This window comes from Megalops cyprinoides, chromosome 1, assembly GCF_013368585.1.
Source record: "Megalops cyprinoides isolate fMegCyp1 chromosome 1, fMegCyp1.pri, whole genome shotgun sequence".
Taxonomy (NCBI): domain Eukaryota; kingdom Metazoa; phylum Chordata; class Actinopteri; order Elopiformes; family Megalopidae; genus Megalops; species Megalops cyprinoides.
The window spans coordinates 72126972-72199060 of NC_050583.1; the positions used below are offsets into that span (position 1 = coordinate 72126972).

Sequence of the window (72089 nt, forward strand, 5' to 3'; positions counted from 1 at the left end):
CGCACAACTGCCTCGGTAAATATCCAGCTGTATAAATGGATAACATTGTAAAAAATAAGATAATAATAATCTATAACTGATTTAAGTTGCTCTGGAAAAGAGTGTCTGCTAAATGCCAATAATGTAACATAATAATGTAGCTTTGCCATGGCAAAACTGACATGATAGTGATCTATTCTTTTGTCAACACAATGTAACTTTGAACAGTAATTTTTTAAACTTCTTGTTCTGATTGGCTAAGAATATACTGGTTAAACAGAATACATGCTTTGGAAATATATTAGATGGGCTGGGTTTTCATTGTTAGTAGTACCAGGTTAACTCAAGCATAACTTCATCACTTAACCAATCAAAGGTGCCAGAATACAGTTTAGGAGTAGTTCTGGCCCAGATTAAACTCTGGATCTACTTTAAAGCTTTATCTTACATTTAGAAAGTAGGAAGCTCACAATTTTAAAATGGTAAACCAATAGTATTGTTAAAAATCATACATTTCATTGTGCATCCTTGTATCCTTTTTAACACGGCCCTCTTTTGGAGTCACCAAATGGTGATAATATGAGGCTTCTTTCACCACGACAACCACTGCAGCCCTGCAGGAGAGCTAAGGCGTAATACCATCTTCTGATACACTTGGATGCCTACTGTGGATGCCTATTTTTCACATCACAAATTACTCGGCATGCCACAATTAGCTAAGCACCTACTGGAGGATGGGCACAGTTTAACTGACATCATCCACGCAAATTGCAGGCATGTGATGAGTTGCTGGGTGCCTGCGAGTGGCAAAATGAGCAACCCTTGCCAGCATACCCAGCCTTATTAATAGCAGAATGAAGCCAGTTTGTTCCACCATTGGGGGCTTATGGTCATCGTCAGCTGATTACATTGTTGGCATCAAAACCAGAATCTAGAGTGTCCCCCCTACAAAAATTATACATACTGACCTACTGCATGAGAATAGCACATTCACCAAGGAATGTGTGCAAGGAAAAGTCCAATGTAAATAATTAATGACAATAATATAAGTAAACAGTTGATATAAGTATTTCTCAAACTCACACTTTTTAATGATTTCATTATACAAAACCTATATATAGGCTCTACTGTTTTCAAGTTTCTACTTTGTAAATCAAACCTGACCAAGCAAATAACTAGATAAACAATAATGACTACCACAGTTTGCATGAACACAAGATAAATGAGACTATGCCCTTCTGAAAAAGAAGCTGCTGGGTATCTAGCAAATTGTCCTGTTCTGATGCATCTGCTTCATTTATTCACAAGCCAGCTTCCCGTCAAAGGAAGAGAGAGCTATGGCAAAGGCTTGCAGTGCACAGAGTGGGAAACTGTAGTCCATGGAGAACACATCTTCTGCCACACGTCCAAACTGCATCACAATGTAGTCCACTGAGAAAATGAGGAGAAAAAGGAGAAATGGATGTAAAAAGGAAAGTCAAATGGAAATCATTTATGACAATAATAGTTACCCAACCTCAGCACCACGAGTACTAAGCACTATCAGATAATCATTTTGTTTCATTCAATAAAAATTCAAAGGAAATTGCCATGCTACTCAACAAAGAAATTCATGCTAGAGCGCAAGGTTGCTTTGAAACTGTGGGCATTAGTTCTTGCACTGTTGTGCCCAAAGTCATTGAATGTACCTGTGAATAAGCTGGTTTTGCTTCAACGTTTCCTTCCATTGCTTCATCATTTCCCTGTGAATTTTCTGTTTCAAGCTCATGTTGATCATCTGCGTTAGTAAATTCTCAATTTTTTTTTGTAACAATGACCATATTTCATTAAAAGTCAATCTGTGTCACACTCACATTCCCCCCAAAATGTGTAGGAGGGTGAAAATCACAAAAACAAAGAAAAAAACAGCACAAATATCAGATTACTTTTATTTTGTTAAAAAAAAAGAAAGTAATTTTGGGGAAAAAGGATGTATGAATGCAGAAATAAAGATAAAACTGAATCACATTTGTTCCCTCCTGTAAAAAGTGAGACAACTTAACTGTTTAGCAGCTAAGGAAAAGTTAGTTTTGGACTGGAACTACTCAACACCATGATGAAGTAAAGAGGAAATCATTGTGATAGGAGATCTCTGACCAGCAGAAGTTATACAGATCTCAACAGTTGTCTAATGTTGCCAGTGATGGGTTCTTGAGAAGTCACAGAAACATCCTCTGTGGAATCAGGAAGCCGGGGCTGCTCTAACACTCCTCAGTTTGCCACCTGCTTACCTGCTGCTCTGAAGTGTCAGATTTGATTCTTTAAATACACCCGATTGCCTTGATCAACATCAGGTGTGTCTCATTTCAAATTCACATTGTAAAAGCGAAGGAGCTTACACAGCTCTATGGTGCTCTATGGAGGAAGGAGGAGTGTACTCTATTACCTTTAACTAGCTGCTGTTCATTAGTTGAAAATAAATTAGACTAGTGTATGAGATATGGATTGATGCTATGGATTGATGGACTATTGCATTATAGCCAGGAGGATACTGGTTTGGATTGTAGTAAATGGTGATGAAGAATCAATGAATGATGCACTAATTGTAAGTCGCTTTGGTTTAAAAGCGTCTGGGAAATACCAAATTGTAAATTGTAAATTGTAATGCTCCAGCATGTGTTTTTGGTTATTCAGGGTACCTTGGTATTAGGTGACAGAGAGGTTACAATGGCATCCTCTGTGCTATGTCCACTTCTATATGCATCTTGATATGGATCCACCCTATCATCAACATATGTTAAAAGTTTTTGAACAATTTGCTCAAGTGCCTTCATCAGTTCTAAAGTAACTGGTCTGTAATCATGTCATATCCCTCATAAAAAGACTTCAATTTATTAGTGAATTTGACAGCATCCTTCATGTAAATGGGTTTACAGAATGTTGCCTGCCATGCTGTTCATGGTTTGCTAGATCCTCCTTGGATTGTCAGATGTGAAGGCATTGTCAAGCTGCTTTCTATGGATTTTTGAGTTGATCTGTTTGACTGTTCTTTACTGCTAGCCCTTATTTTTAAAGGTCCTTTTCTTTGGGGCACAGTTTAATGTCCTTATTTCCTTACTGTCCTTGTTATTGAGGTATACCGTACATTAATTGATGTACTCTGTGGTTACAGTAGTTAAATTATCAATGTTGTCCTGATGGAGTGCATCCCCTTGTGTACAGTGAAAACAGCCTTTTAGTGTCCTCTGTACACACTTTCAGTCTTCCCCACCAGTTTACTGCTTTTCAACTTGCCTCACGGTATTGACATTAACTTGAACTGATATTACACTGGCAGCAAGTGCCGCTTTTCCATTTGGAGGTATATACACGACCCACAGTATTGCACATCCAACATCTCTAGGCAGGTAGAACACAAGCTGTGACACAATGCTTCCAATATCACTAGTACATATTCTATCCTTGATCATGTGAAGACCACACAAACAATCATTAATATAAATGCAAAGCTCTACTTGTGCCTGAGCTTTCACTATTAGATCACACCACAGTAAAGTCTTCAATACCATATTAGGAGTCTGGAGTATAACAGAGTATAACTAAGTTTCCTTAACACGTGTAAGAGAGGAGTCTATATTCAAAACAGTATCTTGCATTAACCTGTATATCATCATTTTTCTTGTTTTTTGAGCAACACATCAGCCATTTGAGTGCAGGTCTTATTAACACCAGTTGACAGTTGCCACATTGTAAATAATGCAGTAGAAAATACAGTTTTAAAAAATCCTTGCAACACTGTTTACAGCTATGATTTCTATATTGGATTAAAGGGAATGAATACACACATTACTTGAACACACTACTACAAGCCTATTTTCCGTTCTGACCACTGTGCTCTGTTACCTAATGGCGTCTAGTGGTCCTCTCACATCGCGGCATAAAATCACAATCCAGAACCTTCTCTGCCGTTGCCCCCCGATAGTGGAATGAACTTCCTCACTTCATCCTTCTGCCAAGTCCCTCACTACTAGTTTTAAGAAACATCTGAAGACACAGCTCTTCCGTACTCACCTGATCACCTGAATCACTACCGCCTAAAAGGAAAAAAATAATCAACTTTAATGTTTTAATGAACTTGTGTCTCTACCAGCTAGCTCGTACCTTGTCTGGCCAACTATTGAAACGTGGTCATGCAGCACTTCTAATGTTGTATGCAGTGTTGTTCATTGAACGTGCTCATTTTTTCAGTGAACTTGAACGTATCTGTTTGCAACTAAAGAACGTGAACTTGAGCTTGTCCAGGTTTGCATGAGATTCGGAATCCTTGGGTGTGTTAAAGTTACTGCTTGATGAATAAACACGGATGGCATTATTCCATACTTGAGATGTTTTTATTGGTGCAACTCATCAGATGCCTCAACCAACTGCCCATATCCCGCGTAACAATCACTGCACATGTAGACGTACACATAAAACAGTCCCTGGAGCAGCTCATTTAAAAAATGGAAGAAATGAACTATGAATGTGAACTTGTTCATTTTAATCTGTGTGCACTGAACTTTGAGCTAGCTCTTGTGAAGTGTGAACTTGCACTGGTTGTATGGCTTTTGCTTCTTTTGTACTCTGCCTTGTACTCTGTATTGTCTTGCCTTCTGGAACATACTTGGAACATACTTGCTCAATTGAACATTGTCGGCATATAGTAGGAATCCCTGCTCCCTTCAAGACAGACGTTTTTTTTTTTGTTTGTTTGTTTTTTTTTCCACATGGAATGCATTTTAATTTGACTATTTTCTGGACAATCCTAGCATGTTTCATTCATAAAATAGAATTTTGTATTTACTTTTTTAAGAAACATTTAAAATATTACATCACCTCTTTACATGAAAAGTAAGCCTAAATATAGAAGTTACCCTAAATATGCATTACGTAAGCATCAAAATATAATTTATTTGTATCATTTACATTTATTCATTTTATTTATTTATTCATTTTCATGAATATATGAATCTATGAATCTATGAATCTAATCATGAGTATCATGATTAGATTCTGTACTCTGGCTGCTTGTATGATGTGTAGATACTTTATTGTATTTATCTGATGCCTGCTAATGTTATTGCAAATACAAAAATGACTGTTACACGAGTTGCTGTGTACATCATCCTTGAAAAACATAAGGGAAGAGATTTTTTTTGTCTTAATCTAGGTATTTTTTGCACAGTGACTCAAGCAGTAACAATGCACATAATCAGTAAATTTTATGTAGCAACTAATGTTGAAGTACATATAGTAACCTAATACGTACACTGGTTATTTCCTTTATTCCACTGAGGACTATATATTTGGCTTTTTTGAAATAAAATTTTAGTCTTCAGCAATTTGCCTAGTGGTGAGTGCATATCATGTTAAGTAACCCAATGTACCTAAAGTATCACAGCATATATCAAATCAGTATGCTGAAAAGCCTTAGCAGTGCACAGGCTGAGTTTAATGCAGGTAATTTTTTACCTGTATTAAACTTGAACATAAAAGTAGTTGAATTTCAGATGTTTCTACATGGATAGCAATTTGATCTTAAAATAACATCTAACCAGAATACACTGAAATAAAACAGTTTTCTCTGTTTTCTCCATCTGTACTCAAAACAGGTGGCAAGTGAGACATTGGTTGGAGGGACTGACAGTGATACACTTGCTGGCCATTTCTAAACATGTTGCCTAAGTGTTTGGTTTCTTTTCTGTTTGATGTGACCAATACAAACAGAGAAGATGTGTCTTCAGGTACAAGAGCATCAGATGCATTATTATCAAGTAAGAGGGTGTCCTTGCTCAATATGGGGTTTTTCTTGCTTGGACAATAGGACTAATGTGACTTAGCAAGTCAGCCTAGTTAGTCTAACTTATCTAGTTAATTAGCCTATCCTATGGTATGTGTTAGCCATCTGTCCAAAGCCCTTGGGACAGACTCATTAACTCATCAAACACACACACCTTTATCCTTAGTTACTATCATTGTTAAACTTGCTACATTTGTATTTGAGAATCTCTTATTCTTGTAGTGTTGTAAGCATAGTTCTTATTGTTCTGCCATGAAACATCACCAATTTTCACACTTCTTATATGCAAACATTAGACACAGTTGCGGAACTGTGAGATGTCCCCATTGGGGAGACACTGCTGGATCTAATGCAAACTTGCAAAAGTAGTGTGTTGCAACTAATGCAAAACTTGTTTTTCATAGGTTTTGCACAACTTGATATAGTTTTACAAAGTCCAGTTGACAAAGACACTCTTGACCCAAGATATTATCTACAGCAAACAATCTGTATGTCTTCATTTTAGCTTACTCTCCCCAGCACTTACTTTTGGTGCAATTCTTTAATCTTTTTTCTTTTTTTGTCTAACTCACCATTGTCCGGGTGAACAATCTGAAAGTTTTTGACTGAAGCATGTGTAACACGGCCATGGAAGTTGAGCACATAAGACTGTGTCTGTTCATTCCAGCTCGGGGACTTGTTTATCAGGCATACAAGGTTATCAGTATTCCCATTCTCATGTCGACAGAGTAGAGTCTCCAGCTCCTGAAAGAGAGAGGTGGGACAAGAGATGGAGGGGAAAACAACAGTGGTTAAACTTGTGCGGTAGTGTCACACTAGTAGTGATGATGAATCATGTAATAGAAGGATGAAGTTTAAAGATGGACAAATTTTGTAAATTTATGTAAAAAAATTTCTGTAAATCCTACATAACACTCTGGCATTCAGATTTGAAACAATATGCCTAAGGTGAAATTGATCTTAAAATTAAAAATCACAGCTCTATAGTTTTCATCCTAATGCATGTAAGAATCAGATTTATTTCCCAGTCTCGCCTATAATTTTGATGATAGAGTTGAAATATTGAGATTCACATTTTTGGGGCGAATGCTGACTCTCTCATCATTCTCCCTCATGCCTGGAATAATCACGGTCATCTTCCTGGGACCCTTAAACCCCAGCACATTCTTCTCCTGACAGAATGAAATGACAGGGGGAGAGAGAGAGGGACAGAGAAAGAAAAAGATACTCTGAAATGTCTTGAGGTACACCTAAACCCACAAAGTTTGCATATGGTATTTTCATGTTGAAAACAGGGAGTTTGAGTTGCTATGGAAAAGCATAAATATAATTAATGCATCACCCTCTTTGTACTAAACATTCAAGAGCAAAGGAGAATGTCGGATTAGAATGTTTAAAATGTTGCTGAGGGTTGCAAGGAAGGAAACAGATGATGTCTCACACTTGGATTTCTCATAATTGCTGCATAGTTGCAGAAAAAGACAAAAATTGGTTTATATTTTCAGGACATCTGTAACCATTTTACTCAAATATTCAACTTATACAGTTTTACAACTTATACAGATTCCTTCCTTATTAAAATTACACATACCTCTTTAATTAAAAATGACTTCCAAAGTTTACTACCACTTAGTAAGAAATTCCTACATGTACATACTACACTACCATATTATCAAGATGGCAGAAAAGCCAACTTACTATTCCTCTTATTGTCTTATTATTCCATAAAATTTCCTGTACAGAATTCCTCCTACAGCTTTTAAGCTATACTTATGAAATTTTGCCAATACCTTCACCTAGTATGGGATTGCGTTGCTCTTTTTTTGTCAATACCTAAAACAAGTTTTGAAATTTTATTGATTTTAAATTTTCTCATTGACTCGCATGGATAAAATGTTCAGAATCTGAACATTTCTCTCATGTTTAGCTGATGTCACAAAAGGACTGCTACAGTGGCCACAGATAGTCCATTCCTGGATCAAATCTTACCTGCTACAGCTGCCACAGACACAGATTGTGTGAGAGCAAAGTCTCTAACTCAGGGTTGCCAGCTCTCACTTATCTGGTGTGACTCTCTTTCAGCCTCATTCTCACACACTCTTATGAAATATCACACCAAATCTGTTCGTTGATCTTTTGTTAACAACAGAACTGGAGTACCAAGCAAGGTAACTAAGTGAAAATAGAATCTGCTAGCTAGTCCATTACCAGCTTAACTAGCTCCCTAATTAGTTCAATAGCTAGCTAGTGTGTTAGCTGGCTTGGTGTAAAATGGCTTCAAGTAGCTAGCTAGGATCTTAGCTAGTGAAATAACTAGCTGAAAAAGAATTAACTAGCTGGTTAGCAATGATGTAGGTAGGTCTAATGATGTAGGTAGCCTGTGAGTTGCCTACCTACTTACAATGCTAGTTAGCTAGCTAACAAGCTGACAGGTTCAAAATGAACTAACTTATAGACCTATCCATGAAAAGCATGTGAATGTCTGCACAGGACTATTAAATTGAAAATCTCACTCCAGTCAGCTCATCAAAGCTGGAAATGTAACTACTAGCTACTTCCATTCTAGGCCTTTTCAAGCCAATTTGTAGTTTGTCCTCAAACTTTCCTTTTGAGTTTCTTCTGTTTAGCTGGTAGCAGTTAGCATAGTCAAAAGAGTCAGGGAAATCATGCTGCTGTTGAAATCATCATTCAAGAGAACATTCTTCAAAGGTGAATGAAAGGTATTATGGATTTTTATATATGTATTATCATATCAAGTATGTAAATCTGAAGGAGGGGATATGGCATCTGTATATAAACTGAGGGGGAAATCTGGTATTAATATTGAATATCTGATTTAAATGGTTACAGAGGCAAGTTATTTGGTGTTAGATAAGTTGACTGTGAATTTCCACACACATAACAGATTGCTGCAAGCTCCTGGCGAAGTGACTCTGTTTCTTTGATGAAAGGCTTCTTCTCTGGATTCTCCCCACCATCATACACTGTGAACCTTGTGCCGAGCACATTGGAGCTAAGGGAGAGATAAATAATTTAAGAAGAGCAAAGTATGGAAGACAGCATGGCAAACAGATTACAGTAACTATTCAGCACAGAGAAAAGCACTGAAGCACAGGTGCCTGCTTTATTGTGATTTCTTGGTTTACGTCTGTAAAGCAATACAAGCATAAAGATAAATATACGAGAAAGACTGACCGTAATTTGCCTATATAGCTGTCTGTGTCCCTGGACAGGTCTGTTGGATCAATTGAGATGAGGTAGTTGGACGTTTTGCATTTTTTCCTCTTCCTGCCTGCCATCAAAAACACCTAAGAAAGTGGAGTAATAGGCGGATAGGGTTAAATAAGTGCAAAAATGTGGTGAACCCAAAAAATGTGTACAAGAAATCAGACATATAAAATGCACCCAAATGAAAAAAATCTAGTGAATCATAATCTCACGAAGAAGAGGTGCATGTACATTAACAGAAATGTGCTCATGAATTCTGTCAACCCATTAGCATCACAGGAGTGTTGTGTTCTCAGATGAACAGTTTTTCTCATTTCACTAAATACAACTACAATATACAAATAAAACACTAGGTATTAACTGAGGCAATTCAGCAAGTTCCTTGCTCAAACATACTGTACAAAAGCAGTGCCCCACCCAGAAAATGATACTATGACATTTGTGTTACAAAACGAAACTTGTAACTACTATGCCCAGATGAGTTTCAGCAAATTTAAATTTGGTATTAAATAAAAATTTGATTGTACTGTATATGTCTTGGCAAGTACCACTACTTAAATGGCGGCGCGTGCAGACGCAGCGGCTCCTCTCTGTCCCGATAGAACGGCGTTTTCGTGTTTATTCTCGTGCAAGTCGGCGTGTTTTTGTCAGCGTACGTTATGTTTGTTCAACACAAGGCGAACTTACAACCGGAAGGATTTGCTAGTCATCGGCAGATCTGGAATCTGGAAATTAAACACCACGTATTCTGAGGAACTCCAGAGACATGGTTTACTCCGCTGGCCTACCACACCACCGGCCTCGACTGCGACTCCCCACTCGGAGAGGAGGCGGCGCAAGCGGTGTGTGAGAAAGCCGAAGAGGGGAAAGCGCGGAGGTACCCGAGCCAGGCTAGCAGCTAGCCCATACAAACCGACTATTCCAACCATCCTCCTCGCCAATGTACGCTCCTTAGACAACAAAATGGACCACATACGGCTTCTGAGATCTTCGCAGCGAGCCGTGAGAGAGTGCTGTGTGTCTGTATTCACTGAAACGTGGCTCAACAACAGCGTACCGGACTCCGCCATTCAACTCGACCAGCTAACATGCTATCGAGCGGATAGAGCGCTGTTTGAGAACGGTAAAACCCGCGGTGGCGGGGTCTGTGTTTACATCAGTGATGCATGGTGTCGAGATGCCACAGTGGTCTGCAGACATTGTTCACCCCTGGCGGAGTTTATGATTATCAAGTGCCGTCCATTCTACTTGCCGAGGGAATTCACAGCCATCCTGCTAGTGGCTGTTTACATTCCCCCTAGCTCTAACAACAGCGACAAGAGCGGGGCAATCAGTGAGCTCTACCAGGCTATCAGCGATCAACAGACAGCCCACCCAGAGGGATTTCTCATCTTAGCTGGAGATTCCAATAATGCAGACCTTAAGACTGTGTTTCCAAATATACATCAACACATCAACTTTCCAACACGGGGAAATAACACTTTGGACCTGGTCTACACAACACATAAAGGAGCATATAGAGCCTCACCCCTCCCCCACCTTGGCCTCTCTGACCACATCACTGTTATGCTAATAGATAGATAGATAGATAGATAGATAGATAGATAGATAGATATGTACTTTATTAATCCCAGTGGGAAATTAAGTTATCCAGCTGCTCGCTGACATACAGTACATTCATAATAAAAACCATAATACAACCATTAAAAGTGCGGAAGTGCAAAAAGAATAAATAAATAAATAAACAGATAAAAACAGTGAACAGTACATGGGTAAAGGACACAGTGCATGGGTAAAAAGACTAAAAAGTTAAATGACTAAAAGACTACACAGTGCTCCTCCTTTCCCCTCCTCTCCCACGTGTGGTGTTGTACAGTCTTATGGCTCTGGGAAGAAATGACCTGCGGCATCTTTCGGAGGAGCAGTTCAGTGAGATCAGCCTCTCACTGAAGCTGCTCCTCTGCCCCACCACCAGCTTGTGGAGTGGGTGGCTGCTGTCGTCCATGACAGAGAGCAGTTTGAGGAGTGCTCTCCTGTCTGCCACCGATGCCACAGAGTCCAGCTCCGCACCAATGATGGAGGAGGCCTTCCTGACCAGTTTCTCCAGTCTCTGTGTGTCCTTCTGTATGGCGCTCCCCCCCAACACACCACCCCGTAGAAAAGTGCACTGGCCACCACCAACTGATAAAACATCTGCAACATTTTTTTGCAGACGCTAAAAGATGCCAGTCGTCTGAGAAAGTACAGCCTGCTCTGCACCTTCCTGTACACAGAGTCACAGTTGGCAGACCAGTCCAGTTTATTGTCCAGCTGCAGGCCCAGGTACTTATAGGAGGTGACCACCTCAATCTCCTCACCACAGATGTCAACAGCCAGAGGAGATGTGCAGTGCCTCCTAAAGTCCAGTACCATCTCCTTTGTTTTTGAGGTGTTGAGCTGCAGGTGGTTCAGGTGACTCCAGGTGGTAAAGTCCTTCACAAGGGCCCTGTACTCCCCCTCATCACTCCCCCTGATGCACCCGACGATGGCGGTGTCGTCAGAAAACTTCTGCACGTGACACAGTTCGGTGTTGTGCATGAAGTCTGCTGTGTACAGGGTGAGGAGGAGGGGGGCGAGCACAGTCCCTTGTGGCGCCCCCGTGCTGCTGGTCACCATGTCTGATGTTACAGACCCCAACCTGACAAATTGAGGTCTGTCAGTGAGGTAGTCTGTGATCCAGGACACGAGGGGTGGGTCGACCTGCATGGTGGTGAGTTTTTCCTTCAGGCGTAGAGGCTGTATGGTGTTGAAGGCGCTTGAGAAATCTATGAATAGAATTCTCACAGTGCCACTCTCTCTGTCCAGGAATGTGTGGGTACGGTGCAGGAGGTACAGCACCGCGTCCTCAACTCCCACATTCTTCCTGTAACCAAATTGAAGAGGGTCCTGGGCTTGCTGCACCTGTTGTGTTAGGGCATTCATCACCAGCCGCTCCAAAGTCTTCATCAAATGAGAAGTGAGGGCAACAGGTCTGAAGTCCTTCAGGTCACTGGGCCGTCCCTTCTTTGGTATCAGAATGATACACGATGTTTTCCAGAGGGTGGGGACCTTCCCCTGGTGCAGGCTCTGGTTGAAGATGTGCTGCAGGGGCTCGGTCAGCTCTGAAGCGCAGGCCCTCAGCAGCCTCGGACACAGCCTGTCCGGACCAGCTGCCTTCCTGGGGCGGAGTCTCCTCAGCTCCTGCCTGACCTGGTCCATGGTGAAGGAGATGGAGGAAGTGGAGGAGTCAGGGGGGTTGGAGAGGGGTGGAGGAGGAGGAGGAGGAGAAGGAGGAGGGGGGCTAGATAGGGAGGCTGGGGATGTGGGGGGGGTTAGTGGGTGGGCAGGTGTTGAGTCAAACCGATTGAAGAAGATGTTGAATTCGTTTGTTCTCTCTACACCCCCCTCCACCACCCCTGTTGTGTTCTTTTTGCACCCAGTGATGGTTTTCATGCCATCCCACACCTCTCTGATGTTGTTCAGCCTCAGCTTCCCCTCCAGTTTCTTTTTGTAGGCCTCCCTGGCCTCCTTTAAGCAGATTTTCAATTCCTTCTGCACTCTCTTTACCTCCTCAGTGTCTCTGTTCATGAATGCCCTCTTTTTCCTGTTGAGGACTGCCTTCACCTTGCCAGTGATCCACGGCTTGTTGTTGGCAAAGCATCGTATTTCCCTGGCAGGCACAGCAATGTCAGTACAGAAGTTGACATAGTCAGTCAGACACTGTGTAGCTTCCTCTAGGTCGTCACCATGAGGGTCAAGCAACACACTCCAGTCAGTGCAGCTGAAGCAGTCTCTGAGAGCCTCCTCAGCCTCTGGTGTCCACCTCCTGACAGTTCGTGTAGTGATGGGCTGCCTCCTCACCAGTGGTGTGTACCTGGGCTGCAGATGGACGAGGTTGTGGTCAGACTTCCCTAGGGGCGGGAGGGGCGTGGCCGAGTAGGCATCCCTCATGTTGGTGTACAGCAGGTCGATGGTCCTGTTCTTCCGGGTGGGACAGTCCACGTACTGGTGCATGGCCGGCAGGGTGGAGTCCAGGGTGATGTGATTGAAGTCCCCTGAGATGATGACCAGAGCCTCTGGGTGTTGCGTCTATAACCCTGCAGTGATGGAGTGTACTGCATCAAGCGCCGCATTCGCGTTAGCCCTCGGAGGAATGTAAACACAGATCACAATGACCTGCGTGAACTCCCTCAGTACGTAGTATGGTCTTACGCTAACGGCTAGCAGCTCACAGTCACGGCAGCACATGACGGATTTAATACGGCAATGATTGGGATTACTCCATCTGTTGTTCACGTACAGCACGAGGCCCCCACCTTTACTCTTCCCGCTGGCGTTGGTGTCTCTATCTGCCCTCACCGTAGTGAAGCCGGGTAGCTCCACGTTAGCATCAGGTATGTGGGCAGTTAGCCAAGTCTCTGTGAGGATTATTAAGCAGCTCTCCCGATAAGTCTGTTGGTTCTTAATCAATGCCCCCAGCTCGTCCATCTTGTTGGGCAAAGCATTTACATTCCCCATCAACACCGAGGGGATCGGTGGCTTGTATCTCAGCTGTTGTTGTTTTCTAGCTGTAGCCTTAGCCCTGCGCTTCACCCCGGCACGGCTTCCCCGGTACCTCCTCCTTATCTCTCGAGGTATAAAGTGGCAAAAGTCCGTTTTGATCTTCTTCAAAGCCAAAAGACTACTTCTAGAGTAGACCGTTACCTTCTTCAGGTTGTCAGCAGAACATCCACAGTTACCATAACATACATTCGTATTCGCATTCGCACACCAAGCAGCGGACCGGCAGCCGGCTTGCACTAGCGCCATGACAGCGTACAGACAGCTAGCATACAGACCACGGGTGAAAGTCACCAAACCGGTTCAGAGGCAGATCAGAGTGTGGCCAGAGGGCGCAGGACTGCTTTGCCACCACGGACTGGGACATGTTCAGACAGGCAGCCACCTACAACCAACACATCAACATTGAGGAGTACACAGAGACAGTTACAGCCTACATCACCAAATGCATTGATGATGTCACTGAAACCAAAACCATCACCACCCGGGCTAACCAGAAGCCATGGCTGACAGGAGAGGTCCACAGGCTATTGAGGGCCCGAAATGCTGCCTTCAGAGCCGGTGATGATGCTGCACTGAAAACAGCCAGAGCCAACCTGTCCCGCGGCATCAGGAAAGCCAAAAAACAGTTCACACAGAAGTTAGCACAGAACTTCAGTGACAGCAGAGACACAAGGAGCCTGTGGCAGGGGATCCAGACCATCACAGACTACAAGCCCCCACCACGGACCTGCGACAGCAACATCCCTCTGCTAAACAACCTCAATAACTTCTTCGCGCGCTTTGAAGCAGACAACTCCTCACCTGCTCACAAATCACCACCCCCTCCTGATTACCAGGTCTTGTGCCTATCTCCAGCCAGCGTGAAGAGCTCCCTCTCCAGAATCAATGCCCGCAAAGCTGCTGGGCCCGACAACATACCTGGCCGTGTGCTGAAGGACTGTGCAGAGGAGCTCAAAGATGTCTTTACAGACATCTTCAACACCTCCCTGAGCCAGGCAGTTGTCCCTACCTGCTTCAAAGCAACCACAATAATACCTGTGCCAAAGAAGCCATCTCCATCCAGCTTCAATGACTACCGCCCTGTTGCACTGACGCCCATCTTAATGAAGTGCTTCGAACGGCTAGTCATGCAGCACATCAAATCCATCCTCCCTCCCTCCCTGGACCCATTCCAGTTTGCATATCGAGCCAACCGGTCCACAGACGACGCGATCTCCACTGCTATACACTCAGCCCTCACCCATCTGGAAAAGAAGGACTCATATGTGAGAATGCTGTTCATAGACTTCAGCTCAGCATTCAACACAATCATCCCCATGCAGTTAATTCAGAAACTGGTTCATCTGGGCCTTAACACTTCCCTATGCAACTGGTTACTGGACTTCCTCACTGGAAGACCACAGGCAGTTCGGGTCGGCAACCACATATCCAGCAACATCATACTGAACACTGGAGCCCCTCAGGGATGTGTGCTTAGCCCCCTTCTCTTCACGCTGCTGACCCATGACTGCACACCAAAGTACAGCTCCAACATCTTCATCAAATTTGCGGATGACACAACTGTGGTGGGCCTCATCACCAACAAAGATGAGGCTAACTACAGGACGGAGGTGAGCCAACTTGCCAAGTGGTGCGGTGACAACAATCTCTCCCTGAATGTGATGAAAACAAAGGAGATGGTCGTCGATTTCAGGAGAGAGCACACCCAGCATCGTCCTTTGACCATCAATGGTGCAGCTGTGGAGAGGGTGAGTAGCACCAAGTTTCTGGGTGTGCACATAACAGAAGACCTCTCCTGGTCAAACAACACCACATCACTGGCCAAGAAAGCTCAGCAACGCCTCTACTTCCTCCGCAAACTGAGGAGAGCCAGAGCCCCAGTTCCCATCATGTGCTCCTTCTACCGAGGCACCATTGAGAGCATCCTTACCAACTGCATCACTGTGTGGTTTGGGAGCTGCACCACCGCCAACAGGAGAACCCTGCAGCGCATAGTGGATGCAGCAGAAAAGATCTCTGGTGCCTCACTCCCCTCCCCCCTGGACATCTACGACACACGCCTAGCGCGTAAAGCACAGAGCATTGCTGCCGACCCCACTCATCCTTCGCACACGCTCTTCAGTCCCCTCCCATCGGGGAGGAGATTCAGAAGCCTCCAGGCCCGTACCTCAAGGTTGAGGGACAGCTTCATCCACCAGGCTGTTAGGAAGTTGAACTCTCTTCCCTCCCTCAGCCATCTGCTCCAACACAGGACTGAGCTTTGAACCCCCCCATACTGAAGCCTGGACTATTCTCCACCCATCCTTACTCCCAACATTAATCATCACACACACACTCACACAGATTTGCACAGTCACTTTACTTATATAAACAGTCTACATCGTATTCCTGTGGAATACGTAGTTATATTTATATTTTTTATATTTATTCTCCATATTTATAAACCTACAATGTGCCTGAATGCCCTTGCTGTAAATATGTGTAATATGTGTAATTTGTAGCAATTCTTGTTCTTGTCTCTCAGTGTCTTCATTGTGTTATGTCGAACTGTTGTATTGTCACCGTGGGCCTGAGAGAAACGCAATTTCAATCCTCCGTATGTCCTGTGCATATTGGAGAATTGACAATAAAGTTGACTTTGACTTTGACTTTGATTTTGATTTTCAATGCCTCTCAGTGTGAATAAGTATCCAACTGCAAAACAGTCAGGTGCAGTGGCGGCGGGTGAGCTGGAAACAGGGCAAGCCCGAACATTACCTTTAAATCTATCATTACTTTCAACCTGTTCCCCTTTATCCTCCCTGATTAACAATAAAACAAATAATTGACATCAATCACGTAATTAGAATAAACAAATGGCAATTTGAACAATTAAGTGGCAAGTAATTCCAAAGCTCTCTCTTAAATGTTTCACATTATAGCTTTCTTGTGTTTCAAAATTCAAATAACAAAACGGAGCTAAATTTAGTTAAATAGATTTAAATTACTGAGAATAAACTTTTATTACGTTGAGTGCAATGAACAATAACGTTTAGAACACAGACCTCACAAAAGTTGTGATGTGTCATGAGCATTTAACGTAATTTAAATCGATAAATGTCATCCTTGTTAATTAAACAATCTCACGTTGTAGCTTTTGCAAGCACACAAACTACAGACAATATGCGCTGTTTAGCGAGCATAATCATTATTACACCATTACACCATTACCATTACATATATCTATTCACGCGATTGGTGTCAATTATTCTGTGAATTATTTGTTTTATTGTTAATTATTGTTAAAGGGGAACAGGTTGAAAGTAATGTTAAAGGTAATGTTCGGGCTTCCCCTGTTTCCAGCTCACCCGCCGCGACTGGTCAGGTGGTATATTTTATATACCACCTGACCAGTCAGACAAGTCAGACAACTGGGTTGTGTCAGCGCTCAGTGCTGTGCTGCCATCTTGCCTCATGCCTCACCGGAAGTCCGTCACGGCAACTTTAAATCCAAAGCTAAAGATAAAATAGCCTAACATCAACTATAAAAAGGGATAGATTAAATAAATGACACTACTAGGCATTATGGGTGGTTGAGGACCACAGACACGTATGTAGGATTTGTTTTATTCAGTCCTAATAAAAGATATTCATAACTAATGTTTATTATGGAACAACATCACTGTACGTCCTTTGTCCTTCATACAGTTTTCTTTTTCCATGTGCATTTGTCTAACTTTGATGAAACTTCTAAAACTAGGAGGGGGGTTTTGAAAATTGTACATATTCCAATGAAAAGCCTGTAAACACAAGCCTCATATGTGCAGGACAATGATATATGACATTTGAAGAGGTAGATTTACTGGGGGGCTCTCGAGTGGCTCAGTCGGTAAAAGCACTCGTTCTAAGTGTAGACTGAGCGCTACGGTCTGGGCTCGAACCCAACCGTGTCACCAGCTGATAGTGACCGGGAGCTCATAGGCGGAACACATTGGCCTTGTTCCGCTGGGGATAGGGGTGGGTACGTTGGCAGGGGCTTCGGTCCCATCAGCAACAGCAACCCTGCTGGCCAATCGGGCCCCTGTGGTCCACGTGCCAAAGCTGCATGCGCAATGTCTTCCTCCAACTTGTCTCTGTGCTAGCTTAGCTTGTGGACTGCAGTGGGAAAAGAAGCAGCAGCTGACATCAAGTGTCTTGGAGGAGGGCATGTGCTTGTCCACACTCTCCCAGATTGACAGTGGGAGTTGTGCAATGGGACCAAACATTGATGATGACAAACTGAACATTCCAGAATTTGGGGAATTGGCCATTCCAAGTTGGGGGGGAAATGGAAAAGGAAAAAAAGAACAGGTAGATTTAAAGTTGCTTGGTTCAATATGTTTCTATCAACTGAGCAACATTAAGAAGGTCAACTGCCTATGAAAAAAGGGATCTTCAGTGAGTGTGTAGCAAAACAATATGCTATTTTCTCTAACTGGTTGGCATTTCCTGTATACTTTCCTGTCTACCTGTGTAACCTGTATTCATTTCCTGTATATAGCCTATATAAAAGAGTGAGTGTTGTGAAATAAGAACACAAGTGGGTGGTGCTAAGGTTTATAAGCGCTTGATGTTTTTTTTTGTAAAAGAGAATTCGCCGAAGAAGAAGAGCTGTTGAAAGCGCCAGTGTAGTACAGCTAAGTGTTGACATTGTAATGTCCTGTATTTCAAAGGTTTTTGCTTAAATGAACCCACAAAAACTCATACACATTTGTTATTCATCAGCTGTGTAACGCATACCTAAATGAAACAAACACAAAACAAAATATTTGTAAAACAAATCTAGAAAAAAATAGAAAACATCAATATGTTGTATTATTATGTGATGTTACTTTTTAACATTATGTTACAGATTATTATTTGTGAACTATTGTAGTTGCAGAAATGTTTTCTTAGTGAATATGAATTTCTTAAGTCATTTAATTGTATAAGGCCAACCTATGGAGGGGAAAACAATACTGTAGAATGAGTTGATGTCAAATCAGAAGTTATCTGTGAGAGCAGGGTACTTAAATAATATATCCATTTACATTTTGTCTTTGTCACAAGGTTAAAAGTACTTTTTAGGACAGTTTACAGTAAATACTATTGTGCCCTGCATTTGTACTCAATTCACACACCAAAACACATCTACTTATGTTTGCCTTGACATGCGTCCCCGTTTCAAGACCTTTCCCTCAGCCTCAACTCTATAAGCTTCTTCACCAATAGCACTACTACTGTCAAAAGCCTTGGTGTAATGCTTGATAGCTAACTGTCCTTCTCCTCTCAGGTTGCAGTGGTGACTTGGGCATGCAGATTCTTTTTGTACAACATCTGAAGGATCTCCTCCTACCTCACTATGTATTCTATGTAGCTCCTAGTTCAGGTCCTGATCCTAATAATTCAGAATGCAGCTGTACGCCTTGCCTACAACCTCCCTAAACATAGGCCAGTCACAGCTCTCCTCACCTCACTTCACTGGCTTTCTGTTTATTGCTCGCATCAAGTTCATAACCTTGGTGCTGGTATACAGGACAGTGGAAGGGACAGCCTACATACCTACAATTGGTCTTAAAACCATATATACTGCCCAAATCACTGCAACCTTGGGGCAACTGACTGTCCTATCCTAACAGGGTTGCTCCTCCCAGGCACAATCCCTGTCTGTACTGGTCCCTCAATGGTAGAGTGAACTTCCCACATGGGTGAGACAGGACAACGAAATCACTGGCCATCTTCCGATGCACACTGAAGACCCACCTCTTCAGATTGCGTCTTGGTTCCACCTCAATCCCCACTCCATTAACACCTGCTACTTAGATTACTTGTGTTACTTGCTGTTTACTTTACGTGTAGTATTGCATGGGTTTGTGTAATGTATTTTGGAATCAATGATCTAGTGACATGATGGTGATGGTAGTATGTGTACTTGGCTTCCCTTACTTTCTAGGCTGTCTAGTAAGGTTAGCACAAGTTAACTTGTGGTAGGGCTTGAATGGTGTTATGCTCATACTCACTGTTTTGGGAGTGCTGTTAGCCTGGTCTGACACTGTTTCTCATTCAACTTGAATGGATACATTTCTGTTCTTTTGTGCTGAAAGTCACTCTGGAGTGTCTGCTAAATGAATGAATATAAATGAATGTAACGACTCGCCTTCCCCCATTCTCAGTAGCTGATCATCTGAATGCAGTGAGCAGCATCAATTCTGATGAAGCATGAGGACAGTGGAGATGACTGTTCCTTTATCAGCACCTGAAAGCATTAGATGTAAGACTTGAATTCAGGGTGAGCACCGAAGGCTTTCACAATACATCCAAGTAGTATCAGTGAAAAATCATACCATTTCTGCATTCGTTCTGCATACCCTCCCAATCCCCACCCAAAAAAATTTTTTTTAAGAATCTGCATGATTCACGTGGGTCACATTTTCAGGTCGGAAAATCCGGAATTCCGGATTAATCCAGAAAAATCACATCCCTGATTAGATGTTTCTGTTGCAATGAAATTCTGTTGCAGCTGTCATCATCACTATCACAATAACCAGTTGTGCAATCTTTGTCACCACCCTCTGCCTGTTGTTTTAAATCAAGCCCCAATGTTTCCCACACATTGTGTCAGTTTAACGTAACTAATGGATACAATCTGCTGTCTCAGTTCTGTCCATACAGGTCAGTCAAGTCCACTCCAATACAAGATGGAAGAACTTTAGAAGTTATGTTTGCTGTTTGGCAGTGTTTTGTGTTTAAATCATATTCTTGACACTGGAAATCAATTTTACAAGTGGTAGGCCTGCACGGTTACTTCTTGTTAAGATGCAAAGTCAAAGAAGCTGCCTTATTCAAAACTATGCAGTCTTTTAATTGCACTTTTTGTCTGCAACTGACTTATAGCTTGACTTATAGCTTTGGCATTAGCTCCACTTTCTGGTACTGGATACAAAGCTGCAGATTGGTTTCAGAATATTTATAATATAATTATGAATAATTAGAATTATCTGATAAGATGCAACTTACTAGATTTGGTAATGTACATCTGACTTTGCTGTTCTTAGCTAGGGTGTTCCCCAAGGATCTATTAATCCTTGATAAAATTGCCCGATTACAATTGTATTGGTCCCCTCTTCTAGCCAATATACTATAGGATGATGTTGTTACTTTTGTTGTATGTTGGTTAGCTAATCAAATTAGAATGCTTCAATTTGATGTGCCATTCTGCATCTTTATCTAGTTTATGAAAAATGATTTTTCTCTAATTCATTGTATAGGCTACGTTTAGTTCATGTATGGGGGTTGGGATGATTGAGTGATGACAAATGCTTCATTTTATAACTGTCTTGTATATTTCAAAATTATATTGTAATTATCGGTAATTTGTATGTAATTTCAAAAATTAAAGTTGTGCAAACAATGTTTTTACAGCGCAAATGTAGCACATGCCCAAGCTTGCAGCCAGATTTGGGTTGAAGTCAGAATGAATGAAGCACCAGAATCAGCCTGAGGAAACAGGCCCACATTGTGAAGCCGGAATTGTGCCAACACTTCTGGCACACAGCCAAAATTAACTCAGAATAGACCCAAACACAGCAGCTGGAATCTGGCTGACATGGACCAGCCCTGGTGCATGTGAATTGCTTTTATTGCTTTCATCCTCCACTCCCGACTACATCTGGATTTATATATTAAATTTTATATGTTATACTCAGAGCCCTCAGTTTTTGCCAACGTGACCCAAAGAGATTAAAACCTATTTTTAAAATGTCAGCGTTGTTATCCTCATGGTGACACTATAAGCACTTGGCACAGCCACCTGACTAAATATGCAATTAGTGAAATGTGTTCTTAAAAAAAAAAACAAATAACATAATATCCAACTACATGTTAAAACTACCCATTCCTGCAAAACAAAGCCAACTATATAGTTCAGCAAACTAACATATTGTTGTACACATCATGCTAAAAAGCTCACAGAGCTGCGGTACTTAACATTTGCCATCATCACTGCTGCTGCTGCTTCTAAGCCTAATACTTTCATGAGCTTGATCCTGTATCTAGTGTCCAAAAAAAAACCCACCTCACCAGCCTGTGCCTAATTTGAATGCTGATCATTTGTTACTTGTCAATGTCACTCGTAATCACTACTTTTTTTAGATTCAAAGTACAGTTTGGAAACTGGAAAATAGGCATTTTCACAAGGATCTTGGAAAATAATAATGAACACCAGTATTTTTTAAAAAATATAAAATAAACATTTTAAGGGTAATACTTAAGGCTCAATGTACCTTCCTACAATATAAAAGTTGTCAAAATATGTGAGATGGGGGGGGGGGGGGGGTGATTCCTTGTATTAGTCCAAGGGGGCATTGAAACCCTGTGTTAAAGGTATATTATGACATTGTGACATGATGAATATTAAGACCATTACTTAATCCCCTATAAGCACTGTATATGCATGGAGAGTTTAGGGGACATTTGAATATTAACATATGAAAATAGCTTATAGCTAACAGAGAGTGACACTGATGTCTTATTCTTGCTAAATTAAAAAAATGACATGAATTGGTGTGTTGGGTAGGGATTGAGTTTACTTCTCTACAATTACAATTTTATCTAGCCAGCTAATATTACCTGTTAGCTCCACTTACAACTTGCTAGTTAGCCAGACTAGCTAGAGTAGTTAGCAAGTTCCCTAATTTACATGTCTGCTATGGAGAAAGGCAAAAAAATTAAATTAAATCAGAGGGAAGACCAGTTATTGTTTAAAAGATTTCTTGGTATACGAATATTGGTTTACTGGTAGTATAGTCATGAAGTGAAATTATTGGCCCTGCCTGCTGTTGGTGGCTGTCTGACATGGTCAAGAATGGGATTTGATGAGCTCCACAATTTTGACAGTGCTTGCAAAAGGCATGAAATTTTAAAACAGTATGACAGTGCAGAGCAAGTAAACGTTTTTCCTGAAAATCATCTTCAGTGATATGCAGAGTAAAGTACCTTAATTTGAATATGAACTGATAGTGAATCACTTTAAGCAGCTGACCCTGGGTCAGAAATTAGTCTATAATGACTACCTCAAGCCCTTGAAACGTTGAAAAAAGAGCTGAAAGATTTTGACCTACTAGTGCTTTTAGCAATAATCTCACTGTCAGTGATGAGAGACATTGAAGTTGTGAAGCACAAGTAATCTTGTTTCCTGCTGAGTTAGTTTTTATTGTTTTTATAATTAGCAGGGTGTGGAAGTTTTGGTCACAGCTTTTTTAGTTGGAGCAGCTCATTAGAATAGTGTCTCCACAGGTGCATTACTGATTAGCAGGTGTATTTAATTAGCAGGGTAAAGTTACAGCAACAGCTGTAGCAGCAGCCTCAGTCATCTGCCAGAGTCCATCGAGGGGGAACATCAGGGAGAACAGCAATGCACCATGCATCATCCAATCTCTGTGACCATCTCCTGCAGAAGACGCACTCGTTGTCGCTGTCCTCCTCTGTCTTGCAAAACCAACAACCTTGCCTACCCCTCATTGACCCCAGTGGCCTTACAAGCAGGCAAACAGCTGGATCTGGTGTTACTGGCGGATTGCTGTACCTCAGATCTGAAAGTTACCTCCCTCCTGCTCTCTGGCCACTACTTTGTCACCTTTTCTCTACCTCCTCCTCCACAACCCACTATAGTTGCTACCTCTATCACCTCTCGCCGTAACATGCGCAAGGTCTCACCTTCAGCCTTCTCTTTGCCTCTCTCACAGTTCTTGCTTCTTTCCCGCTCCTTGTTTCTTTCACCAAACTGTCCACCTTGAACAACTGAACAACCTTCTCAACCCTTTTCAAGTTGGCCTCAGGGCTGGTCATTCCACAGAGACTGCCCTATTATCCATTACTGAGGCTCCTCAGACAGCCAGAGCTTCCTCCCACTCCTCGGTCTTGATTCTTCTACACCCTTCTGCAGTGTTTGACACAGCGGACCACACTCTGCTTCTATCTACTCTGGCTACATTGGGGATTGCTGACACTGTTCTCCTTTGGGTTAAGTCCTACCTCTCTGATGTTCCTTCAGGGTGTCCTGGAATGGTGGGTTGTCTAAACCCCACAACCTGCCTATGGGTGTTCAAGGCTCTGTACTTGTTCCCCTACTTTTCTCTCTTTACATGCAATCTCTCGGTTCTGTCATCTTCTCCCATGGCTTTTTGTACCACTTTTATGCTGATGACATCCAACTCTTCCTGTCTTTCCCGCCATTTGAAACCACAGGTTTCTGCACAAATCTCAGCTTGCCTGAAGGACATTTCGAAGTGGATGGTGGACCACCACCTAAAGCTGAACATGGCTAAGACTGAGATGCTTTTCATCCCATCCAGCTCCCCCCATATCAAGTCCTCTCCCTCAGCCTAGACTGGGGTCTCCAACCTTTGAGAGCTACTTTGAAAAAATGAAAGTGGCCGAGAGCTACTCATGTCTTATATTACTCACAGTTATTCACATAACGTATCAAAACACATTAACCAGCTGAATTAAGCTACTTTTTGTATATGTTTCAAATGTCAATATCCGAAGCTCACATTTTGGATCAAAAACATCTTAAATTCATGTCAATAGCATGTCAAATGTATGTTCTGTATCGATATATTTCAAATTTCAATGTATATTGTATTTCAATATATTTCAATGTTTGGACGCTATTTTGGAACATTAAGCCAGGTTAAGACTTTTCCCTACAATGGGCGTCAGTGGAGAGTAAAATTCTTAATGTAAGATAATGTCCATACTCATAGGATTTCGGTTTTGATTTTTTGACAGGTGAAAGTGTTTATGACAAAACATGTCCAATCTTTGATCGCTGTTTTGGAACATTAAGCCACGTTAAGCCTTTTCACGTTAAGAGTTTTAGAATGTCCCTGAAGTGGCGCTGAACGTTGCATCTTTTACCGACTGAAACGCTGGTACCGCAGATGAGGCACACACTTGCGTTCCCATTCCTCATGGAAATGGTATGTTTTCTGCTTTTTTTTGGCCACTGTCTTTGTTCATCATAAATCTGGCTATTTTATAAGCTAAACCGGCTTGCTAACTCCTTGCTTTAACTCAGTAGCTACCTCAGTAGCTAGCCTACAGCATAACTGACGTGACGACGTGTTGGAAAACTTGACAGTAGCCTAACTTATTTGATTAACAGCTGATATCATTTTGTGTTGGAGGGGGTGGGACATCTGTGTATTTCATTGGATTGAAATGGGAAGAGCTTTCCAGGGTGCATTTATTTGCTGTCGGATTTTTCTTTGAACCTTTTGACGAGCTACTCAAAAACAGGCAGCGAGCTACCGGTAGCTCACAAGCGACGTGCTGGAGACCCCTGGCCTAGACTACAAGCCTTTTCACGAATGCCACTGGCAAAAGCCTTAGTGTAGCACTTGATAGCAAACTGTCCTCCTCTCAGGTTGCAGCAGTGAGTTGGGTGTGCAGATTATTTTTGTACAACATTTGCAGGATCTGCCCCTTCCACGCTATATATTCAATGCAGCTCCTAGTTCAGGCCCTGGTACTCTCATGCCAGAACTGCTGTAACTCCCTCTTTGCTCACCTTCCTGTCTGTGCAGGAAGTGTGGGGTGGCAGTGTAGCATAGTGGTTAAGGAGCCGGACTCATAACCTAAAGGGCGCCAGTTCGATTCCCGGGGGGGCACTGCTGCACTACCCTTGGGCAAGGTACTTAACCCATAATCGCCTCAATAAATATCCAACTGTAGAAATGGATAACATTGTAAAAACCTGTAATTGATGTAAGTCGTGTCTACTAAATGCCAATAATGTAATGTAATGTGCAATCAAACCCCTACAACTAATCCAGAATACAGCTGCACAACTTGTTTGTAATCTCCCTAAATGTAGCTAAATTACAGCCCTCCTCACCAAACTTCATTGGCTTCCTGTTATCGCTCACATCAAGTTCAAAACCTTGGTGCTGGCATACAGGACAATGAATGGGACAGCCCCTTCATACCTATGATGTTCTGTCAAGACCGCTGTGTTCTGCAACAATGGGGCAACTGACTGTCCCGTCTTAACAGGGTCATTCCTCTCAGTCACAATCTCTGTCTGTACTGGTCCCTCAGTGGTGGAATGGACTCCCCAGCAGCATCACTGGCTAACTTCCACTGCATACTGAAGACCCATTTCTTCATAATGTGTCTTGGCTCCATCTCCAACCTCTAGGATTTGCTGTTTATTTTCTGTGTAGTATTGTGATGTATTTTCGATTCTGTGTTCTAGTAATTGATGTATCGTAGTGTACTTAGCTTCCATCGCCTTGTCGGATTGCACAAGTTAACTTGTGGTAGGGCTTGAATGGTTGCTAAGACTGTTGCTCATTTAACTTGAATTCAAACACTTGTTACATTGTGCTGGAAGATGCTTTGGATAAGAGTGTCTGCTAAATGCATGTAATGTAACTTCTAAAATGGTGAGTGTTGTCATTGTACCCTATATATAGCCATATACTGTATCTACCCTGCTCCAACTTGATGGAGTAATCACACTGTTAAACAATGTTTTGTGTGATTTAACAGGTTACTTTTTCAATGCAGTCCACTGTATTTGGGCTTACTTAACCCCCCCCCCCCCCCCCCCCAGTAGTAGCCCATTATCAGTCCAAGTGGATTACAAGATAACTATTGGTAACAAAGAAGCACCACGTATAGTTCCTGTCTTAGCTGTTAGCTGACCTAGGCCAATAATCACATTAAAGCAGTGTGGTGGTCTTGAGGAAAGGAAAGGGACATCACAGGTCTCTTATAGGTCAACATAAGTGGGCAATACAGTGACAATGTGTGATTGTCCTAATGTAAAAGTTTGATTACATTCTTTTTGATTTGTTATCTAGGTACTTGTTTCATATGTGTTTCCTTAAAACACAAATTTGACAATTTTCACAACTTCTAAAAGTTATGTATCAATAAGTCTAATATGTTTTAAAATGAGTTCTGTTCTTTGCAAATAGTAAACGTGAGTAATGAAGAGCATACTCATAAATTTGCCATCTCTGTGAAAGTTATCACAGCCAAAGCTACAAACTAGTTTCTTGTATCATGATGATGTCCCAATTTTTTACATCAGCTCTACTTTAAGGTATTAATATGTCAGAGGCCAACTAAATGGATGTGACCATATGAGACCACTTGCCTTTTTTCCATCCTCTTTCTCTAGGTGGAGGTAGTAGAAAGGGTACATTCCTTTTTCCATGCCTCTCCTGTCTCGGGTAATCCTGCACTGAACTGTGAAGTCTCTTGGAGCTGGGAGCAGGGCAAACTCTTCCAGATCTTCTGTCAACAGGGGTGAGGACTGACAAGTGGAAAGACAGAAAGCTATATTTCTTGTTCACTAATCCAAGAAAAACAAAATATTTACAAATATATAGTTATTGTGTCAGCACCATCAAAAATCAAACAAATGATTAAGGGTAAATAGAAGTAAATGTCAACAGTCAGTATTTTACTGTGCTTACCCTTCCAATGGATTCACTGTCAGAACAAGAATGTCGATGATTGGCATTGAGAGGCACAAGATTGTGTCTCTTCCCTTTTCCCTTTTTGGTCTTTCTCTGACTTTTCATATTCACTTGCTCTTCTTCCTCTGTCTCATCATCACTCTCACTCACTCGGCACCTTGCTGTAGTAACAGATATACATAGTCTGTCAAAGGGTCTTTGGAGTGGGTTTGGTTTTTCTTACCTTTCTCTTGACTAGCTAGGTAGACTCTTTTTTTTCTTGGGAGCAAAATGCAGGGATTTTTCCCACTAGTTTGCTTTACAAATAAGCTAGCTAGTCTGTCACATATTGTAAGTTCATCGAGGGCGTTACTGCATAGTTCTAAAGAAAAACAGATTTTTTTTTTCTTTAGGTTGTTTACAGTGCATCTGTTACAAGTTTGTGACATGTTCGATTTGCAGGGTGTCAAATTCATACCTTTCATACTAAAAATAAAAATAACTTAAATTACATTACAAATGACAGTGTTGTTTCTTTAATTTTTATATTGAAATAAGAATAACCAAGAAAGTTTAAGTGCTGTCTCTCATTTGTAAGCAAACTTTAAGAGAGTAGTTTCACTGTTGTTTTCTAAAATGGTCATAGCTTGACACAGTCATACCTGTCATTGCTGACTTGATTACTTTTTTGGTTCTGATCTGTGAACAGGCAGGAGGAATAGCAGGAAGCAAGTTCCTCTAGATAAGTTCATCCTTATGGTATATTAGAATCACTTCATTTGATGCAAAGTTGGTAATGTTAGCTTAAATTGTTACATTAAACTGAAAACTGTTCATTAGTATGGCACTGAAGATGCTTGAAGATGAAGATTCCTTTCTCTGGTCAGGAGGTATAGAATGTTTGTGCCCCTAGGGTACATGCCATCATCAATAGGTTCATTGCTGTCTCTGGGCCTGTGTCTCCTGGAATGAGATGTGACACTGTGTTCCTGGTCGTGATGCCAACCTGAGCTCCCTCTGGGGACATTTGCATGCTTCTCTTGTGTATAAAATTAGGACCTGTTCCTCTTTCTCATTCCTCTTTGTATACCTGTTCCCTAACAAATCAGTTTGTATCAAACTCTGACTGCTAATTTCACCTATCATGTCTCTCATCCTTTGAATTTCCCACCACACTGTTGTTGGAGTGAGGACAGGGAACACTTAATCTGGATTTGCCATAATTTTTGCAGTGCTTGCTCTACATGCACATTAATTTCGGTGTTTAAATGAAAACCGACTAATTTGTGACACAATGCCACATACAACAACATGTAATGTGATGATATGTTGGGTACAATGCAACTTTCCTAATTCTCAATGAGTGAGAGAAATGAAACATCTGAGTTGTGAGCATTTTCACCACCATAGTCCTCTGATATATTAATTTCTCTTGAGTACATAGAGTATGTTGTTTTGTATGTGAAAACTGCAATAAATCATTTCTCTTATTTATTGTGGAGGTGAAATAGTTTGTTTTGATGTAAAAAAAAGCTTTGTAAAAATTTCTTTAGATCTTGTATCTAATCACCTCTGAGCCAACAGACAAGTGCTGTGTGACATCTGCTTATTTTGCAAAGGATAATGTGGTGTAGTTTTACATATAATAATTTTATTTATTTATTTATTTATTTTATTTTATTTATTTACTTTCATCGGCTTCATAGGTCAGCTAGGGTTTGCTTGTCTCATTGCAGCTGGGCACCCTGCAATTCATCATGCACCTACATGTTGCCTGTATGACAGCAGTAGCACCTAAAATTGCCATTTAACAGACACTCATATCCAGACAGACATTAAATAGGATACATTTGAATAAACTGTGATCAAGTCATATGGTCAGATTAAACAATAATTGAGATTATTGAACATGCTTATCAGCCATTATGTTTAGGGTGAGGTTAAACTGGTAAAAAAAAAAAAAAGTTAAGAGATTTAAGAGAGAGTCATGAACTCCCTCAAGTATTGGGATATTCTGGTCAAAATCTGATTCCCTGTGCCAATAACATCAAATTTGTCCATTTGAAAATTGATTTTTGAGCAGGACAATGAGCCAAATAAGCGATATACAAAGAAATGGATAAGTGGAAACATAAGGAATGATTTCAAATGTCCATCTTCATCACCAGACCTCATTCCAATTAAACATTTATTGTTTGAACTAATGAAAGTAGTTCATTAATGAAAATAAAAAGATCTGACGGAAAAATATTACTGCAGGTACCTGTAATGCATGCCAAAGGATCATTGGCAGCAAGTTCAGAAAGGATCAAAAATGTTCTTTGAATTATATTGTGGTTGATTATGACAGGCACAGTATGGAGGTTGCTTATACTTGTAGTTTATACAGTGTTAATGAAGGATTCACATGGTATTGGGTTAAAGCCATGGGTAGATACAAACTACATCTGTGTGTACATGTGTGAGACAGAGAATGAGTGGCTCACATGTGACAGGGTGATGCCCTTTCATGGATGATTGCAGGTTAAGATCAAGAGAAGGGTCCTTTTTCTCATCCTCACTTCCAAACTCAGGTTTCATGTCCATTGGTGTTTCAAATGCCATCACTGAGTCAACCTTAACATCTGAAAAAGTAGAAAGGGATTATGTTAACATCAGCATCACTGTGACTATTACAGCAATGTTGGTATATTTCACTGATGTGTCAAATCATGATTATCACTGTTTCAGTGTTTAACACAAAAGCCTAAATGAAATCAAGATCGTACAGCTGACATGACATGTTGTGTGTACACTGAACTGCACTGCATAGAGAAACTATTTAAGTTGGTTTTTCAATGAATCATGATTCCTGTTTTCTTTCTTAATATGTACTGCTTTAAAGGGACGTGAATATAAATTTTGATATACAGTGGCACACATTCAAAACTAATCCTAGAATACATATATGTTTAAAAACTGATACTCTTGTATGTAACAAAATCTCTGTACATACGATCAATATGTTATTCCACACATCTCCTACAAATTCCCTCTCATATTTGGTCTCTCCCTTACATTGTTCTAGCTTGTTCTCTTTCTTTTCGTTGGGTCGTGCTTTCTCCCTGTCTTTCTTCTTTGAAGGTTTCTGTTCGCCTTCCCTCTCCTCATCCTGTTCCAACACTGAGATAGAGTGTGACATGTTACTTGTCTTATAATTTGTATTTTTTTAAAAAACATTCATCAACATATACCACCACACTGATACTGAAGGCAGCCTCACCTTTTCTTATACCCTTTTTTGTAATTGTTTTATCTTCTAATTGGCTATCAGTTTCCAATTCCGTTTTCCTTGTGATGAGGGGCTTTTGAATGGATCTCTCATCTGCTACCCTCTGAGTTGTGATGTTGAGTTGACCCAGGCTTATCTCCTCCAGTGGAGTGTCATAAAAAGGTTTGAGGGAAGTGGCTATCGATACAGAAATATGGTTATAGGCCAATACAGCCAGAGGAGCAATAAATAGCTAAATAAAATAACTAAACCAAACAATAGGTCTACCAATAAAAAGCAGCTGAAAACTAACTGTCTAAAACTATACAGAGTACAGAACATTTTGTACACAAATGAGTACTGTAGTGTGTACTACTACTATAATAGTAACAGAAAATTCAGAGATGATCAGAGGCCCACATCAACAAAATTGGGTTCATTTGACCAGGGATACTGTAAATGGTGTTTTGCCTATCTTTGAATTTGCACCCACTGTGGTGCACTGTGTGACTTTTGTGAAAAACAGTTTTTGTTGGTTGTGAGTGTGTGAGAGGATTGCATTCATCTAGATTCACAGCTCATGCATGAGTGTATAGGTTGTCACAGTAAGAAAGGCCAAATTCCAGTAATTCCAAACAGTGCTGTAAAGGGTGAAAAAAGCTTAAAAATGATAGAAAATTTTAAAAAATGCAGATGGGGCCTTACTATAATAAAAGTGCTTCAGTTTAGCTAATGACAAAACATAACTGTAAAATTGTCATTTTTGTTTTGTGATGTATTGTGTTTTCATGAGGATACATTGTAATTTTTAGATTGCATTTGGCAGTATTCTTCAAGCATTTGAGATAAATCAACATCCAGTTTCCCCTGTCCCAGTGGATGCCAAGAAGGCAATTCTTGATAAAATTGGTGGCTATCAGTTTCAGTGCTCTTTGCATACAATATAACACAAGTAGAAGAAGGACAGGAATTTAAGGACAATGAGGAGTATTTTAAACATAAAATGTTACATTCACACATTGTGACCGTTGTCCATAGTTGTAATGCCAAATAGTATCTCTACAAGTGTGACAGCTTTATATCTAAAATGAACTCACATATTGACCGTATAAAATTAAAAATGGCACAATCAAAATAGATGATATCTAAAAACTTTGTGGTTGGTTGGAATAAGACCTACACCATAAAACCTTTTTCTTTTTTCACAGGCATTTCTTTTGTGGTGCCTTGACTGAATTGGGAATTCAAGGAATGAAGACACTGGGTTCTGTGCCTCATATTACTTTAAAGCCTTAATGTTCACCAATGATTAGTTCCACAACAACTCATCAATCCTCCCCAGTGATGCTTTATTGATACAAAGAGTGCTTTGGTGATGAAAGCACTGATGGAATAAGACTAAAATTCACTCAAGTCTCTAATTTTGATAGTGTGTCTGTTGACTTGGTTAAATACATTGTTGTCACGTATGTTGAAAATTATAACAGGATTCAACCACTTTCATATGAATCTAGTGTTTTTTTTAATCAAACAAGGTTTACTGAACATGTCATATGTAGCTTGACATATGTTAATCACAACAATTTTAACATTCAGAATCGTCATCTAAAAAAAATAGCAGAATTCAATGATAAGAGAAAATCTGAAACACTGTCTTTGGGATGAATAGAATTTTCTGCTCACAGAAACTCTGAAAAGCTTCTGAATATTTCTTGATAGTTTCAAAAAATGTTAAATCAAAATGTCCAAATTTACATTGCCATGGCAAATGTGGTATATATAGCCATTTGACCACATGACTGAAGTGTATCATACATATGAAAAGCAAAATTGTGTTGTAATTAATGTAACAGTCAGTCAGTATACACTTGTATCCAACAAGCACTGAAACTGTCAGTGGTAATATCTGTGTGACAATCCAGTTATTAAGCATGTGCTAACCATTTTGTGAGACACAACTCTGGGACTGGTTGAACAGGGGTGTTGTATCCTCTGCTCTGGCTCTCTGCCTGCTGTTTTTGGGCCGAACATCATGGTTGGCTGTCACCATTTGGTTGTCAGCTCTCCTCCTCTGTTGCTTCTTTATCAAAAGAGATCGCTGAGAGAGAAAATTCAAATCCAGTTAAACAAAATTTGACACAAGGTGGACATATGGTACATTTCTTGTGACAAGTTAGGAAAATTTCCATTAACCTTCACCCTTTTGTTCCAACAATGACACATTCTTAATCTACTTATGTCCATTTCAGTCATTTTGAAATCCATTATTGAGTTTTTAAGAAATTAAAAGGGAATTTGAAAAGTGGAGTCCAGATAGTCGTTCGTCTGACACCAGAGGACAAGAAGACAACACCATTGATGCTTATTAGTTAACAATTTAATAATTATCAATTTCAGACTTAAACACTGATACTACAAAGTATTTTTGACAGTTATAATTGCATGGAATAGTTTTTCAGGATTTACAGTATATGCAGAGATAGTGTGTTCCACAGTGCTACATGAAGGTTGTAGGAAACTGAACTAGTTGCCGAGAATGAATAAGAACACTTTATTCACTACCATGCCGTGTACTTGAACTTCCTGCTGTTAACAAGCTCATATGCACAGGAGTGTGAGTGTATGTTCAGCTACAAAGCATAAGGAACTTAAGCCAAAGGCTGAATTTCAAAAGGAAAAACAGTCATCAATAATAAACTTTTCTCTTTAAACTCAGACTGTGTGTGTATGTGTGCTTTACAAACAAATGCAGAAATAATATGCCTTTCTTTAGGAGCATTTTAACTTTTCAATGCTGTTATGTGTTAGTCACATGAAAATTTGATTGATTTTACAGCATGACAATGATTAGATTAACAAAGAAATCATTTACTCAATGCTGTGAATAGATGGTCCAGTTCAGGTGATACAGCTGAATGGCTGGTCAGGTCATTTTTGCTGTTCATGGCCATTGGGTAGGTGTGATCCTCAGCATTAAGTTTGGTGGCCATGAGCCACCTAGCATGCAGATGGGTGTGTGAGGGTTAGAGATTTTCCCATTTGTTGAGAAAATTTCCTACAAATACAATGGATGAAAGTAGTAGCTGTCATAGAGCTGAAATCTGTAAACATAATCAAACATCTCATACATGTCAGTAAATGCCAGCAAAAAGGTATGACTGTATGTATGAACAACAAATATAGCTGAAATTATTTTTGGGAATATTCACATAAACAAAATGTTTATCTAGACTATATCACTTTATTTTCCAGTACCATTCATATTACCTTAATACCTAATTTCCCCTGAGGTTAACAGCCTTGAAATTCTGCATATGCCAATGTGAGCCTGCAGCTTACAGCTATTGTGCAGAATGGTACAAGCTGTCATTATTTGGCTTTTTTGGGACTCTTGCCAGATTATTCATAGAGAGTGTGAAATCTCATTTTCCATCTGCCCAATTCCCATCCTCACAACACTATATATAATCTTATGAACCCTTTAAATGACGTAATTGATATGTGAAATATCGTTAAAGTCATTTATGGGTTTATTATACAGCCATATATTCAATAAATACTGAAATAACAGCAACATAATAGCTTGATGTGTAGCTATAACTGGTGTACTTGAGCTGTGCACCTGCAAGGTAGGTGACAAATTACTTTTATTTTGGAAATAAGTGATGACATTCTTCTTGCAGATGGAGTGACACATCTCTGATGAGGTTGGTGACAAATAACATATAAGATAAATTCCTTCCTTATCTGAAGGATATCTCTTTAACAGTTCCATTAATAGACGTATGCAAAACATATTTTCTCTACCAAAAATACATGCTTAAAACTACCACAGATACTATAACTCCAGAGAAATCTGGCTACATTTAGCCAAAAATATAATGCCCCATGGAAGAGCAAAGAAATTAGGTAAAAAGGTAAAAAGTAGAATGTAAATGGAGACAAAAAAACTGCAGTTGTAGTATGACATCCTTAAAGGATAGCTTCATATCTGCAATAAAACAACAAAAAACACAAGACAATCTTAGGTTTCTAAAGTAACTATTGAAAATAAGGATAATCTACAAATGTTGTTCTCTACAACTGATAGGGTGTTAAATCCAGCTCTTGTAGACTAAATTGAAACCTCTTCCCCATCCAAGAGTTTTTAAGAAAAGATCCAAAGTAAGATTAAATATAACACAGTTGGCTGCAGGCTCAAAATTATTAAATGTTCCAAATTTAACAGTTGAAGCTGTCATGAATTGTTTTTGTCCAACTAATGGACAGATACTAAGTAGCATTTTAAGCAGCTCAATGACTTAGTAAAAACAACGTTCTGGAGAAATTTCAATCAGGCTTTCATGCAAATCAGTATTGAAAGTGTTTTTGATAAAGTCATCAATGACCTGCAATTAGGTGTTGACTCTGGAGGTGTATATGTTGTCGTTCTCTTAGATCTGAGTGCTTCTTTTGATACAGAACAGTTTATGTAATCAGCTGTGAAACAAGTGTCCAGTGTTCTTCTAGATCAGGTTAGTTTCACTTTCAATAGACAATTAGTGTAAGCAACGTTATTTTAAAGTAATACTCAGTTTTCTTGTTCTTTGAAAGTATAGTTTGTAGCTTTTTATATTGCTTTCTAAGCTGTATTAGTTTTATTGTTTTGATAATTAGCAGGGTGTGGAAGTTTCAGTCACAGCGCTTTAGCTAGCGGCATAGTGAGCATAGTGAGTGTCTCCACAACTGCATTACTAATCAACAGGAGTATTTAAGTAGCAGAGTAATAATAGAGTAATGCTATAGAGGCAGCTGTAGCAGAGCAGCCTCAGTCAGACAAAGACAAGGGAGTCCACCGAGGGAGAATATCAGGGAGAACAGCAATGCACCATGTATCATCCAATCCCTGTGAAGGTCTCCGGCAGAAGATGCACTTGTCGTCGCTGTCCTCCTCGGTCTTGAAATATCTCCAAACTCATCCGCCCATTGTTGACCTCAGCTGAAAATCTGCCTCTTGCAGGAGGCTTGTGGAATTGTCAGTCTCCTACCAGAAAGGCTGACTGCATCACAGCATATGCCTCCCTCCTGTCCCTCCAGTTCCTTGCCCTCATAGAGACATGGATCACCCCAGACAATACCGCAACCCCGGCAGCCCTCTCCGCTGCATACGTCATTCTCCCACACTCCCCGACCCTCTGGCCAGGGTGGTGGGACTGCGCTCTTAATATCCCAGGCCTGGAAATTATCTGTTCTTCCGTGCTTTCATATCTGTATATCCTCTTTTGAATTTCACGCTGTTGCTATTACTAACCCCTCTAGAATGTGTATTGTTGTTGTGTATAGACCACCTGGCCCCCTGACAGACTTCCTTGAAGGAGCTGGATATTCTCCTCAGCTCCTCCTCAAGGGATGGCACCTGCCATGATCCTACTGGGGGACTTCAACATTCACCTAGAGCAGCGTTTCCCAAACCTCTCCTGGAGGACCCCTTGTCCTGCATGTTTTAGATCTCTCCCTGCTCCAACACAGCTGATTTAAATGATCAGTTTGTTATTAAACAGCTTCAGGAGTTCATAACAGGTTGATCACTTGAATCAGCTTTGTTGGAGCAGGAAGAGATCTAAAACATGCAGAACAAGGGGTCCTCCAGGAGAGGTTTGGGAAATGCTGACCTAGAGACCTCTTAAGCTTCTGGATTCCTGCCACTACTCCATTCCTTTGACCTCATGGTAATACGGTCATCTCCAACACACAAGGGAGGCAAACAGCTGGATCTGTAATACATAAAGGACATGATCAAGACCTACAAGCCAGCAAGAGTGCTGTGCTCTGCTACCTCGGGTCACCTCTGTGTGAGAGATGCCTCTGTGTCCAATCCCCACAGCCATCTCTCACCTCTTCCTATTTTTCCTCCCTCCCACTCGCCACTCCTCCCCTCTCAAAATTCTCCCCTCTTTCAGATGCTGATGTCAGTCTCCTCCTTACATCCCACTGACCCACTACCTGTGCCCTGGATTCCATTCCTTCACTTCTCCTGCAGACTGTCACTCCCAGTCTTCTTCCATTCATCACGAGTCTGATGAATCAGTCACTCTCCACAGGCAGTGTGCCAGCAGCCTTCAAAACACCCCTGCTGAAGAAAAGGACTCTGGACCCATTTTCTGTCCAGAACTATCGACCGGGCTCTCTCCTTCCCTTTATGTCTAAAACCCTTGTACGAGCTGTGGCTAACCACTGATCCTCCTTTCTCTCCCAGAACAGTCTTCTTGACCTTCGCTCCCCTCCTGTACTCCCTATACATGTAATCTTTCAACCATGTCATCCTCCATGGTTTTTCTTATCATTTCTATGCCACACCCAGGTTTCCGCGTGCATCTTGCCTGAAAGACATTTCACAGTGGATGGTGGACCACCATCTGAAGCTGAACCTGAAGCTAAAACTGAGATGCTTTTCATCCCATCCAAGTCCTCCCCTTTTCAACAGCTCTCCCTCAGCCTAGACTCTCAGTAGTGGAATGAATTTCCCACAGGGGTGAGGACAGCAGAATCACTAGCCATGTTCCGATGCATACTGAAGACCCATTTCTTCATACTGCATCTTGGTTCCACCTCAGTCCCCACTCCTTCACACCCGTGACTTGTATTATTTGCTCTGGTCAGTTAACCCCAGTTTTAGCTTCTCCTCACTGGCTACCTATTGAGACGATCTGCGCTGGGCTGGTATTACAATCTTCTGGACAGTAAAGGCTCACTCCTGCTCTCTCTGCTGAGGGGGATCACAAGGGTGATGTGGAGAGGCAGCACTGACTGTAGGTCCAGTTATTTATAAAAAAGGGAGTCAGACATGAAGCTTCAGGCAACATAAATAGGATATTTAATGGAAGCTGACTAGCTAAATGTCACTATTATAAGCTGATCACCATTTTCTTGTTCTCCCACACACACCTGCAATCATCACAATCTAGAATATATATCCTCAGGTCACATGCAAGATACATCATCATGCTCGTTATACCATTAAGTTCTGAATTGCTTTAATTCTCCTTATCTTTAAGGCCTTAATTGTTCTTATTCCTCTACATCTAAGAGATTTCATTTTTTGGATATAACTCCCCACAAACACTTCAAAAACGTGCTTGCTAACTTGTTAATTCAAGAGTAGTAATCCAGTTGATCAAGCTCTTCTCTTGAAACAGTGTACCTGCTCACATTGGGAATGCAGACACTATCTCAGTCTTCAAGTCTAGGCTTAAAATGTACCTTTTTAACAAATCCTATAATTGAGCGATTGAGGTCAGTAGTGTGTCTATGATGGGGTGGTGACAGCCTCAGGCCTGACCTCATGACTGTGCTGGCTCTCTGTCTTCCCATCCTTTAATTATGCTGCCATAATCTTGTTCTGTCTGGGTTTTATTATTGTACTCAGACTACTCTTTTCTGCTCTCACACTCATCTAGTTAGTTTTCTCTCCTTCTATGTACCTAGCACCATAGCACCTCTTGAAGCTCTAGATACAAGGAATAATCACGCCCATCTTGGCTCCCCCGGTCCATCTACAGGTGCCTCATCTACTCTCCTGCCTGACTGTGCCAAGCCACCTTGTCCAGTCAGCCAGTAGCCTCATCAACCTGGCCACTTCCCCTAATCAGGCTTCCATCTTAACTGTTCAGCTCATTCAACTATCTGCTGCTGGCTAGAGGCAGATCAGTGCCCCTTTCAGTCAGGTACAGCTCAACTTTTCTTGCTTTTAATAATAAGTTTAGTAAGTTTTTCCTTGCCAAAATATTGTTTTTTTTAACCTTTGCTCTCTTCTGTGGGTGTTATATGAGAAGTGTTGGCCAGCTTCTCTACAGGTCAAAGCATAGTTTCATCTGGTTCCAGCAGGATGAGACTTCTTATTGTGTAGATTCAGGAGGGAGCTGTGTGCTTTAAGGCCAAAGACTGTCCAAAGGAAGCAGAAGCTCACATCCCAGCACGATGGGTGTTGGTAAACGTTATACTGAGTGGCCCTGCAGTAGAGGCGTGTCTAGAGTACTGCTGTGGCAAATGAGTATCCTTCCACCAGATGAGCTCTGATGTTGTTTTTGGGGTCTCATTGGAAATCCCTGACTGGACATATAACATCACCTTCTGGAAGCAGCAGGGCACTGAGCTGAAACAGCTGGGCTCTGAGCTAAAGAGCATACTGATGTAGTGAAACATTGCTCTGTGTGTGACAAACTCTGTGAGGTCTCAGATGCTGGAGTGAAGTGGTACCTGAACACACCCCTAGCCAGTCTCAAGCAGATTGTAGAGCCATAAAACTGGGTGGTGAGCTCCTCCAATGTAGGCAAAAGGCACTTATCAGTAACTATCTTGTTCACTGTCCTGAGATCACACAGACACACAGGCAACACAACCTTTTCTTGGTCACCACCAGGTTCAAACTCCACAGATGGCATGACTGGCTCAATGATGCCAGCCTCCAGGAGGTGCTATAGGTGTGTTGAGATGCCATCTTGGAGAGCTAGGTAGGATTCTGCACATCGGTAGATTCTGGCCCCGAAGGCCCGTGCTGTTACAAACATTTAAATTTTTAAACTTTTTCTGTTACAAACTTTTAAAACTGCCATGTCTCCATGAATTCTGGCTCTATCAAAACAGAGCTACACTCGTGCAGATTGTGGTTTTTGAATTATGACTCTAACCTCCTGACTCTAACCAGATTAACAACAAATTGTTGCAACGGAGCCAATCAGAGAGACGTGCTGTAAACTTACTGCTGTGTGTTAGGCTCCCACGTGAGAGCAGAGTGTGTTTGCTACCCGCATAATCTGGCCCTACCTGACTCAATATGCTACCCAGCTTCTGGTACATGGTTATCTCCCACCTCAACTATTGCAATGCCCTCCTAGCTGGCCTCACAGCATGTGTGGTGAAACCACTACTAATGGTTCAGAACGCAGCAGCGCGTCTGGTTTTCGATCAGCCCAAGAGGGCCCATGTCACCCCATTGCTCACTGAGCTCCATTGGCTACCCGTGGCTACCCGTATCAAATTCAAATTTCTCATGCTTGCCTACACAGTGACCTCTGGGTCTGCTCTGACATACCTGAGCTGAATCATACAGGCTTACTCTCCTTCTCAGCCATTACGTTCCTCCCAGGAATGTCGTCTAGCATTGCCATCCCTGCACACAAGGTAATCTCAGTCCAGATTATTCTCATATGTAGTTCCCCGCTGGTGGAACAAGCTACCTTACGCTATTAGAGCAGGGGCGTCCCTCTCTATCTTCAAGAACCTCTTGAAGACCCAGCTCTTCCGAGAGCATCTCCTCTCCTAACAACTTCAACACAATTCCATCTCTGCACACTTTCTGCCTTGCACTTCTTTCTCCTGTCACTACTTGTTTGTCTCCTCTGCCTGTCTTCTTGTGTTTTCACCTCGTTTACCTCTGTTTTCTACTTTCCCTGACTTATTTAGCTGAGTTTAGTTGTTTAGGTTGCACTTAAAGCTTACTCCAAGGTCTCCTACACTACCGTAGCTTGCTTCCTGTTCCTCACTTCTAAGTCGCTTAGAGACGCAGATGCAGATGGATAAAGCGTCTGCCAATGTAAATGTAAATGTAAATGTGTTTGAAGGGAGAGGGAGACAGCAAGCCCAATGCACCAATATTCAAGACTTCTCTTCCACATTTCATACATACGTTTCTGAAACATCCATATCTCCGTGAATTCTGGCTCTACATGCATAAATTATACATCAAAATAGAGGTACACTTGTGCAGATTCTAACCACGGTGTCCTTGTACTTAATTTAATTTAAACTTTTATAGTTTTAGCGATATATATATTAAAAAAATGCTCTAAATTTACCCTCATTCAAAAGTACAGGCACAAACAGCAGGAGGATTTCACTTTGAACAATATGTTTTTTTAAACTTTAGACTAAAATCACTCAAACTTTACCCACATTATAAAATATAGGATTTTACAGTGCATGCCAAAGGCCTGCACTCCTCTGTTACAAAGTTTTCAAACCACCATTTCTCCCTCATTCTTGGGACTATAGGCATAAATTATAAATCAAATGGTAGGAATTCTCACAATGTCTTCATCTACGAGCTGTGAACATGAAATCACTGTACGAGAAGCATAAGTAATGTCTCCCAAGACCATCTTTGACTGTTTTCAGTAAAACATGTTCACTTTTAGCTCATAATACTAAGTACAGTTTTCCCATATTACTTTAGCTTTGCTAAATTAAAGACAAAAAAGCCTTCAAAGACTCTCCCTTAGCTGCACTGAATGTAGCATTAGCCAGTTCCCTAACGGCTCAGCAGATCCTGAGCAGCAACCTTTGTTTTGGTTCAGATGTAGTACATCAGATAACCAAATTTTTCAGTGCAACCCCAGCAATCTCTCCACTTTCCAAACAGATTCTCCTCCTTGGCAACAGACCTAAAAGTGGTCAAAAAGTGCTGGTGATTCTAGGATTTAGAGACTATTGGATCCTTATCTAGAAGAAATAGCCAATACTGTGAGCTATGGCCATGCTTGACAAATTAGAACAATGGCCAGGAGGCAGGCATTCAGTCCTACGCTAATGTCTGTCAGTTTATGAGAACTCATATGTAATTAACAAATTGAGATTGTGCCTATTTTCTGTGTTATCAGCACAATTTTATGCAATGGCAACCTTTAAAATCACCCAGCGTGCATTAATGCCAGTAATTCTCTGTGTTAACACAAAATTAATGAAAACAGAGCAAAGTTTGGTCTTGTGAATGAAATTATCACAAATAAAAATATAGAGATCCTTATCATATCTGAAACCTGACTGTAGATAAATACAGCATTTAATGAGGCCCTTTGATGGGTATTCCAGTAGCCAACAACCTTTCTTATTGGATTGTGGGCGATCTAGGTGCTCCATGTTTGAAGCATGGATTCTGACCTGCTCTCACACTAATGGCACAACAATGTGTGTGTCTCCAAATCACTGCCATTTCATCATTTAAAAAAAATATAGACCACCTGAGCCCTGTGCAGATTTCAAGTGCAAATTTGCTGAGGCTCATATTAAATCCAGTGGTCATGGCTAATAAGACTTCCTGGAACTTGTAGTTACCCTTAGCATTGACATAAAAATATTGGGCTCACAAATAGGTCAGCAAGGTGCATATCTTAAATGCAGGTTTAGCTGTATGATCTGGGTTTAAAGCAGGTTTGAATTTTTGAATTTTGAATTTTTGAAATGGTACAGACACGCATTTTGTGAAATTTGTGATACTGTAAATAATCAAGCAGAAATAAATAAGGCTGCATAACGAAACTGTACTACCTAACCTGACAAAGATTAGCTGTAAGCACAGCAGTTGAGTGAAGGGCTTTGTTGTGAATGTGGTTGGGTTGCTGGTGGCTCATCCAACAATGCTGCACAAGATCGAAGGATTGAAGGAAAAATGAAAATGTGCTGAGATGAAAGAAAGGCATGATGGCACCTGCAGCGGAATCTCAACCACTGAGTTGAAAAGGTAAAGAAGTGCTGTTTAGAATTATTTTGAATTTGAAGTGAATAAAGAGGGCAAAACAAAAGATACACTCAAGCATCCACTCAAAAAAGGTGACTCGAGGCCTAAATCTTTAAGCAAATGGCTTATTACTGCATTTGTATCCAAGACTAATTGATTATAGCCAAGCTAACTCCCCAGGTGGCCATAGACCTATCATTATAAAAGAAATATACAGGTCCAGTCATTTTGCATCTTTTTCTCCCTCATTCCTCCACCTGCCAATAAAATCAAAGCCAACTTGTTGCTATGAATAGTTGAGTGTTCCATAAGAGAATGTAAACTACAGTAACACACTTTATTGTTATATTCTTGATCTAATTGGAAAAGATACACTACAGTTAAGGGTTGACCATTGCAATGAGCCTAGCCAGAGATGTTATGTGGACAATGTTATCTAGTTCTGCAACTCGCACTTTCCTATATTTGCTTTGAACGCATGGTGAGGGTAGCTAACCTTGTATCTAACTGTTCAAATTGCAAAGTAAGGTACCCTCACTTAGCTTTCAGACCTGTCTATGACAGGGAAATGGAATATATGATGAGACGTATATATATGTTCTCTGTATGTATGAGAGTTGTAGGGTTATAATGAACTATGCTTGGCATGAATACAAATAGGCCTAGACATTTTCATAGAAAAGTAGATGAGACAGACAAATCACATGATTTTTCTCATAAACACATGATTTTTCTCTTTTATGGTATCATAGAGAAGCTGAGGAAATCCAGCACCCAGCTAAAGCAAGATAACCTACCTCACCAGCAGATTTTGAGCAGCAGATAAAATATGACTGCAATTCAAATGAGGTCAGGCAACTGAACAGAGCATTGTCAGAGTATATTTGCAAGTATCAGGGCCCTGTGTACACTGTTGAGAAGTCTGGTTTTAGACAAATGATTGAGCAGTTAAACAGCAGATAACTTTCCCAGTCGCAACTACTTTATGAACACACAGATTCCCAGTTTGTACACAGAAACAAGAAACATAACACACAACTGACCCGTGGATAAGTAGAGCCAGAGACATTCATGGTAGTAACGTAGACATAAAAAGGCATAGAAAATGCAAAACTGGTTCATGGGCTATGATGGGCTGAAATCTGATCATTGCAGAGAGAGTCTGAGGGAGCCTCTATAGATCACTGAAGATGGATGGAAGCTGGACTCAAAGATGGCAGGAATTTCTACTGACAATGCATCAAGTAACAAGAAAGCATTTCAGAAGGACTTCATTCGGATTCTGTGTTTTGGACATAACCTATTAAAACACAGCTGAATACAGGCCAATACTCAAGGCTTTGTTCACGGTGAAATCAAGAACACTTGTTTACTATTTTGTGTGTCAAGGATTTTTTTTTTGCTGTGATATCAAAATAGTATTGAAGATTGAAATTTTTGTCAAGTAATGTACTGAAGTTCAAAAATTAGGTATTGTGACATCCCTACCACAGCAGCAGAGCAAATTTCTTTCAATTCGCTCACTAACCTGGCATCTTTATATGCTAATTCGACAAATTAAAGGTGTGCCTTGGTCCATATAAGAACAATTGTGGGAGTGGACATTAAGCGCGTTCATGGACACATAATCTCACGCTGATTTGATTTACGCTTAGATTTATGAAGACAATTAGGCGTACATGATGTTTGATAACTGACGAAAAAACTCCATACGCAAATCGTGGGCTTCTGTGTATACATGTTCCTACGGCAAGTTGTACACAAACATTGATACATATGGCCTGTAGTGTGTGAAAAAATATCATTTTTTTGCAAATGTATCAGAGGGATTTTTTTAACATTTTTACTTCCTGCGTGAAGGCAGAGGTTGTCGTGGTGTGGAGAGCCCAATGTACAATTAGCCATTATGCAAATAAAAAAACTTCTTACAACATTTGAGACTGTAATCACGTGTTTCCCAGACTCCGATCTAAAGAACCCCGTAGCAGTGCCTTAAACTCACTTTCAGGTCAAAACTAACAAATAATCTCACCTCCTCAGATGATATTTTTGATGTTATCCATGACAACTCTCAAATCAATTCTTCTGCACTTCTAAGGAGGTACAAGCCAGAAAAAACTGGGCCCCTGGTATACAAACCACACATGTGCCATGAAAAAGCATACTGTAAAAGGGAAGGCAAATGATTCTCAAAAAAGAGGCATGGAAGAAGTCTTAGGAATTACAAGCATGCCATTACATCACGTTACCATCCTTTGACCTAATTGAGGAAAATAAAAAACAATCCTAAATTTCTTTTTAATACCATGTAGTTTTTTAGTAGCTGATTAAGAGCATATCTTTAAAATAATAGTGGAAATGATTAGATGAATTTTCTACAGAAAAACTGAACAACTTAAGCACGAAAATTTGCCAGTTTTACTACAAAGGTCTGTCACCTCGTCTAAGAGGATGTGAGATCTTGAGAATTTCTCTCCCATTGAGGGAAATGAAATGGATATTCTGATTATGACATCAAAAATATTAACCCATTGAGCTGACTCAATACTAACCAATATATCCCAATATATCCCTGTCCTATGTCAGCCCATATTAGATCATTAATACTTATGTATTTATTTATTATCAGGCTGTGTGACTTAGTCCCTAAAATTAGCTTCAGTTAAGCCCCTTTTGAAGACACCAGATTTAGACCCTAATTAACCTTAAACGCAATAAGCCTTTATCGAATCTCCCTTTCCTAGCAAAATCCTTTTCTAAACTCCAGCAATGTCTTTTAGACATTTCAACCACGTTTATTTAATTGCTTAGAGAAGTTATCTGTAAACATGGAACAAGTATTCACATCATTGCTGATAAAAATACGTTTGTAAGTGAAGCCCGGTGAAGATATCTGAAAAAATTACATCTGGATTGGCTCTTTCATCTGGATGCTCAAACAGCACAGAAATCTTGTGCAACTTGTACAAAATGTTCCTTTGAAAATCCTGACGAGGGAAAAAGGTGATCATATGACATTGCTCCATTAGCTACCAATAAAAAGATTAATTTCAAACTGCTGCTCCTAACCTGTACGGCTTTAAATGGGCATGTGTCTGCCTATTAGCAAGATCTCTTAATCCCCTACAACCGTCTTAGCTTTGCTTTGTTCACAAGAAGCTGGCTTTCAAGTTGTTCTAAAAATAGGACAAACTAATACAGGTGACACAGCTTTCTCATACAAAGGCACTCTTTTAAGGAACAGCCTACCAAATAGCTAGTCCCTGCTCTAAATGGCTCAGACAAGGTTGTGTTGAATTCATGGTCATAAGTCTTAATCCTTCTGCTCACCTATTTTTGTATGCTGCCATAGTTTATCACTGCTGAGGCTACCAAGTGTTGCACTGTCTCATCACTTACTGTACACAAATTGCCTGGCTCTTTAACACTACCCACTTCCTTATCCGTCTTTCTCTCTAATGTGCTCCTGCAGCCCTGTCCCCAGTTGATCAATATTTACCCTGCCCTAAAAAAAAACAAGATATCTAGATCATCAATGCACTGGGAAACCCAGTAGGCTACCTGAGCCCACCATTTCATGCCTATGGACATTTAATGGTTTCTGAAATTAATTGATGCAAGGCACTACTGTATTGTTCATACCATTACATTGTTTTCCAGTGCCTTTTCCAGGGGCCGTGGAATATTTTTTTCCAGTTAAGTTTGACTTTCTGTTTTTTTTTTCTATTCCACCTGGAAAATGTGATTTGTAACAACTTTGCTTATATCAAATAACGTTAATAATTTTTAAAAATAATTTCCATTTAAAGTGTATGGAAATTAAAGTTCCATTTAATTTCCATACACTGATACATAAAATAGAGAATAACCATATTATTAGTATTATTGGTTAACATGTTCAGTTCTCTGCCATTTTTCTTATTAATACTAAACAGAGTCAGAAAAGTAATGGCTTAATTTATGTAGCGACACCCACACTCCTATAGGAAGTGACTATTCATTGAATAATTATGTATGACTAATAAGGGGACAGCCCTCTGTCAAACGGCCTGAGGTATGTTTTTCAGTGCGCTTGGGTACTCAGTGTTAAGTTTTTTGTTTTAGAATACAGTGGTTAAAATTAAATAGTTCATTTTGTTTGTTCATATAATAGCAACTTATGACATGATCATGATTTATGATTATGTACATCACAACATTAATAACATGAATTAAATGTAATTATGCACAAGTCCTAGTCTAGAATGTGTAAAAGCAAATGTAAAAAGAACAAACATAAAATCCATACTTGAAAATGTACCATCTTACCTGATTATCCAGCTTTTGTTGACGAATGTCTGAGTCCTCCATGTCTTCATGCAAGCAAAAGTAAAATGTTGAAGGATTTCTAGATATATTCTGAAATATGTAAGCACACTGCAATTTTTTTTACCACATTCTTACAGACAAACAGAAGTCAGACAGGCAGCCAGAATGATACTCACCACACAGTTCTATATACTTCAAACAAGAGATATACTTCTCCTCCTCATTCGTTGTCACCGCTACAGTGACATAAGGCAAAGTGGATTAAGGAGGTTAATGCTTATAAACCTGAGTCACACAGTGGCTTGCTACACAGACATTAGCTCTGCACTCATTGTTGTACAACATGAACTCAGTAAATATCTTTCTGTCTCTTTACAGTATACATATTTATTTTAATCATTTTCTCAGCAGACATTGCACTTAATTAGTGATATAAAAACACATACAATAGCGTGTATACATGTTTTACTATTATTGGTCATTAACTTTATATTCTAATCAACAATATTTTAAAAATCAGTATTATTTAAAAATCTTAAATGTTGGTAGTAATGATCGTAACCAGGAATGGCCTTGAAAATATTTTGAAATGGAATGCCATTGGCATTCTAGCACAGTGTATTAATGTTTAAAAATGGTGTTAAACAGTGCTAGTTCCAGTGCCAATATGTGGAGAACCTGCTGTTCAACAAGCTAAGACAAAACACCATTGAAATGGAGTAATCTTTCACCTCTTTCTTCTGTTATGCACTTTTCTTTTTTATAGCATGCAAATTTGGATAAAAACGTCTACCAAATGAATAAATGTAAATGTAAATTTCTAGACAAGACGTCACTCTAAATTAAATAGTAACAGAATCAGCTAGGTTACTTTACATATTTGCATAGGTAGAAAGATAACTGTCAAACAAATGAGATTACACATTAAGAGAAAACTCAATGAATCACTACTTCACCAAAAGCGATACAATAGTAAGAACCGGGATCATGGGTTTACGAGCTGTACATGTACTCTCTGCTTCCAAATCACATATTATTCTCCATGACGTCAGGTTCTGTAGTGTTATGCAATGTATCCCACAATATCCCGCTAATAATACTGCCTTGCTCAAGTCGTTGTCTTCCACAAATTAATCATAGTAGCACACTGCGTGAAAGGAGCTGGCTTGCACGGTAGGATTTGTCTGTAAGTACCGAGCTATGCTGGCTACTTAGGAAACGAGCTGTTTTATTAATTGAAAGCTTTTGTTGTCTCCCAAATCATTATAGCTGGAAACTCACCGATCTATACCGGCTAGCAAGCTGGCTGCTTCTTGAAGCTGGTAATTGCTGTCCACAACAAGTCTGTGAAAACTGACAATTATTGCTGACAACAATAAGCAGTTTACAGTTACGCTTTTTCAAAATAAGAGTCTCAAGTCTAAAGTTCAAGTCTTTTCCTAGACTGTAACAAACTGCTGTAAGAAAACAGCCAAATTCTGAACGTAACATACTGTTTTCCATTAAAACAAGACACACTGTAGAAAACAATACGTTCTGGGCAATATTTATGGGCAGCTTGCAGTTTCCCATAAAATAACTGCAATCTGGGGGTGATGTCATAATCAGCAGAGAGGCCTGGCGAATACAGAACGCTACTGTATTTCTAGAGGAGACACGCTGAACACGAAGTCGTGAGGTCAACTCTGGACTTTCTTTTAGAGGAATATCCATCTGAATCCTGCACTTTATGAGCAAATCATACGGTAAGTAGAAATACATTTTATCTGTCTGTCGATGTTTGCTTACTATCGTCATCTTTAAACAAGCTCCAACTGATCAGTAACGTAACTAAGCGAGCTTGTAGCACTCTCATGCGGTCCTCTTAACTTGCCATACTGTGACTGGAGAGTAGGCCTACAGCAGTAACGGTAACCTTTTTATTACTATTTTGTAGGTAAGGCCGATTTCCGAGTAGTTCAAATAAGTTAGTCATATTGATTTTTGTTTGTTCGGTTGGTTTGTGGCTAGAAGCGTTATTGTGTTTATAGGTTTGGGAGTTTGTCCTCTGTTTTCTGTGCATTTTCTCCCGAATGGGTAACATAACTTGTAAGACTAACTTTAGTAGCGCGAGTTAAAGCAAACTTTTGAATCATACCTTTAAAAAATATTGACAGTGACACCAACGTTACGAACGACAGTTTCTCCAGCAAGCAAGCTTGGTGAAACTCCTCTACCAGTTGGGTAACATTACAGCTTACAATAATAGATAAGACATTTGTGTTACAGTTAATGTTTTAATTAGATATTTTGTCATACGTTTGATGTGTGCGGTGCAGTTATTTATTGTCCGACGTTGCAACTGGGGCGAGAGGATTGTTCCAATAACATAACATTAACATTAGAGCTGTGATATATGGTAATTCTAATAAGTTCTGACCATACTCCTTACCTGTAGTCGGTGCACTCCACCTAGAGCTAGGTCCAGGGATATAACAATGCCACAGTGGCTGATGTCGAGAGGACCCTCACCCTACCCCTGACTCGTCGTCTAATACTGCTCAGTATGTATTCAGTTAATTGACATACTGTATATTGCATATCAGATGAGCTTTTCAAGTTATCTGTATCCCAGCAAAGCATAAATGTTCTTCCAAGTAGAGATAGTTACAAAGTCAAGATGCTTTCTGAAATTACTCTAATTTCACGTTTCAGGTGGAACAGAGCATGTGACTGTTGGATGCTGGACGATCAGCCTTGAGGGTCATGTCATATGTGAGGGCATCCCACCAACCTTTGTGACAGGGCTTGCTGCTCTGTTTTCAGTGTACTACATCTTTAACCTACAGTACCAAGAGGTGGCTGCCTGTACACTTGAATTCATTCCATTTTTTCTCACTGCCTCTCTTTTTTTCACATTCATCATGTGCATCTTAAACCCTGACTTCATGACTTGCAGACTTAAATTCTATCCAACCCCTACTCTCAGACTACTGTGTTTTTCAGACGCTTCATTGGAATCAACCCAGAAAGAGGGACAATGGCCAGTGTGGTGGAAAATTTTTGATAAAGTGTATACCCCATATGTAAATTATGAGTATTGCCACTTTCACCCGCCCCCCAGAGAAAAGCGGAGCTTGACGTGGTACGATTAAGCTTGTTACATGGTGGAAATAAGTTATTGCCAGCAAACATCATAAGCATTGCCAACAGATGTTAGCTTTTGATTTTAACCACAGTTATTGACATATTAACTGAAGTTATTGATATATTACATTAGATATTTATTTTATCTTTACTGTACATGTGGAGGTCTGGAAGTGTATAAGGAAACCAGACAATCTAATATGTTAGCCTTAAATAATATGTATTCTATTATACTTCGTATGGTAGAAAATATTGTTTGCATTAAGCACTACTACTGAAAAGTAATATGATGTGATTCTATGCCTAAATAATGCTGGGGGTTACCCTAGGTCATAAACATTGCATGTAGGCCATTGTAAGACACCGTTAGGGGGGTAATCTTGGGGGCTATTACAGGACAGTGGGTGACCTTGGAGAAGGAACACTGCCTTCAGCATTGTCCCTCCCTGGAAGTCACCCCAGAACCTTTGTGCGCTATGTTGTTGTTTCATAGTCATGCCTTCTCTTCTCCTATTGGTTCCTAGTCTACGCTTACTGTATCTTTTTTCCCTTCTCTTCTCCTATTGGTTCCTAGTCTACGCTTATTGTATCTTTTTTCCCTTCTCTTCTCCTATTGGTTTACGGTCTACGCTTATTGTATCTTTTTCCTCTGACTCATAGTCATGCCACCTTCGCTTAATGTATCTCCTCCCCTTGACTTGCCCCTACAGCATGTCAGCCTGTTTTTGCCCCTTTAACATATGCATCCCATTTTAGTTTTATATTTTCTTTTATGAGTTATACAGCTAGAAAATAACAGCTGATTGCCTGCATTGGCCTAGCTGACATCTACTGACAAAATGCTTGCAAACTGTATGTGGATTTACTGCAATTTGTCATAGTTGCCCATCATAGTAGTGCTGAGCTAATGGCCCCCCTTTGCAGGGTTTAGTTCTTCTGGCCCATCTCCTGGGCCGTGTCCAAACGGGGCCTAGTTCTTACATTAACCCTTTGTTTTAAGGCCTAACCTTGTAGCTTATGGCACATAGATATCTGTGTGCCTTTTTTACAGTCTGCAGCACCGCTGTCTGGCTAACTGAGTTATTTGACCCTTGAATAAATACAAATAATGGTGATATTCCAGGCATATATATGCTTAAAAATAAAATGAACTCTGTATTAAAATGGAAAGTGGGATGATCTTGAAGGAGGAGCCTGGGAGGAGTTGGAAGGATAGGAGGAGTGAGAGAAGGCATAAAGGATGGATGTAGGAGGAAGTGAATGGGGGAGTGATTGGGGAGTGTTTGTGAATGTATACACATCGCATATACACCTGTTGCTCCGCGGACCAACCCGGTTTACTGTATGTGATTGATCACCATATGCAATAAACCAAACAACCATGATTACATCAGACTCTGTGAGGACTTATTATTTTCTGGAAGGCATCAAAATGTGGAGGAAGACCCTCTGTCCTGCCCAGACCAGGGGGATATCCACCACACCAGCTGGGGCAAGATCGACAGGCAGAGTCGTTCAGAAGAAGTCTGTCACAGTCATTCCCCATGTCTCCACTCTTCTGAAGAACCTCATAGACTTTGAGTGGAATTTCATATAGGTCAGTGAGGGCTCTCTACCTAGGCACTTCACATCAATGCAGCCACAGTTATTTGCCATTTTTTGTCTTAAATTATGTACATGTAATCATATTCTTCTTCTCCTGCCCACTAAATATGCTACATTCCGCTTCAAAAATTTGGGAATTCCTGCTGTAGAACACTACAGAAAAACTACTATTTATGTAAACAAGAAGGGAGCATGTTCACTTGTCCCAGGGCAGTAGTGCTCTTGTAGGATATGATCAGTTTTGCCTTTTAAGGTTACTGTGTATAAAATTGTCAGCAGAATCTGGGCAGACCCTAAATCAGTTCTATTCTGAGAGGACTCGGAGCCTTCTCTTTATGTTTTAAGAGACCTGTTTAAGTTCATTTAGAAAAGCTTGCTTTGAAATGCTGAGTTAAGATAAAACTGTTGAGTCAGAATTTGTGCAGTGTATTTCACTCTTGCAGAAATGTTGATTGGTTATTGCACACGTTTACTTCATATATGTCACTTCTTGGTTTCCCCATGCGATGAAATCGCAGTGCTCCCACCGTCTATCCCTCACACACAATATCTCAGACACCACTGTTCAAATTTTGACAGTGTTTGAAGGGATGATGTATCTTGCCAATATGTTGTGAAATGTACCGTATTATAGTGATTTGTCTGATGGAGGCACTCAAATTTTGCCTAAAGGACCACTCAAGTCTAACTGGCTAGATTTTCCACCATTTAGATAAAACAAAAAATCTTTTTCATATTTTTCAGTTTGTGTGAAAGTGGAAGTCTCTCCTTGTAGATCATTATGTTTGTGGGATTGATGTTGTTTTTCAATCCCACTGACAAATTGTGCATTTTGTATTGAAAATTCAGCGATACTCGCAGTGGCAAGATGTATCATTCCCCCAAGTTTATTAAAAAGTTGATAGTGTTATCACATTTGATGAAAAAATGGATAACTGCCATGTTCTGTTATGCATACCCGAAATTTCCAACTGTAATGGAAAAACCAGTTTGTTTGTATCAACAAATTAAGTATTTCAGTTGGTGCTGCCTTTTTTAAAATAAATGTTGGGTTACATAATTCATCTTATATTTTGTAAGTCTCTTATTTTCCACAGAATGTTTTTATTGCTGCATTTTAGTTAACTAAATCATTCAATATGTATATGTTGAATAGAATATCACATTAAAATTGCTAACCAAGGTTACAGTAAAGGCAGTGCTTAAATCACAGTAAGTGGCTGTCATCAATCCTGCCAATAATATGCTCTATTTACAAAAATGACTACATGGCATGGCCGGATGTAGAATGGGGCAAGGGTGGGCAATGCCCAACCTAAATTATCTTCTGCCCCCCCTAATTGGTCAGTTTTATTTGCAGCATTTGAATCTGCCAATCACATTTATTTAACTTGCACGTCAGAATTTCGTGACTGCTGTTGCTGGTCGGATAGAATAAATACAGGAGCTGCCGCATTCTACTACCACACTGTAAGCCCAAATTAGTAATCATTACTAAAGCTGTGCGTGGTAACCGATTGCCCTGGGATGTTGAGTTTTTACAAAATCAAAAACTAAACAATTCAAGCTCTGGTTACATAAAGTCTTGCGTCAAAGATAATCCATTACTAAAGAACTCAAGTCCTTAAAACTAATGTTTACGAGTAATTAACTGAACGATTACTTGCATATATTAGTAATCATTACTCATTTTTATCAGTATTTATTTCTTGTTTATTAGTATTTATAACTCATGTTTATCAGTATTTATTACTCATGTCTATTAGTTAGAATTATTAAATGTAAATTGTAATTATAATCTTTTTTACATTAGACAATTGTATACTATCTGTTGTTACATAAACAAAATGACAATTAGATTTTTACCTACAAATTTATTGCAAAAACATTTTAAACATTGCGAGTAAAGTGCTTAGTCTGCATGTAACCAATAAAAACAACAATTTTTTAACATTTCAAACATTTTGAATATAAAAATAACACTAAATCTAAGTAAAGTGCTATGTAAAAAACATTCTAAGAATTCTTCCAACATTTAAAACCTTGTGCAAACATGCTTAAATAACATCTTATAAAATAAAACTGAGGTAGCATTTATATAGGACACACATTTCACTTTGACAAGTGAACTGGGGAACTGCTTAATAAGAATGAGCATCCCTACTTTGTACATTTTTTAAATTTGGAACTACCATGGTGGCACATAACAATTGTTTAAAACAAGTAATGAACAGGAAGGTTTCTGTTTCACAGTTTAAATGTCTGTACCACACATCAATGCCTTCACATTTGAATAAATTAACTTTGGTTCATCACGGTGGCTACAAATTGGCACTACGGTGGCACTACAAACAGTACCTGCACCATTTTACACTAGTTGGTTTTTCAGTGTTTGAAGCCTCGGCTTCAACACACTGTTTCCCAAAGAAAAGAATACCGTTTGAATGAACTGGAGGGTATTTCTCATTTTTTTGGGGGTAATCTAGGTGAAGTCCATATGTAAGGCCAAAAAGGAGACACACAGCATCTGGCAGGGTCGTCAGGTTTTCCAGAACAACTTCACCCTCAATGACAATTTTTATGCTCATTGGGTGAAAATCTGACGGCGGGGGAGAAACACCTTCAGGATAAACCAAACAGATCCCAACGTCCATTTGGCCAAAGGAGTCATCACCATCCTACAGATAAACATAAAATGATTGCCAGAAATATAGCAATTAGTGAATAAAATTAATTAATTTCAACAGACCACCATTGCAAATGACAGAACAGGAATTGCATGAAAAGCATTTTATACTGACAAAATAAGTAGTATTTAGTCAAGCATTTTCAAATTTTCTAACATTTTAAAATCAATATTGGTCTAGGGACTATTTGAAGGAACGTTTTGTTTCATTCTGTCACTATTTGACTGAAATGGGAAAACCTTAATTACATGGTTGTTTATATATGATATTATTTAATACAGGACAGTCACAGTCAGCACTGCACATAAACACAGGGTTTGTCAGGGTTATTTGAGATTGTGTATCCTATTCAGTGGACTGTGGGCAAAATGCTCACCCACCTTTCTGTACAGGTCAGTGTGAGTTAAATGGGAATAATTGGTATTAGAATTTCAGATAAATTGAGTGATCAGTAAGATATACAGATATTGCATATAATCATGTTATTAAAATAAAACTCCTCCTGTCCTATACAAATACACTTACAGAGCCTTTCCTTCATACCTCTCACACACTATCGGGTCAGAAATGTGAAAACACATATTGGTTTGTCACGATGAACAAAAAAAAAAAAAAAAAATCTGTTGCTATAGAAAAAAAAAACAAAATCCTTGTTTTACTCCATCATCCTTACAGCTGTCTACAGACTTTCTGTCTTTGACCTACAGATTCTACACTTTGGTAAAAATCTATAATTAATATTAGGATTAGATCTTGTTTCAGAAATCCTGGTGGAGGATACGGAAAAGGTGTTGTAGAAGCCTATGCAGAATATTGAACTACACGCTATAATTCTAATTTTATAATGGAAGATTATCTGCAAATTGTCTGAGGGTGGCATTTCATATAACAAGCAGGTTTCAAACTTGTTTGCAATTATAATTCATTTTGGTTATGTCAAGAATAATCTAGCATTTTTAGTTAAATTAAGATCATCTATGGACTGGCTTGAGCTCTTAATGTATGATAGTTGTAAATTTCACCTTTTTAAAATTACATAATAAATGTAAAATTATAAAAGTTGCACATTATGAACTAACTGAACACTTACAAAGCTAGATTTGAAGAACTCGGATGGATTGTCACCGAGTAAGTGGGGAAGGCCTCTTAGTACAACGGTCCGTTTTTCTGTGGGATCCAGTGACTGTAAGACAGAAAATGGATAACTGATTCATTAAATGAAAAACAGTTTCATATATGCAGATGCTAACACAGACAGACTCACATACACAAACACTGAGATACATACAGACAGACAATGTGTTTCCTTTGTTGTTTTGTTCAGCAAATAAAGTATTACCTGCATTTGCTGCAACAGCTGTCCTAAAAGTTCACCCACGTTGCCCTTCTTGGCTTTGAAAATGTCCAGAAGTCGGGTAGTGTGGTCATCAAGGGCAGAATAAAATTCCTGCTGCAGGTCTTTTCCCACAATCCTTTTGAATTCCAGACAAATCTAATAAAAAGAATAAATAAAACAAGGAAGACATTAGTGTGCTGTACAACTGGAGAGCAACTGACCACATAAAACTATTTATGCATACCTGATCATTTGTAAACAGTGCAGGCCAGCGTTTCATCACAAGACTGACTGGTGGTGCCATCACTACAACTTCATTTCTCCTCAAGGCAAAAGTCAGGTCCATATGTTGTTTTATCAGTCTTCCATTTGGCGTTTTTTTTTTCATTTCGTTCTCCATTTCGGTGCGTGCTTGTTCAAGCCTCGTCTCATTAAACCCTTCTGGAAAATTTGGCAAAAAGTTGAGTTCTCCCTTTTTTGGTTTCTTTATTGACTTATTGACAGGAGCATCTTGGGCGTGGCGCCCCCGTTTGCCAGCATTTACAGAAACATCTCGACATCCAGATCTGCTTCTCTTCCTTCTATAATTGGCCATTTTGTAAGTTATGCTGTTCTTCCATCCACTGCAACCACTTACTGAACCACTCTCCCTAAGAGAAGGATGTTTGCGGATTAGGGATTTGGCTACACTTTCATATTGTTGACTGGTCGGGTAAGCTGTGTAGCTGTACATGTGTTCAGCAATCTTTTCCAGCATTTCATGCTTCATGTCTTTTGGGACTTTTTTAAAGACAGAACCATCCTCAAGATGTTTCAGATCAGCTTGTCTAAGGCGATACTCCACATCTACAGAAAAATTTGGGATATCAAAAATCAAAGGCCATTCTTCTTGCCGTTCTATTGATGATGAAGATACTGAAGAAATCTCTGTATCTGCCGAACTGTTTAGGTCCTCACTAACAGCACCACTCCCGATTGGGGTCAATTCTAACTGGGGAATTATTTTTAAAGTGGGTTTGTCTGGAAGGTCACTGACATCAGTTAGATTGCACAGTTCAAAATTGAACTCAGGATCTTGAAACTGAAGATCAAATGAGTACTGCAATCCAAGGGAGACTTGCAACATGCTCTTTAAATGTTCCATAGTTGTGGGTCTGGTTTCCAGTGTCACTTTTCGTATATCTGCTTCAGTAAAGATGACCCTCTTCGTCATTTTCTCAGGTGCCGCCATCTATAGGAAACAATTCACATTAGGTATGTGAGGAGAACTCTTCAAGTTGTACATTTCAAGACAATGTGACGCCTCAGTGTTACGATTTGACTGTCTCCATATCTGTATGCTGAAAGGGGAAATGCATCATTCAAATTTTTTTGTTCCAGTACAGTAAAACTGTTTTCTTCACAAAGCTCAAAACATCGTAGGTGCTCATGATACCATGAAGTCATGTTGCTGCAAAGAAACATTAGCTCTGAGTTTAGGACAAAAATCTCTTTTATCTGTTTGAATTCAGGCAGCGCTGAACATGAACCTGCAGATACAATCATGCCGGCACTATATTGAATTCCATCTGCAAAAGCAGTGGACACAGCAAGGACTGTGGTTAGTCCTGGGACCTTTTGACCAAGAATGGTCTGCACATTTTCTGGGTAAGACGTTATTACTGATGTGGTAACCTTGTGAATCTCAATTGCTGGTTTGAAAAATGAGCTTCCATTTAAATAGTATGCCATTAACTTTTGATGCTTGAGTGACATAGTCAGAGCTACATTTTTGTAGTTTTGGGCAGTACGGATAACTTTCTTGAAGAATTTGTGTTTCCCTTCAAAACGCATTGTCCAGACATGGGAAAGAGGACCAAAAGCCATAATGAGGTCAGGGTAATGTTCAATGAAGTTATGCTTTGGACGCAACCTGTATTGTGGGAATGTGTTTTGTAGAAGTTGCCGGTGTTCTAACAGTTTGTTTCGTAGAATGTCGACTGATTCTACTGTGTGACTTGTGGCTAAAGCAAGTTCAATGATGTCTTTGAGGAGTAGGAGTACTTCCCAGGCATCTTCGCCCTCTGGCACCATGTGACCTATCAGTAAGGGTAGCAACCTTATGAGGGCCCAGTTTTCATGGGCATTTCCACCTATGGTCCCTTTTGCCTGAAAGCCCGGTGTAATGGGTTGAGGCTGGTCCATCTTATCATAAGAAGTATATGGAAAGGTCTTAATTGCATTATTAAGGACCTCCAATGTGAAAAATCTCTTGGAAATCAAGTGTGACAAGCAAAGAGACAATTCTGCAGGCACAACACCTTCAAGAAGATCATGCAGTATATCAGGGGGGTAGCCTGTAACAGCATGAAAATGAGCCAGGGACTCAGTCAGCACACACATTTTTTTAACTCCATAATCTTTTGCTAAAGTGGCGTCTTGCTGGACTTCCTGTACTTGCTGGTTGTACATTTGTGCACTTCGTGGTGTAAATGAGCCTGGACATACCTCTTTTTCTTGGATCTCGTGTCTCGATGCCATGCAGAATCGGCAGAAGCGCTCAACCAAAAAGCTCTCAAAAAATCCTGCCAGTGAATGAGAAGCCAAGTTATCTGCAGCCACATATAGAATAGTACCTTTGACAAATGACCCCAACTTGTCAACATAGACACCTTGTTGCTCCAAAGACTGTAGATCTTTTAATAGTGGTTCAAGAACTTTTCCATAACCATGTTCTTTCACATGTGTGGCTTTGCACAAAAGTGCTAGCTGGATGGAGTGCAATGTGGATCGGTCCTTTGAAGGGAGATTGGCAATAACCCAGTAAACTGCAGTCATTTTGTGTTTTTTCTTGGATGTGCCCAAAGGATTTGAAACTTCAAAATCATCAATATACAATCCAAGTGAAATTTTGAAACCATCTCCTTGAAACATCTCAATTTTAGTGTAGTGTAAGCCATCTCTGTATGTCAAGTACTCATGAGGCAGTGACTGCGGTACTTCTAAAGCCTTGTTAATGATATCAGTCTTGTTCAACATTGCCTGTAGCATTGCATTTAGAGGAACGTATACAGCAGTGTCTTTTTTAAATCTGTCAATGATGAACTCCACTGGCTGCACAACAGGAAAAGTTCTATTTTGGTACATTTCTCTCCTCTTATTTGTTGATAGAGAACCGCCTTTGCCACAAAATTTTTCTATGGCATTAGTCTTTGTGATGGCAGTCACCAACTCGTTTACCGTGGCATTACTGTGTACCATGTGTTGTTTTAAAATGTCATTTACAGACTTGTTCAACAGTGGTTCTGACAATGCATTGATCTGTACAAGTTGTTCAATGACTTCTTGTATTGATCGCTGGGGGATATGTAGGATAGTTTCCATTTTTAAAAAAAGCAGGGCCAAGTTCTCTTCAAGCTGTTTCTCTAGATCATTGTGGTCATCATTGGGATCCCCATTATCCTCACAATCCTCAATTGCTGCATCATTCAATATATTATCCCCTATGTTTACAGTATCGTTACTCCAAGAGACAATTTCAGTCTTGAACATCCTCCAGTTATGCTCTTTGTGTTCTCTGCTCTTGTGGGCATTGAATGTGGAATACACATTGGTTTCAAAATCGCATCCATTAAATGGACAGGTAACTTTGTGATGAACTTTTAGATGTGTACTTCGAAGATGTTTGAAAAACATATCATCTGTGCAGCATGCCACAAAATCACACTGCTGACATGAAAATTGTATACGCTTTTGAGGTTGGACTGCACAATCCTTATGGATTCTGGACAAGTGAGCCTTTAGTGAATTGATTGAATGAAATGTACAGGGACAATCTCTGTACAAACATGGAAAGGGAACTGTTCTACTATAGCTTCCATGTTTTAGTCTGTAGTGTCTGAGCAAGAATCCCCTCTTATCACATTTCAACTCACAATATTTACAGCTCCACAGCATGTTGGATAGCCACCTGTAAAACAGAAAATATGTTTTAGCATTCAAATCCAACCCAAGTAGAAAAAAAGCATAATTTTAGAGAAAAAATTACCAGTCTAGGTTTTAATCTATTTTGCAATCATTGCAATGATATACTTCTACTTTTAATGACAAAAATAGAATGAACCAACAAGCATTTAGCAGGGATGTACCATTTTAAAAAAAATCCTCAAATTCAGTTTTGTTTTGGATAGCAAAGCACTGCCAAAGGACACACACATTTCTAAAATATTTTAACTACAACTTGATAGTAGAAAAATACATTGTAAAAAATATGTATTTGCTAAAGTAGCAACCAAATCAAATGTGGTGGTTAGGGGGGAAAAAACAATTGAAACAAATTGAATGCGTTAACACAGTTAAACTGCCAATCAAAATTCACAGCATAAAGACAGACTAACAGACTGTATATTTCATACAGAATGACACAAATTACATTTTTTGCTTCATGGTTTTATATCTGAATATTTTTATTCTGAATTTCTAAATTTCATTGGCTACATAGTGTGTTGTTTGTAATCAACAAATTTTTAACTAATGATAAATAGATGTATTACTGCTGACACGGTGATCTGACTCAGACTTTTTTAAATTACGTCTGTGTATTTTAACAAGGGGGGTGAACGGGATGTAAATGCGCAAAGGAGCAGAGCACACTGGGAAACGTAGTACAGACATGTTTAATGCAACTTTTAGGCGGTTTTTTATAACTGAATTATACATCATCTCGCGGGTCAACAAAAATTACCTTGCAGGCCTTGTGGTTGCCACATGTGAATTAAAGCATGTGGTAAATTATTCAGAAAGCTAATGTTACCAATTACTACCCCTTAGCATTAACTGTTCTCTGTTAGCGGCTAACAGTTAGGCCTAACAGATTGCGCAATGTGGCTAACGGTTAACCTTAGGTTCGCCACTATTTTATTCAGTTCCTAAAGAATAACAACCAAGGGCTCCCATATCTGATCGACTAGCTATAGGGCTAAATTACGCAGTTGACAGTGCGGTGAAATAACGTTAACATGAGCACGACGAAAAAGTTATTTTACCCACGTTAACATGAGCACGACGACAATATTATTTTACCCAGCGAGCAGAAATATTACACTTACCATATGTTGATATCTTGTTAAATCAACGAATGACGTTGATTCCATGCTCGCTGTTCCATGCACGAGTTCAATGCAGGTAGCAGCAAACATTCAAAAGCCAAATGGTTTGCCTCACGGCATTCCCTCGTCATCAAGCCCCGCCCACAACAGGTAAAAACCTGGAAATGCGAGTTGTCTCCACTCAGACCCGTCAGTACAGCAAATACTCATTTTAAGTAGCTAACAATTCACGTTTTGTTTAGTAATGCTCCCCCCTTTTGCAAAATTATGAAAATATTAGTAATAATAGCTTGACTTATTACGTAAAAGAAAATTTGGGTTTACAGTGTAGAGCGTTGAAACCAAGTTCTATCCCATATATTTTGACTATGCTCTTTCCAACGATACCAGGCTCGACCCTGTGCTACCTACCGTTGCAAATGTTAGGGTTAGGGTGAGGGTTTGATTTAGGTACGGATAGGGCTAGGGTTAGGGTTAGGGTTGGGTTAGGGTTAGGGTTAGATTTGAGTTCATGGTTAGGGTTATGGTTAGGTTCTGAATCTAGTGGTACCAGATTGGTGTCTCTATGACCTTCCTAAGTGGGTGTTGCCATAGAACTCGATTTATAAAAAATGTCCATGTCAAGCATAAAGTCCCATATGGGTTCCTGGGAAAATTATGATGCCAGACCCTGGGGGAGGATGTTACAGACCATTTGGAGTCAGATGGTACCCTCTTTGCATGACATGTTATATTGCCCCCATACATTGGTGACTGCACCGGTGAACATGGTTTTTGATGAATCAATTTTGATAGAAAGGTGCTAGAGTGTTGAAACCAGGTTCAAACCAACATAATATGACTATGCTCGTTCCAACGATACCCGGCTCGACTCTGTGCGAGCTTGTATCATGCCAAACCCTGGGGGAGCATGTTACAGACCATTTGGAGTCAGATGGTACCCTCTTTGCATGACATGTTATATTGCCCCCATACATTGGTGGCTGCACGGGTGAACATGGTTTTTGATGAATAAATTTTGATAGGAAGTTTCTAGAGTATTGAAACCAAGTTCCATCCCATATATTATGACTCTGCTCTTTCCAACGGTACCAGGCTCGACTCTGTGCGAGCTTCCGTTGCAAATGTTAGGGTTAGGGTTAGGGTGTGAATAAGGTAGGGATAGGGCTAGGGTTAGGGTTAGGGTTAGGGTTGGGTAAGGGTTAGGGTTAGATTTGAGTTCATGGTTAGGTTTATGGTTTGGTTCTGAATCTAGTGGTACCAGTTTGGTGTCTCTACGACCTTCCTAAGTGGGTGTTGCCATAGAACTCCCATTATAAAAAATTTCCATGTAAAACATTAAGTCCCATATGGGCTCCTGGGAAAAGTATCATGCCAGATCCTGGGGGAGCATGTTACAGACCATTTGAAGTCAGATGGTAACCTCTCTGCATGACATGTTATATTGCCCTCATACATTGGTGACTGCCCTGGTGCAATCAGTTTTTGATGAATAACTTTTGATAGGAAGGTGCAAGAGTATTGAAACCAAGTACCATCCCATATATTTTGACTATGCACATTCCAACGATACCAGACCCAACTCTTTGCGAGCTCACGTTGCAAATGATAGGGTTAGGCTTAGGGATAGGGTTAGTGTTGGGTTAGGGTTAGGTTTAGATTTGAGTTCATGGTTAGAGTTAAGGTTAGGTTCTGAATCTAGTGGTAACATTTTGGTCTCTCCATGACCTTCCTAAGTGGGTGTTGCAATTGAACTCCCATTATAAAAAATGTCCATGTCAAACATTAAGTCCCATATGAGATCCTGGCAAAAGTATCAAGCCAAACTCTGGGGGAGCGTGTTTCAGACCATTTTAAGTCAGATGGTACCCCCTTTGCATGACATGTTATATTGCCCCCTTACATTGGTGGCTACCCCAGTGAACTTGGTTTTTAATGAATAACTTTTGATAGGAAGGTGCTAGAACATTGAAACCAAGTTCCATCCCACATATTATGATGCTGCTCTTTCCAACGGTACCAGGCTCGACTCTGCGCGAGCTTCCATTTCAAATGTTAGGGTTAGGGTTAGGGTTGTGTTAGGGGTAGGTTTAGATTTGAGTGCAAGGTTAGGGTTATGGTTAGGCTCTGAATCTAGAGGTACCAGTTTGTTGTCTCTACGACCTTTCTAAGTGGGTGTTCCCATAGAACTCCCATTATAAAAAATGTCCATATCAAACATTAAGTCCCATATGGGTTCCTGGCAAAAGTATCAAGCCAAACTCTGGGGGAGCGTGTTTCAGACCATTTGAAGTCAGAAGGTAACCTATTTGCATGACATGTTATATTGCCCCCATACATTGGTGGCTGCCCCAGTGCACTTGGTTTTTGAAGAATAACTTTTGATAGGAAGGTGCTAGAGCGTTGAAACCACGTTCCATCCATATAATATGACTATGCTCTTTCCAACGGTACCAGGCTCGACACTGTGCGAACTTTCGTTGCAAATGTTAGGGGTAGGGATAGTGTTTGATTAAGGTTGGGATAGGGTTGGGTTAGGGTTAAGGTTAGGGTTGGGTTAGGGTTAGATTTGAGTTTATTGTTAGAAAGGTCATAGAGACACCAAACTGGTACCACTAGATTCAGAACCTAACCATAACCCTAAGTGGGTGTTGCCATAGAACTCGATTTATAAAAAATGTCGATGTCAAGCATTAAGTCCCATATGGGTTCCTGGGAAAAGTATGATGCCAGACCCTGGGGGAGCATGTTACAGACCATTTGGAGTCAGATGGTACCCTCTTTGCATGACATGTTATATTGCCCCCATACATTGGTGGCCTGCCCCAGTGAACTTGGTTTTTGATGAATAACATTTGATAGGAAGGTGCTAGAGTGTTGAAACCAAGTTCCATCCAACATAATATGACTATGCCCTTTCCAACAATACCCGGCTCGACTCTGTGCGAGCTTCCATTTCAAATGTTAGGGTTAGGGCTAGGGTTAGAGTTATGGTTGGGGTAGGGTTATGGTTAGGGTTGGGTTGGGTTAGGTTTAGATTTGAGTTTATTGTTAGAAAGGTCATAGAGACACCAAACTGGTACCACTAGATTCAGATCCTAACCATAACCCTAAGTGGGTGTTGACATAGAACTCGATTTATAAAAATGTCGATGTCAAGCATTAAGTCCCATATGGGTTCCTGGGAAAAGTATGATGCCAGACCCTGGGGGAGCATGTTACAGACCATTTGGAGTCAGATGGTACCCTCTTTGCATGACATGTTATATTGCCCACATACATTGGTGACTGCACCGGTGAACATGGTTTTTGATGAATAAATTTTGATAGAAAGGTGCTAGAGTGTTGAAACCAAGTTCAAACCAACATAATATGACTATGCTCGTTCCAACGATACCTGGCTCGACTCTGTGCGAGCTTGTATCATGCCAAACCCTGGGGGAGCATGTTACAGACCATTTGGAGTCAGATGGTACCCTCTTTGCGTGACATGTTATATTGCCCCCATACATTCAGACCCTGGGGGAGCATGTTACAGACCATTTGGAGTCAGATGGTACCCTCTTTGCATGACATGTTATATTGCCCCCATACATTGGTGGCTGCCCCAGTGAACTTGGTTTTTGATGAATAACATTTGATAGGAAGGTGCTAGATTGTTGAAACCAAGTTCCATCCAACATAATATGACTATGCCCTTTCCAACAATACCCGGCTCGACTCTGTGCGAGCTTCCATTTCAAATGTTAGGGTTAGGGCTAGGGTTAGAGTTATGGTTGGGGTAGGGTTATGGTTAGGGTTGGGTTAGGGTTAGGTTTAGATTTGAGTTCATGGTTAGGTTTAAGGTTATATTCTGAATCCAGTGGTACCAGTTTGGTGTCACTATGACCTTCCTACGTGGGTGTTGCCTTAGAACTCCCATTATAAAAATTGTTGATGTCAAACATTAAGTCCCATATGGGTTCCTGGGAAAAGTATCATTCCAGACCCTGGGGGAGCATGTTTCAGACCATTTGAAGTCAGATGGTATCCTCTTTGCATGACATGTTATATTGCCCCCATACATTGGTGGCTGCCCTGGTGCAATCAGTTTTTGATGAATAACTTTTGATAGGAAGGTGCTAGAGTATTGAAACCAAGTACCATCCCATATATTTTGACCATGCTCTTTCCAACGATACCAGGTTCGACTCTGTGCTAGCTTCCGTTGCCAATGTTAGGGTGAGGGATACGGTTTGATTAAGGTAGGGATAGGGTTGGGTTGGGGTTAGGGTTAGGGTTGGGTTAGGGTTAGGGTTAGATTTGAGTTCATGGTTAGGGTTATGGTTAGGTTCTGAATCTAGTGGTACCAGATTGGTGTCTCTATGACCTTCCTAAGTGGGTGTTGCCATAGAACTCGATTTATAAAAAATGTCCATGTCAAGCATAAAGTCCCATATGGGTTCCTGGGAAAATTATGATGCCAGACCCTGGGGGAGGATGTTACAGACCATTTGGAGTCAGATGGTACCCTCTTTGCATGACATGTTATATTGCCCCCATACATTGGTGACTGCACCGGTGAACATGGTTTTTGATGAATCAATTTTGATAGAAAGGTGCTAGAGTGTTGAAACCAGGTTCAAACCAACATAATATGACTATGCTCGTTCCAACGATACCCGGCTCGACTCTGTGCGAGCTTGTATCATGCCAAACCCTGGGGGAGCATGTTACAGACCATTTGGAGTCAGATGGTACCCTCTTTGCATGACATGTTATATTGCCCCCATACATTGGTGGCTGCACGGGTGAACATGGTTTTTGATGAATAAATTTTGATAGGAAGTTTCTAGAGTATTGAAACCAAGTTCCATCCCATATATTATGACTCTGCTCTTTCCAACGGTACCAGGCTCGACTCTGCGCGAGCTTCCGTTGCAAATGTTAGGGTTAGGGTTAGGGTGTGAATAAGGTAGGGATAGGGCTAGGGTTAGGGTTAGGGTTAGGGTTGGGTAAGGGTTAGGGTTAGATTTGAGTTCATGGTTAGGTTTATGGTTTGGTTCTGAATCTAGTGGTACCAGTTTGGTGTCTCTACGACCTTCCTAAGTGGGTGTTGCCATAGAACTCCCATTATAAAAAATTTCCATGTAAAACATTAAGTCCCATATGGGCTCCTGGGAAAAGTATCATGCCAGATCCTGGGGGAGCATGTTACAGACCATTTGAAGTCAGATGGTAACCTCTCTGCATGACATGTTATATTGCCCTCATACATTGGTGACTGCCCTGGTGCAATCAGTTTTTGATGAATAACTTTTGATAGGAAGGTGCAAGAGTATTGAAACCAAGTACCATCCCATATATTTTGACTATGCACATTCCAACAATACCCGGCTCGACTCTGTGCGAGCTTCCATTTCAAATGTTAGGGTTAGGGCTAGGGTTAGAGTTATGGTTGGGGTAGGGTTATGGTTAGGGTTGGGTTAGGGTTAGGTTTAGATTTGAGTTCATGATTAGGTTTAAGGTTATATTCTGAATCCAGTGGTACCAGTTTGGTGTCACTATGACCTTCCTACGTGGGTGTTGCCTTAGAACTCCCATTATAAAAATTGTTGATGTCAAACATTAAGTCCCATATGGGTTCCTGGGAAAAGTATCATTCCAGACCCTGGGGGAGCATGTTTCAGACCATTTGAAGTCAGATGGTATCCTCTTTGCATGACATGTTATATTGCCCCCATACATTGGTGGCTGCCCTGGTGCAATCAGTTTTTGATGAATAACTTTTGATAGGAAGGTGCTAGAGTATTGAAACCAAGTACCATCCCATATATTTTGACCATGCTCTTTCCAACGATACCAGGTTCGACTCTGTGCTAGCTTCCGTTGCCAATGTTAGGGTGAGGGATACGGTTTGATTAAGGTAGGGATAGGGTTGGGTTGGGGTTAGGGTTAGGGTTGGGTTAGGGTTAGGGTTAGATTTGAGTTCATGGTTAGGGTTATGGTTAGGTTCTGAATCTAGTGGTACCAGATTGGTGTCTCTATGACCTTCCTAAGTGGGTGTTGCCATAGAACTCGATTTATAAAAAATGTCCATGTCAAGCATAAAGTCCCATATGGGTTCCTGGGAAAATTATGATGCCAGACCCTGGGGGAGGATGTTACAGACCATTTGGAGTCAGATGGTACCCTCTTTGCATGACATGTTATATTGCCCCCATACATTGGTGACTGCACCGGTGAACATGGTTTTTGATGAATAAATTTTGATAGAACGGTGCTAGAGTGTTGAAACCAGGTTCAAACCAACATAATATGACTATGCTCGTTCCAACGATACCCGGCTCGACTCTGTGCGAGCTTGTATCATGCCAAACCCTGGGGGAGCATGTTACAGACCATTTGGAGTCAGATGGTACCCTCTTTGCATGACATGTTATATTGCCCCCATACATTGGTGGCTGCACGGGTGAACATGGTTTTTGATGAATAAATTTTGATAGGAAGTTTCTAGAGTATTGAAACCAAGTTCCATCCCATATATTATGACTCTGCTCTTTCCAACGGTACCAGGCTCGACTCTGCGCGAGCTTCCGTTGCAAATGTTAGGGTTAGGGTTAGGGTGTGAATAAGGTAGGGATAGGGCTAGGGTTAGGGTTAGGGTTAGGGTTGGGTTAGGGTTAGGGTTAGATTTGAGTTCATGGTTAGGTTTATGGTTTGGTTCTGAATCTAGTGGTACCAGTTTGGTGTCTCTACGACCTTCCTAAGTGGGTGTTGCCATAGAACTCCCATTATAAAAAATTTCCATGTAAAACATTAAGTCCCATATGGGCTCCTGGGAAAAGTATCATGCCAGATCCTGGGGGAGCATGTTACAGACCATTTGAAGTCAGATGGTAACCTCTCTGCATGACATGTTATATTGCCCTCATACATTGGTGACTGCCCTGGTGCAATCAGTTTTTGATGAATAACTTTTGATAGGAAGGTGCAAGAGTATTGAAACCAAGTACCATCCCATATATTTTGACTATGCACATTCCAACGATACCAGACCCAACTCTTTGCGAGCTCACGTTGCAAATGATAGGGTTAGGCTTAGGGATAGGGTTAGTGTTGGGTTAGGGTTAGGTTTAGATTTGAGTTCATGGTTAGAGTTAAGGTTAGGTTCTGAATCTAGTGGTAACATTTTGGTCTCTCCATGACCTTCCTAAGTGGGTGTTGCAATTGAACTCCCATTATAAAAAATGTCCATGTCAAACATTAAGTCCCATATGAGATCCTGGCAAAAGTATCAAGCCAAACTCTGGGGGAGCGTGTTTCAGACCATTTTAAGTCAGATGGTACCCCCTTTGCATGACATGTTATATTGCCCCCTTACATTGGTGGCTACCCCAGTGAACTTGGTTTTTAATGAATAACTTTTGATAGGAAGGTGCTAGAACATTGAAACCAAGTTCCTTCCCATATATTATGATGCTGCTCTTTCCAACGGTACCAGGCTCGACTCTGCGCGAGCTTCCATTTCAAATGTTAGGGTTAGGGTTAGGGTTGTGTTAGGGGTAGGTTTAGATTTGAGTGCAAGGTTAGGGTTATGGTTAGGCTCTGAATCTAGAGGTACCAGTTTGTTGTCTCTACGACCTTTCTAAGTGGGTGTTCCCATAGAACTCCCATTATAAAAAATGTCCATATCAAACATTAAGTCCCATATGGGTTCCTGGCAAAAGTATCAAGCCAAACTCTGGGGGAGCGTGTTTCAGACCATTTGAAGTCAGAAGGTAACCTATTTGCATGACATGTTATATTGCCCCCATACATTGGTGGCTGCCCCAGTGCACTTGGTTTTTGAAGAATAACTTTTGATAGGAAGGTGCTAGAGCGTTGAAACCACGTTCCATCCATATAATATGACTATGCTCTTTCCAACGGTACCAGGCTCGACACTGTGCGAACTTTCGTTGCAAATGTTAGGGGTAGGGATAGTGTTTGATTAAGGTTGGGATAGGGTTGGGTTAGGGTTAAGGTTAGGGTTGGGTTAGGGTTAGATTTGAGTTTATTGTTAGAAAGGTCATAGAGACACCAAACTGGTACCACTAGATTCAGAACCTAACCATAACCCTAAGTGGGTGTTGCCATAGAACTCGATTTATAAAAAATGTCGATGTCAAGCATTAAGTCCCATATGGGTTCCTGGGAAAAGTATGATGCCAGACCCTGGGGGAGCATGTTACAGACCATTTGGAGTCAGATGGTACCCTCTTTGCATGACATGTTATATTGCCCCCATACATTGGTGGCTGCCCCAGTGAACTTGGTTTTTGATGAATAACATTTGATAGGAAGGTGCTAGATTGTTGAAACCAAGTTCCATCCAACATAATATGACTATGCCCTTTCCAACAATACCCGGCTCGACTCTGTGCGAGCTTCCATTTCAAATGTTAGGGTTAGGGCTAGGGTTAGAGTTATGGTTGGGGTAGGGTTATGGTTAGGGTTGGGTTAGGGTTAGGTTTAGATTTGAGTTCATGATTAGGTTTAAGGTTATATTCTGAATCCAGTGGTACCAGTTTGGTGTCACTATGACCTTCCTACGTGGGTGTTGCCTTAGAACTCCCATTATAAAAATTGTTGATGTCAAACATTAAGTCCCATATGGGTTCCTGGGAAAAGTATCATTCCAGACCCTGGGGGAGCATGTTACAGACCATTTGAAGTCAGATGGTACCCTCTTTGCATGACATGTTATATTGCCCCCATACATTGGTGGCTGCCCTGGTGCAATCAGTTTTTGATGAATAACTTTTGATAGGAAGGTGCTAGAGTATTGAAACCAAGTACCATCCCATATATTTTGACCATGCTCTTTCCAACGATACCAGGTTCGACTCTGTGCTAGCTTCCGTTGCCAATGTTAGGGTGAGGGATACGGTTTGATTAAGGTAGGGATAGGGTTGGGTTGGGGTTAGGGTTAGGGTTGGGTTAGGGTTAGGGTTAGATTTGAGTTCATGGTTAGGGTTATGGTTAGGTTCTGAATCTAGTGGTACCAGATTGGTGTCTCTATGACCTTCCTAAGTGGGTGTTGCCATAGAACTCCATTTATAAAAAATGTCCATGTCAAGCATTAAGTCCCATATGGGTTCCTGGGAAAATTATGATGCCAGACCCTGGGGGAGGATGTTACAGACCATTTGGAGTCAGATGGTACCCTCTTTGCATGACATGTTATATTGCCCCCATACATTGGTGACTGCACCGGTGAACATGGTTTTTGATGAATCAATTTTGATAGAAAGGTGCTAGAGTGTTGAAACCAGGTTCAAACCAACATAATATGACTATGCTCGTTCCAACGATACCCGGCTCGACTCTGTGCGAGCTTGTATCATGCCAAACCCTGGGGGAGCATGTTACAGACCATTTGGAGTCAGATGGTACCCTCTTTGCATGACATGTTATATTGCCCCCATACATTGGTGGCTGCACGGGTGAACATGGTTTTTGATGAATAAATTTTGATAGGAAGTTTCTAGAGTATTGAAACCAAGTTCCATCCCATATATTATGACTCTGCTCTTTCCAACGGTACCAGGCTCGACTCTGCGCGAGCTTCCGTTGCAAATGTTAGGGTTAGGGTTAGGGTGTGAATAAGGTAGGGATAGGGCTAGGGTTAGGGTTAGGGTTAGGGTTGGGTAAGGGTTAGGGTTAGATTTGAGTTCATGGTTAGGTTTATGGTTTGGTTCTGAATCTAGTGGTACCAGTTTGGTGTCTCTACGACCTTCCTAAGTGGGTGTTGCCATAGAACTCCCATTATAAAAAATTTCCATGTAAAACATTAAGTCCCATATGGGCTCCTGGGAAAAGTATCATGCCAGATCCTGGGGGAGCATGTTACAGACCATTTGAAGTCAGATGGTAACCTCTCTGCATGACATGTTATATTGCCCTCATACATTGGTGACTGCCCTGGTGCAATCAGTTTTTGATGAATAACTTTTGATAGGAAGGTGCAAGAGTATTGAAACCAAGTACCATCCCATATATTTTGACTATGCACATTCCAACGATACCAGACCCAACTCTTTGCGAGCTCACGTTGCAAATGATAGGGTTAGGCTTAGGGATAGGGTTAGTGTTGGGTTAGGGTTAGGTTTAGATTTGAGTTCATGGTTAGAGTTAAGGTTAGGTTCTGAATCTAGTGGTAACATTTTGGTCTCTCCATGACCTTCCTAAGTGGGTGTTGCAATTGAACTCCCATTATAAAAAATGTCCATGTCAAACATTAAGTCCCATATGAGATCCTGGCAAAAGTATCAAGCCAAACTCTGGGGGAGCGTGTTTCAGACCATTTTAAGTCAGATGGTACCCCCTTTGCATGACATGTTATATTGCCCCCTTACATTGGTGGCTACCCCAGTGAACTTGGTTTTTAATGAATAACTTTTGATAGGAAGGTGCTAGAACATTGAAACCAAGTTCCTTCCCACATATTATGATGCTGCTCTTTCCAACGGTACCAGGCTCGACTCTGCACGAGCTTCCATTTCAAATGTTAGGGTTAGGGTTAGGGTTGTGTTAGGGGTAGGTTTAGATTTGAGTGCAAGGTTAGGGTTATGGTTAGGCTCTGAATCTAGAGGTACCAGTTTGTTGTCTCTACGAACTTTCTAAGTGGGTGTTCCCATAGAACTCCCATTATAAAAAATGTCCATATCAAACATTAAGTCCCATATGGGTTCCTGGCAAAAGTATCAAGCCAAACTCTGGGGGAGCGTGTTTCAGACCATTTGAAGTCAGAAGGTAACCTATTTGCATGACATGTTATATTGCCCCCATACATTGGTGGCTGCCCCAGTGCACTTGGTTTTTGAAGAATAACTTTTGATAGGAAGGTGCTAGAGCGTTGAAACCACGTTCCATCCATATAATATGACTATGCTCTTTCCAACGGTACCAGGCTCGACACTGTGCGAACTTTCGTTGCAAATGTTAGGGGTAGGGATAGTGTTTGATTAAGGTTGGGATAGGGTTGGGTTAGGGTTAAGGTTAGGGTTGGGTTAGGGTTAGATTTGAGTTTATTGTTAGAAAGGTCATAGAGACACCAAACTGGTACCACTAGATTCAGAACCTAACCATAACCCTAAGTGGGTGTTGCCATAGAACTCGATTTATAAAAAATGTCGATGTCAAGCATTAAGTCCCATATGGGTTCCTGGGAAAAGTATGATGCCAGACCCTGGGGGAGCATGTTACAGACCATTTGGAGTCAGATGGTACCCTCTTTGCATGACATGTTATATTGCCCCCATACATTGGTGGCTGCCCCAGTGAACTTGGTTTTTGATGAATAACATTTGATAGGAAGGTGCTAGATTGTTGAAACCAAGTTCCATCCAACATAATATGACTATGCCCTTTCCAACAATACCCGGCTCGACTCTGTGCGAGCTTCCATTTCAAATGTTAGGGTTAGGGCTAGGGTTAGAGTTATGGTTGGGGTAGGGTTATGGTTAGGGTTGGGTTAGGGTTAGGTTTAGATTTGAGTTCATGATTAGGTTTAAGGTTATATTCTGAATCCAGTGGTACCAGTTTGGTGTCACTATGACCTTCCTACGTGGGTGTTGCCTTAGAACTCCCATTATAAAAATTGTTGATGTCAAACATTAAGTCCCATATGGGTTCCTGGGAAAAGTATCATTCCAGACCCTGGGGGAGCATGTTTCAGACCATTTGAAGTCAGATGGTATCCTCTTTGCATGACATGTTATATTGCCCCCATACATTGGTGGCTGCCCTGGTGCAATCAGTTTTTGATGAATAACTTTTGATAGGAAGGTGCTAGAGTATTGAAACCAAGTACCATCCCATATATTTTGACCATGCTCTTTCCAACGATACCAGGTTCGACTCTGTGCTAGCTTCCGTTGCCAATGTTAGGGTGAGGGATACGGTTTGATTAAGGTAGGGATAGGGTTGGGTTGGGGTTAGGGTTAGGGTTGGGTTAGGGTTAGGGTTAGATTTGAGTTCATGGTTAGGGTTATGGTTAGGTTCTGAATCTAGTGGTACCAGATTGGTGTCTCTATGACCTTCCTAAGTGGGTGTTGCCATAGAACTCGATTTATAAAAAATGTCCATGTCAAGCATAAAG

At 40.5% G+C, this 72089-nt stretch overlaps 1 protein-coding gene across 1 annotated transcript; it reads right to left on the bottom strand.

The window, feature by feature from the left end:
• Nucleotides 1-1276: 1276 nt before the first annotated feature.
• On the bottom strand, nucleotides 1277-35478 carry si:dkey-220f10.4 (tubby protein homolog). The gene is made up of 11 exons (XM_036555091.1): nucleotides 35353-35478; nucleotides 32285-32423; nucleotides 30338-30523; nucleotides 30133-30237; nucleotides 27094-27257; nucleotides 26772-26930; nucleotides 8993-9105; nucleotides 8696-8810; nucleotides 6871-6969; nucleotides 6370-6541; nucleotides 1277-1410 (listed from the first exon to the last, which is right to left on the bottom strand). Exons 1-11 carry the CDS (start codon nucleotides 35476-35478, stop codon nucleotides 1277-1279), a joined length of 1512 nt encoding a protein of 503 aa, XP_036410984.1.
• Between the last annotated feature and the right edge of the window lie 36611 nt (nucleotides 35479-72089).

Coding starts and splice junctions, on each gene's coding strand:
- si:dkey-220f10.4 (XM_036555091.1), bottom strand. CDS start 35,478: ATGACGTATGCAGCGGAGAGGGCTGCCGGGGTTGCGGTATTGTCTGGG. Junction 32,424..35,352: donor TGATGCAGTCAGCCTTTCTG/GTAGGAGACTGA, acceptor TTTCTCTCTCAG/CGATCTCTTTTGATAAAGAA. Junction 30,238..30,337: donor AAAAAAGGGTATAAGAAAAG/GTGAGGCTGCCT, acceptor ACTCTATCTCAG/TGTTGGAACAGGATGAGGAG.